We start from the raw sequence: 72089 nt of genomic DNA on the forward strand, positions 1-72089 counted from the left end.
CAAACATCCAAATCAGAGCTCACCTTTTCCCCTCTCATGTAAGCCACCAATGCATCCAAGATTAAGGCTAGTTGTTTTATAATAATACTAGAGCCCCGGTGCACAAAATTCATGCCCAGTTAGGGTCCCAAGGCCTGGCCGGTGAACAGGGCTAATCGGGGTCTTCTGGCTGCTGGCCGGGACCTCCCTTTCTCAGCTGCTGGCTGGGGCCTTCCTTTGTTTCGTGCCACCCCCTGGTGTTCAGCACTTGTCATAGCAAGCGATAGAACTCCCGGTCTCCTGGTCAAACTCCCATAAGGACACTTTGCATATTAGCCTTTTATATATATAGACGATTTGCTAAATGGTTACGATGGAAAACTTTTTTTAATATTGAGAGAAACAAATTTTTTGTTTTGTTTTTTTCTTACAGTTTTATTGAGATATAATTGACATTAACATCGTATTAGTTTGAGTACAAACTAATGAGTTGTATGTACTAGTGTATGTTGTGAATACAATGGGGAACTTTTGAAAGGAATTGAGGTTGTTTAAAGTGGAAAGAAAACTCTGAGAAGAAAAATCAATAGATATTTAATAAGGTAAAGGCAAGTTTGTGAAAATGTTGATGAGCAGTCTATTCATGGTCATTAACAATGACTCTCTTAAGTATCTACTGAAAGCAGACAGATTTAAGACAAATTAGAAAGCATTTCCTAAGTAGCAAAGTAACAACATTCTGGAATATAATGCCAAGGAAGTCAGGCAGTTTCCTTCCATAAGGTTTGTTTCCTATGAAGGACAGGGAAGATGCGGCCTCTTTCAGTCTGGGGTGATTTGGTTTGGGCTGGGGGTGAACAAATGAGTTGCCCATTGAACTATAGGTGCTCTGCCCTCCATATTATTTTTCTGACTTTTTAAAAAAACAACAAAAAACACAAAGCCAAGACACTCTTTTAAAAAATAAATTAGAAGGTTTATTTTCAGTCCTATTATCTATAATGCACTAATTTTGGATTTTAAAAAATGTATGCTACCTTCAGATTAATATTTGCGTATTTATTTTTCTTGTTTACTAAAAGAACTTATCACAGGTTCATAATATCTTCTTTAAAAGTCTTGGAAACAACTGTATTTTTTGGAATTTAGTACTTTTTTATTTTAAAAAAGATAATATGGTACAAATATGATATACTATGTAATACCCCCTGTGGAGTCAGGGCAGTATCCACAATATTCCTGCAGTGATACATACAAATATTCACACTCGGTGGGGTAAAGACTATACACAGCCTCACATCAATCTAGGTTACATTTTCCCATCAAATAAGTTACAAAAATATTTGGTTTTCAGAATGGGTTGCAAGATTCAGAATACCCAATTAAACTCAAATAAGCAACAGATAATTTTTAGTATATATCCCAAATGTTGCACGCAACACATTTACTCTAGAAAAGGTATTCAGTGTTCAAATTTAACTGAGTTTCCTGGCTTTTCACTTGCAAAATCTGGCTTCTTGGATTTCAGAATTGCAAAAAAGAAACTGGGTACATGTATCTAGAAATATCCTAATTGAAATACTATTGATAGCTACTCTTCTAGGAGTATAGTTTGGTTTGGGCCTTTTTAAAACAACAACAAAGACACCACAAAATTTTATTGAATATGCTTTGTATGAACAGTGTATAAGGCACCACAATTCAAGATATTTCAAAAGTTAGAAATAACATGGCTACTCTAAAAACAATTTTAATGTGCAGCTCCGCCCTGTTCCACCTTAAAATTCATTATCTATGAAAAAACAAAGCATTCTTTTTATGAAATTCATAAAACTCTCCTGTAACAAAGATATAGCTCCATCTAATGGAAAGAATATCCAATTGCAGTCTTTCACGAAGCTAGAAATATGTCTATGAGTGTAAAACTGTAAAGTATGGGTAGACCCACACACACACACATGCACCACACACACATATACAAGCCCACACACTCCACACACACACACACATGCACACACATGCGTGCACGTGCTGCATACTTTTTTGTGTCTTTCCTTTTCTGAAGTCAGATAGGACCCAAAGGTATGTAGCCATAGTTTTTATAAGATCTACTCTTTTCCTTAGATTTGGACTTGAAATATAAATATATATCTGTATTTCCCCAGCACACTAAGCTTTCATTCTCTCCCAACTATTACATTCCGTTTCAGACTAAATTTCCTAATCCATGGCCTTCATCATTTCATTCCCCTCTCCCAAAACACACAGCTCCATTTCTGTTTCTTCCCTATGCTCACCCAACCCTAACTATCCAGCCCCTTTCCTCACTGTTCCCATTCCCTTCTATTCTTGTTCACAGCTCCATTTCCGTCTGCTCATTCACACTCAGTGCCCTGAAGCAGTCGAACAAACGGAGGCCATGGAATCAGACTGACAGTAGTGGTAGATTCCACCCCGGCCATTTAATCACTCAGAGCCTCAATCATCTTATCTATAAGAACATAATACATACAATATCAAAAGAATGGAGCCTTGGGTTTACCTTTTTGCTTAAATTGGTTTAGTTTTGTCTTTTTGTAATTTTCAACCTTGCGAGTCTTAATTCTTGAAAAAAAAGAAAAGCAGCCAGGTGTTGGCCTGGCACTCACAGGCCGACCAAGGTATTCTGTTAAACAAACAAACAAAAAATGTTCACAAAGCACTAACATCAGTCCAAGTTACTCAGTGACCATGAGAGAGCAGGACAAAAACAAGGCAACTTAGTGATGATGTCTGAGCACAGACTAAAACAAGAACACTGTCCAAAGCACAAAAGCGATCAAATATCCCTCTTCTGGCCAATAGAAAGGACCGACCGTTGTTGCTTTATTATTACAACTTTAGCCCTAATTTATTCTTCCCACTTCCTGTGTAAGATTCATAAGGACATCCAATCACAGAATTGCTCCTATTTCCTGACAGCACCAACCCTGTGCAAATTCTTGCTGAATTAAACCCTCCCCAAATCATCAACAGAAGCTAGAAGTGTCTTTCAACACCTTTATGTAGTGAGATGTCCCCACAGTCCCTTTATGGTGTGCTACCTCTCTCATCGCCACATGCCACCAAATCCAAACTGGCTGGACGATAAATGTGTTTCTAGAGTCTTTGGACTGATGAGCATCAACATCCTATAAAGTGTTCATTGAAGTGATTATTAATTCAGGCTCCAGAGCCAAACTGCCTGATTTTGTATTTTAGCTTCTCCACTTCCTGATAAGTGACGTTAAGTCTCTCTGCCCCCATTTCTTTACTCGTTAAATGGGATAATAAAAGTATCAACTAAATAAGTTATTACAGAGAAACTAAGATGGCGGCATAGGTAAACACCGAAATTGCTGCCTCCTACAACAACTTCAAAAATACAACAAAAAGAGAAAACGGACATCATCCAGAACTACAGGAAGGCTGGCTGAGTGGAAATTCTACAACTAAAAGGAAAGAGAAAAGCACATTGAGGGTCAGGAGCTGCGGAAGTAAAGTGCAAAGGTACAGAGGCTCGAGCGCACGCGCGGAAAGGGGCTGGTACCTGAGGACGCGGCTGTCTTTTTGAATCAGGAGGGAGTCACAAGCTCCCAACTGCTCTGAACTCCGGTTCCAGGAAGTCTCTGGGGACCCAGGACTCATACGGGGAGAAACTGGGCTGTCTGGCAGCGGGCAGAACTCAGAACTTGAGGGCGGCTTTCCCTCAGAGGTGCTTGCAGCAATTACCGGGACACTGAGATGCGCGGCCCCTTAGGGCAGGGCTGAGGACCAGCCATAGCTGCTTGCTCCGCTCTTTGATTCCCTGAGACCCCGCCCCACCCAGGCTGCGGCAGAGGCTTTTGCATATGAATGCCCTGGCCCTTTGCAACCTGAAAATTACCTAACAAATTGCAGCTGGGCCAGACAGACCCAGAACTTCCAAGAGAAGGCCCAAGGCCCCACAGCAGCTTGCATTGCTTCACAGCTGGGCCTTATCAGGGCACCTCCAAACTCCAAAAAAGGAAGGGGAATCTGCAGTTCTCTTCATAGCTCCTGCTGGGTAACCTCAGGCAGAGGCTAAATTAGCACCTCCTTAGATCCAAGAGCCAGTGTACCCAGTTGTCAGAGGGGGACCATCGGATTACAACTCCTCAGATCCATAAGGGACACATTCAGGGGGCAGACTCAGTGAGCACCAAAGCCCCACTGAAGCAAGTCTTGCCCCAGAAGGGTGTCTTCAGCACAGAAGTTTTCTCACTGCAGACACAGCTGATTCTCACAGCCAATTGGCCTGGAGGTCAATTCCTCCCAGTGATCCTACAACAATCAAAGCATAACTACAACAAGACTGTGCACAAAACCCACAAGGGGGTGCACCAAGAGTGTCCACCTCAGGTAACTGGGGAGGCTGAGCCACTGGGCCCTACAGGACACCTAGCACACAAAATTACTCTACCAACACAGGGAAGCATAAAAAATGTGGAGACAAAAAAAAAAAATGTGGAGACAAAGAGACAGGTCACAAATGACAGAAATGGAGGAAAGCAAATGACTGGATATAGAGTTCAAAACCACACTTATAAGGTTTTTCAAGAATTTTCTGGAAACCGCCGATAAATTTAGTGAGACCCTGGAAGATATGAAAAAAGACCAACTAGAAATTAAGCATACACTGACTGAAATAAAGAATAATATACAGAGATCCAACAGCAGACAAGAGGATCCCAAGAATCAAGTCAAAGATTTGAAATACAAAGAAACAAAAAATACCCAACCAAAAAAGAAAAAAGATTCCAAAAGTATGAAGATAGTGTAAGGAGCCTCTGGGACAACTTCAAGTGTACCAACATCAGAATTATAGGGGTACTAGAAGAAGAGAGAGGGCAAGATATTGAAAACCTATTTGAAGAAATAATGACAGAAAACTTCCCCTACCTGGTGAAAGAAATAGACTTACAAGTCCAGGAAGCGCAGAGAACCCCAAACAAAAGGAATCCAAAGAGGACCACCCTGCACCAGGAGGGTGGGAGACATCCTCATCCCCAGAGACAGGGAAATTAGGGCAGGGAAAGCTACGTAAAATGCCAAGAGCAAAAGACAAAGAGAGAATCTTAAAAGCAGCAAGAGAAACACAGTCAGTTACCTACAAGGGAGTACCCATACGACTGTCAGCTGATTTCTCAACAGAAACCATGCAGGCCAGAAGAGAGTGGCAAGAAATATTCAAAGTGATGAATAGCAAGAACCTACAACCAAGATTACTTTATCCAGCAAAGCTATCATTCAGAATAGATGGTCAGATAAAGAGCTTCACAGATAAGAAAAAGCTAAAGGAGTTCATCACCACCAAACCAGCATTATATGAAATGCTGAAAGGTATTCTTTAAGAAGAGGAAGAAGAAAAAGGAACTCTTACCATTTGCCACATCATGGATAGAACTGGAGAGCGGATAAATAGCACATGATCTCACACATTTGTGGAATATAATGAACAACATAAACTGATGAACAAGGACTGATCCAGAGACGGAGAGGCATTGATTGGACTGTCGGGCCTTGGAGGGAAGGTAGGGGAGGGTGGGGGTAAGGGGGAAAGATCAACCAAAGGACTTATATGCAAGCATATAGGCCTAACCAATGGACACGGACAACGCGGGGGTGAGGGCATAAGCGGGGGGTGGGGGGTGTAGGGAGTAACGTGGGGATAAGGACATATATGTAATATCTTAATCAATAAAAAATATATTTAAAAAATAAGTTATTACAGATAAAGCCTCAATAAATATTAACTGTTCTTTATATAATCCTGACCAAAGACTCTTGTATATCCCGGGTCCTTTCTTGTGTTAGTCCTCCAGACCAAGGGCTTTAGGGGCTATAACGCCTTATAAATTTGAAGGGGAGCAGAATATGCCACCCCAAAACATGCCACTTTGGCATATTAATTATTTTTAATTAATGTTACTTGAGAAACATCCTGTTCAAGAAGGATACTCTGACCTCCTATGTTCCCTGAGAGTAGGAAATAATTCTCCATGTGAAGGTGCCCTCCCTGCACCAGGAGGGTAGGAGACATCCTCATCCCCAGAGACAGGGAAATTAGGGCAGGGAAAGCTACGTAAACAAATTTTGTTAAATCTTCACTAATTTACTGTCCCAAGCCCAAACCCCTTTGCCTTATCAATTCTCCACAAATTTATTGTTTCCTTTTCTAAAAAATATAAAAGCTTCCTGCCTTGGTAACTTCTTTGAGTCTATATTTTTTAAAATATATTTTTATTGATTTCAAAGAGGAAGGGAGGAGAGAGAGATAGAAACATCAATGATGAGAGATAATCATTGATCAGCTGCCTCCTGCACACCCCCACTGGGACCGAGCAGGCAACCCAGGCATGTGCCCTGACCGGGAATTGAACTGTGACCTCTTGGTTCATGGGTTATATGCTCAACCACTGAGCCATGCTAACCCCATCAGTCTCATATTTTTATGGGGCCCCCATACATACAAAATTAAGCTTGTTTTTATTCCTGTTAATCAGTCTCATGTCAATTTAATTATTAGACCAGCCAGTGAACCTATGAGAGAAGGGAAAATTTGTCCTCCCCTATAAATTGTATGCAAAATATTGCATACACTTTAGGATGTGCGCACTTTTCTGGGGAGGGATCTAGAGTCCTCATTGAAGGACTCCATGACCAACTAAAGGTTATGACGCTTTCCCTGTTCGGCCACTTACTTCCCTCACAAGGGCCAGTCACCTTTGTTCTAATGCTTTCCCTAGAATGATCCCAAACTAACCCTGTACCGGAAGTGCCCTCTCAGCTGCTGGCTCTGCTCAGCACTTAAAGACTGAGCCTGAACCACACATAGGTTTCACTGTCAACAAGAAAAAGCCCGCCCCTGTGGTTTACACGCTTTAAAAAAACAACACAAAACTAACAGCAAGATCCAACAGAGGAGAAACCAGGGACTGAAGATAGCATCACAGAGAAAAGGGCATCAAAATTAAAAATCCATTCCTTTATAATTTTGAATGTATCTCATTAGCCTTCTGGTTAAATAAGGATAATTAGAAGTTTTCTTACTGGTTTATGTTTATTTATTATACCATTTAGAAGGAAAATCCTTTCATCCTGAAGTACTTCAAGTTGACATTTCTCGGTACTAATGTTATATACAAACAAGCCACAGCTTCCTTGTTTAAGGTACTTGAGTAAAAACTTTCATAATCAAAAGACAATTTATTTTGAAAATATCTCCCTCTTGAGGGCATTACTATTTATACAACAACTAGAGGCCTGTTGCACGAAAAGATTCGTGCAATAGGCCTGGGTCCCGGGTGCCGGAAGAAAACCAGTGCCGCTCCGGCCAGAGCCGCCTTCACAGCCCTCACTGCTCTGGCCAGAGCCACCTTCAAAGGCCTTGCTGCTCTGGCCGGAGCCACCTTCGGTCTTCGCTCCACTGCTTTGGGCCTATGTATGCAAATTAACCATCATCTTTGTTGGTTATCTCGCTGATTAGCCAATAGGAGGCATAGCGAAGGTACAGTCAATTTCAATCTTTGTCTATTATTAGATAGGATGTATTGTAAACTCTGATATATACTGGTGGGTGGAAATGGAGATAAATTAGTACAAACATCTTGGAGGGCAATTTGGCAACATCTATTAACATTTCAAAACCCCTGAGTACTAAGACCTACAGGCAAAAATAGTCAAAAAAAACGGTAAGCCCCCTAAATGTCATACTTTATTGCACTGGGTGACCAGTGAAATAAAGTATGATAATGAAAACAGTTAAATAACATGTAACCATTAAAAGTTAGAAAATCTATATTTATTAACATGGAATTATCTCCAATACATGCTTGTACATACTTATTTGCACATGTATAAAAATAGCTACAGATAATTGCTGGTAATAGTTATTGCCTTTGAGAAAAAAATGGGTCAAGAGGGATCAGGGAGAGGAAGATGTACTTTTCACTGTAGAGCCTTATATATATAAAGTGACTTTTTAAAACTAACTATACATATTATCTGTAAATCAAAAATTCAATTAAATGTTTTATAAAATTCCTACAGAACTTATATTCACAAAAGTGCACAAATCATAAGTGTAAAAGACAACAAATTTTTACAAAGTTAACATACCCATGTAACAAAAACTCATATCAAGGGGAAAAGCACTACTAGTATATATGTAAAAAAAATCCCATTTTATTGTTTTACCTATAAATATAGTAGTTTACCCCCTTATCTGTGAGATATACATTCTAAGACCCCCAGCGGATGCTTGAAACCACAGACAGTACCAAACCCTATATATACTATGATTTTTAATACATACATACATACATACCTGTGATAAAGTTTAATTTATAAATTAGCAAAGTAAGAGATTAATAATAACTAATAATAAAATAGAGCAATTATACTGGAATAAAAGTTATGTGAATGTGGTCTCTCAAAATATCTTCTTGTACTCACCTTTCTTCTTCCTGTGATAATGTGAGATGATAAAATGCCTATGTGAGCCCTAGCCGGTTTGGCTCAGTGGACTCAAGGGTCGTGGGTTCGACTCCAGTCAAGGGCACATACCCAAGTTGTAGGCTCGATCCCCAGTAGGGGATGTGCAGGAGGCAGCCAATCAATGATTCTCTCTCATCATTGATGTTTCTATCTCTCTCTCCCTTTCCCTTCCTCTCTGATATCAATAAAAATGTTTTTAAAAAATGCCTATATGAGGTGAATGAGGTACTACATTTTGTGACAAAATCTTAGATTACTATTGATGTTCTGAAGATACATGACAAGCACTTTATGACTTCTCTTTGGCATACCCAAATTGCCAGCATCACTACTCCTGAGCTTTGGTGCCATTGTTAAGTAAAATAAGGGTTACTTGAGTACAAGTACTACAATACCTCCACAGGCGATCCATAACCTAGATGGCTACTACGTGACTAAGTGACTACTGGGTGGGAAACATATATGGTATGGATACAATAGAAAAAGGGATGATTCATGTCCCAGGCCTGATGGAACAGGATGGTGAGAGATTTCATCATGCTACTCAGAACAGTGTGCAATTTAAAAGTTATGAATGTTTACTTCTGGAATTTTCCACTTAATATTTTCAGATTATGGTTGACCATGGATAACTGAAACCATGGAGAATGAAACTACGGATAAACGGGGAGGGGGACTGCTGTATTTCAGTATGTATCTCTTGTGAAAGAAATTTAATATAAAATCGAACTGGCCTTGGATGGTTTGGCTCAGTGGATAGAGCGTCGGCCTGTGGACTGAAGGGTTCAATTCCAGCCAAGGGCACATGCCTGGGTTGCAGGCTCAATCCCCAGTAGGGGGCAAGCAGGAGACAGCCGATCAATGATTCTCTTTCATCATTGATGTTTCTATCTCTCTCTCCCTCTCCCATCCTCTCTGAAATCAACAAAAGAAATATATTTTTAAAATAAATAAATAAAACAAAATGGAACTGGATCATATAAAATGGAAAATCTTACACATGAACCCTCAGGAAAATGAAACTTAAGAACTGAGAGGCTGATTTCCCATAAATGCCTTATTTACAGAAGATAGAAATTTATCCCCTGACCAATGAGCATCCACCGAGAATCTCTCCCCATCCTCAAGCCAATGAACTTACTGCTTCGACTCTGCCTGGATTTCTGCCTCCCCATAAATAAAGCCAGCCCACCACAAGCCCTCAGTGGACTTGTCTGGAGCTTGCTACAGCATGGGTTTTCTATATGGCAATTCCTCTGCTATTTCTGAAATAAACCTTTTTCTCATAATTTGAGCTTACCTTCGTTTACCTCTTTATTTAGGTTGACACTCTTAACAGATAGAAACATAACCAAAATACCATTATCATACCCAATAAAATTAACAATAATTGCATTTTAAAGTATTTAATGCTGCCGAAACCGGTTTGGCTCAGTGGATAGAGCGTCGGCCTGCGGACTGAAAGGTCCCGGGTTCGATTCCGGTCAAGGGCATGTACCTGGGTTGCGTGCACATCCCCAGTGGGAGATGTGCAGGAGGCAGCTGATCGATGTTTCTCTCTCATCGATGTTTCTAACTCTCTATTTCTCTCCCTTCCTCTCTGTAAAAAATCAATAAAATATATTTAAAAAAAATAAAGTATTTAATGCTTACATTTTTAATACCTAGTTCATGTTCAATTTTCTTTATCTTAAAAGTGTCTATTTAATGAAAGGAGACTTGACATGGGCAGTGAACACACAATACAATATACAGATGACCTATTATAAAATCGTACACCTGAAACCTAAATAATTTTATTAACCAATGTCACCCCAATGAATTCAGTAAAAATGTTTATTTACATTTGACTTATTTGAATCATGACCCCAAATGGTCCATTATATTTATTTAGTTGATGTTTCTTTTAAATCTTTTGTTTAGGTTAATGCTATATATATATATATATTTTTTTTTTTTGGAGAAACTGATCATTTATCTTGTAGAATTTCTCATATTCTGAATACAGCCAATTGATTGAAGTGGCCATTTAACATATATTTTTTCTGCTGCATTTTTTGCAAGCCAGTATAGACCTAGACGCAATATGCTTTCTTGAATTGGCAAAAAGAGCTTAATGTTGCAGTATGTAGGGAAGTGCTTCATAGTTTTTGTAAACCAATGCATTGAGATTCACCAGTTTTGGGATTCTTTGGTACTGAATAATACCAATACCTTGAGGTATTATTCACAGTCTAATGAAGGAAGAAAGCAAGTGGATTGAAAATGCCTGTGGTGCAGCTTAAGCAAAAAGAAAAGGTGGTGGTATCAGCTAGAGTGCCAGGGAATTCCAAGTGTGCCGCCCCCCCCCCCCCCCCCCAATACATACACACACACATCACTAGCTGCCTTGGCTCCTCTAGGGTTGGGCTGAGAAAGGAAGGGGCAGAAAAGTTCCTTCTTAAGAGCTGCTGTCTGTCACACCTGTCAGAATGGCTCTGATAAAAAATATCAACAAAAACAAGTGTAGGAGAGGATGCAGAGAAAAAAGAACACTAGTGAATTGTTGGGATTGTAAATTGGTGCAGCTACTATGGAAAACAGTATTGAGATTCCTAAAAAAATTAAAAATATTACTACCATAGGACCCAGCAATTCCATTTCTGGGTACTTCTCCAAAGAAAACAAAAACACTGATTTGAAAAGATATAGGCACCCTTATGTTCATTGCTTTATTTACAATAGCTAGGATATGAAAGCAACCTAGGTATCCACCAATAGATAAATGAATAAAGATGTAATGTATTGCCGAAACCGGTTTGGCTCAGTGGATAGAGCGTCGGCTTGCGGACTGAAAGGTCCCAGGTTCGATTCCGGTCAAGGGCATGTACCTGGGTTGCGGACACATCCCCAGTAGGAGATGTGCAGGAGGCAGCTGATCGGTGTTTCTCTCTCATCGATGTTTCTAACTCTCTATCTCTCTCCCTTCCTCTCTGTAAAAAATCAATAAAATATATTTTAAAAAAAAGATGTAATGTATTATATATGAAATATATATGTATATATATGCATATATATACATATATATATTATGTGCATATATGTAGTATATAATGGAATATTACTCTTCCTGAAAAATGAGATCTTGCCATTTGTGACAACATGAATGGACCTAGACGGTATTGTGCTGAGTGAAGTAAGTCAGACAGACAAATACAGTATGATTTCACTTATATGTGAAATCTAAAAAACAAGCAAACAAATAAAACAGATTCATAGACATTGAGAACAAACTTGCCAGAGGCAAAGGAATGGGAGGGGCAGAAAAGGTGAAGGGGATTAAGAGGTACAAATTTGCAGTTATAAGTCATGAGGATGTAATGTACCACATGGAGAATATAGTATAGTCCAGGGGTGGGCAACCCCTGGCACACATGCCAAACATGGCACGCCAGTAACTTTTGCTGGCATGCGAAACCCTCTCATAATCTTCCATTTACAGTTTTTTTCTTAATATCGACTTCTTTATTTTTCAGATAAATTCAGTGTAGGTGCATCTTAGATAAATGATTTTTACATACAAGTTATCTCAAAGACCATAGACATGCATTGACGAAGAGAGGGGAAGAGCAATTTCTATGCCTCTGCCTTAACTCTCCCTGCCTTCCTAGATCCGACCAGTGTTTTGGTTTCAACCTCAGACGCAATGGGTTTTTTGTTGACAAGACAACCGCCTCACCTACTTATTCAAAATTTCACCCTATAAAAATGAAACCTCTCTCGCTTTGCCCACCGGTACTAATGAAAGGGGAATAAATTTCTGTTTCTCTCGGCAGCAAAAGTCCCACTGATAATATCAAACGAAGTCATAAAGTTTTCTGTCGGACTATCAGTGTACATGTATACATTAAAAATAAATGTATTTTTCATCACCATATACTATGTTTTTGTCACTTGAATGAATTTTATTATTTCTTCAAGGTTCTTCACATACATACACCTTAAGAGATAACAAGTAGGCATAACATGTTCTCAAAAAATTAGGGTTGGCATGCAGAAGAATTTTGAGTCAGAGATTTTGCTGGTTTTGGCACGCACTCACAAAAAGGTTGCCCACCCCTGGTATAATCAATACTGTTAATAATTGCACAGTGACAGATAGTTACTGAACTTATTGTGGTACTTTACAAGGTATATAAATGTTGATTCACTAAGTTGTGCACCTGAAACAATATAATATTGTATATCAACTATACTTAATATAAAAAAAGTAGTTTGGTGGCGTGGCTCTCTGGACAAGAAGAAAGTACAAGCCTTTTTCTTTCTCTCAAAGCATACATTTCTCAAAGAAATGTATCACTGAGAATCTTAGCTCTAACACTTGTGACATGGGCAATGCTATTTCTTAGACTATACTTATAGCTACAGCCCTGAGTATTTGATAGTCTATTCTTCAGTCTTTTTGTTTAGGGTCCCATTATCTCTTCCAAATAGTCCTCTTCTGTGAACACTTGACCTAGGTCTGGTCCTTTCCCATAGACCACATCTGGTCCAGAGGAGACACTGGTGCATTCCAGCATCTGTGGAAGCACCTCTCATTGTTTTGCTGAAGGTCAACTGCCCCAGCCAGTGCCTGTAGCCTTAGTTTCTCAAGGATGAGCCAAGCATGCAGGAATCTTCAACTGTCCTAGAAATAGTTAACAAAGGCTTACAAACTGGAACCTGGGCACCTCTTGTACAAGCTCTGCAGATTGTAAGCATCTCACCTTGGAAAGCGGGACTATTTGGCACCTTTAGTTTTGTTTTGGGAACCTCAGCTAAAAAGGGAGTGAAAAAGTCCTATTGTAAAAGCTTGTTTCATGCATAAAAGTATAGGAGTGATGAAACAAGGATTGCTCCATGCTGTGTCTAAAAAGCAGGGGGCCAGCTCCCATGATGGACTTAATTACAGCAAAGATGTGTGCCAGACAGCCTCTATTAAACTAGCTTGTGGGTCTCTGGCAGTGCCGGGGTCCTGCCCCAGCGGGTCCAGGGGTCCCCAAAGGTGTGGACAGAGTCGGCGAAGAAGGAATGACACGGAGACAGTGTTCAGTTGATCAGTAGCCTAGCCAGGATCTCCAGCCAGGATCTCCAGCCAAGTTCTGGTCTGGATCTCCAGAGAGGTTCTGCCTAGGATCTCCAGCCAGGTTCTGTGTCCATGTTCTCTTGCTAGGTTCTCCAGCCAGGTTCTGTAGCCATGTTCCCTCGCTAGGTTCTTCAGCCAGGTTCAGTCACCAGGTTCTAGTCAGGCTCTCTTGCCAACCTCTGCAGTCAGGTTCAGTCCAGGATCCCTTGCCATGTTCTCTCCAGCAAAGCTCCTCCATCTCCTGGTTCCGTGTAGGTTCTGTCTTCTGAGTTCTGTCTCTGAAGTTCTGTCTCTCGCTGCCTTGTTGCATCTGTATTTATACCAGTTGATTCCAATCCTATCAATCTCTATTCCAAAGGTTAGGGCGTTTCTTATCTCCATTCCAGGGAGTAAAGATTATGTAGCTTAAGCATGATTGTTTGTAGTTAAAGTGATTAATTACCCGCCTGGCACTTAGTTAAGGGGTTTTATTCCCTCCCTAACTTCAGGGGGAAATCCCTACCTGAGGATTCAACCTTTCTCGGAGAGGAGACCTTGGTTAAAACACAGCGCCAAGAAGGTGAGCAAACATATTAAGAACCGTATGCCATATATGCCAGGTCCCTGGAAACAGCAAGCATGGACCGGCTCCCGGCATGGCAGGAAAAGAGAAAGGCTTGGAGCCAATTGAATGGGCATCACTGAAAGAAAGGACTGCCTAGCAGAAATTTGCAAACATTTACACAAAGGCAATGAGCACTTAAGTCAGACCTTGGTTTAAATTCTTATTAGGAATTCATTAGCTGTGTACTCTGTTTACCACTCTAAGCCCTTGGTTTTCTGGTTTGTAAAAGGAAAATAATAGCTATCTTGAAGGATGTCTGCAAAGATTAAATGAGGTGTGTGAAGATTATAAATCAGAGGCCCTCAATGAGTTGTAACCACCATCACCATTCCTCCTCAGCCAAGTCCCTGCTTTCACCCATTAATTCCACTCTTCCATGGAGACAGCTTGTGGTCAGCCATCTCTTCCAGGCTCTCCTGGATGCTCTTTCCCTCTCCTTATGGTGGAGGTGCCTCCAAAGTATCTATCGTGGCACTAACAACACTTACCTCAAATCATCCCCGAGTTTGCCTCCCCCACTAGAACTGTGCGGTCCTTGAGTGCGGAGAGCATATCTAACTCATTCATAAGCTTTTAGGACAGGCCCAGACAGAACAGAAATCAATGATGCACATTTGTAGCATGTGGACTCTGTAATTCACACCATCTGGACTCCAGAGAGAGCAGTGGTGTTAATGGTCCCCTCCCTTGGGAAAAGTATATTCTATCAATCATAATTGAGATTCCCTGATTCCTAGCCTGGTTCTTTGAATCAGAACTTCAGAGCAGGAAATAGCTTCAGAGAATTTCTCTCATGGGGAGAGGGGAGCTTATGTCTTAAAAAACATTCAACGTTATAAATTTATATTTGGAAAATTGAATATTACTTTGTTGTTTTAGAATAGAAAGCCTGACAAAACCTTGGCTGAAAGGTGATATATAGGCATCAGCCACATCCTGGGGATGGAAATCAGAACTGGGGCAGGGAAACATGAGGTACCTGTTTATCAAAAGGAGGCGAGTTACTAAAGTTTGACAAATACTGATCTATTTCCAAACTCTTCTTTACATACAGAAGTGAGGCCAGAGGGGCGAAGAGGTGTCCAAGGTCACACAGCTATGAGGTAGCAGAGGCAGGACATGCACTCAACTATGCTCCTCCTCTGACTGCATCATGGCTTGGCCACGGCCTTGTGTGAAGTAGTGGTAGACCTAGGGTGGCGGGGCACTGGTTGAAGACATAGAGGTGATGGCATGGTGTGATCTTGGGCAAGCCAGTTTGTCTGAGACCTGGTTTCCTCATATGCAAAATGGGGAAGAAACAAGAGAGGAAAAAGTGCTTTATAAACTGCAACATATTAAAGGTGGCCCTTCTGGCTTTTAAGTCACCCAGCTTATAAAAACAGCAGCACACTAAAGCTCTTCAGCATAAACCCAAACAAGGATTTCCAAGTAAGTAGGACAATCAGTGTTAATCAAAACACTGATTACGTTAGAATCAGAGTTAATGGTATAAGTAGTATAACATGGGGAAAAGAAAGGTAAAATTAGATCTACTTCTTAAATTGCAAACCACAGTAAACTCCAAATAGAACAGAGATCTAAATCTAAAAAAGGGAAATCACACAAACACTAGAAGAAAACATGAATGAATTCAGTAACAAGAAAATGAGGAAAACTGTTCTAACAGCTCAAAATCCTTAAGTAGTAAGAGTAATAAATTTAATTGCATAAAAGAATTCTGCTATATATAGCAACAAAACCAAACCAAAATCACCATAAACTTGGGGGAAATACAAATGACTAATTGAAAGATAATCTGCAACTTAATCATAGGCGAGTGTTTAATAGCCTTAATACAGGAGCTTTAAAAAATAAAAAGAATCCCATAAAAAATATCCTATAGATACAAGCAGCCCACAAAAAAAGAAATACAGATGGCTCACCCATCTAGGTACCTGAGCTATTGACATTACCACTTTCAGGTTACACTCCCACCTCACAAGAGAAATGCAAAGACTATCCCGAAAGCCATGTCTCACCTATCAGACCAAAAAACTCAAATTAAACCAAAACTCAAACTGGACAATATAACCTGTTGGTGAGTCTGTGGGAAAGTAAAATGCTCAAGTTCCCATGAAGGGTGCCGGGAGCCGGTCCACCCTTGCTGCTTGACACAGTCGCTGCAGGGAAGAAACATCTGCACAGCTTATGTTTCAAGGGACCTGACGTGTATGACATATATTCGCTCCCCCTCTTAAGTACTATGTGTTTTAACCAGGACCACCTCCCCAAGAAAGGTTGTTTCCCCAGGTTAGGGGTTAACAGGACTAAGGAAGAGAATACATCAGTAAATCCCCCTAGTGTTACAGAAATACCATGTACTACTTATGAAGAACTTGGACTAAGAATTTTGGCAATAAATTTGGGACTTGTTGGGCCCACATCCCCAGGGGTCTGCCCACCAGGGAAAGCACCAAAGCCTATACCCCTGGAGACCCTCTGACACAGGGCAGTCCCAGGGAAGGCAAGCAGCGAGGCTGGAGGACATAACCTTTACTGGGTAGGATAATCTCCTTCAGTCACTTCCTTGTAGCCTATCAGTAGAGCAATAGAATAGTGACCTTGGAATAGCCCTTATAATGGAACAGAGATTAACCTAGACAAGATTAAAATCAACAGAACTAGATAGAGACAGGATTATGGAAATGAAACTAGGAACTGTAGGTTTCCCGAAACATACCATGATGTAATTATAGAAGCATGCTTATGGGATCAAATCGCATAAATACAGATGTAACAGGACAATAAAGAGAGAACCCAACCATGCCCATCAACTGAACGCTGCCTCTCATTCCTTCTTCACCGACTCCGTCCACACCTTTGGGAACCCCTGGACCTGCTGGAGCTGGCCCCCAACAGAAGGGAAATGGCAATATCTATTTAAATTACATTCCTTTCTTTTGATAGGAGTTTCACTTTTAGCATACCACACTCCAAAAATTTAATGGCAAATATAATTAAAGTATCTGCATGAGGCTTTTAATTAAGCACTATTTATAGGGGCAGCAATTTGGAAACTCAAATGACCATCAGTAGGGAACTGGTTGAATAAACTATGGTACGGCCACACAGGAATGAAAAAGCAACATGAAGTGGATACAGTAAGAATGGCTAATAAAAAAAAAAAGTGGATATAAATGGATTTACACCATGGCCGGTGGACATTTGTAAAATCAATTAATTTCGGAAATCCTGGGGGAAATTCCACTAGCTATAAGCTATTTAAATACTGCTTACCGACACTGTCATGTAAACAGCACATATTTAAATACAAGACAAAAACTTCACAGTGCGTTACATTTTTTATTCACCGATAAAAATACATTTCTAGATGTTTCTCTTGGTACACTTCACATGTTTTATTAATAAGCAAAGGCCTATATGAGGTGCCTTCACCTAGTCCTCAGATTCAGACCCATCTTCATCTTGACTAATCTGGAAGTAACGAAGTTCATACGTCTCCTTGTCAGAAGCAACCACACGAAGCCAATCACGAAGACTATTCTTCTTGAGGTATTTCTTGGTAAGGTATTTCAAATATCTTTAAAACAGAAACATGAATTTCATTAAGAAATACAATACCTACTATGTAAAGGCTTATTACATGAAAGACATGCACTGTTACCTTCACCTTTCAGGTTCCCAATTCCCCCCAAGATATTGTGCAAGATTGCTAAGAATTCAAATAAAGCAGTCTCTCGACCCCAATTACAATCAGTTTATACTCTACAAAATCCTTCTCCCAACTCCTTAAAATGAGTATTCTTGTTAGAAGCCAATATGCAGGAGAGCAGCTTCCTCTTTGATTTTACTGTCACAATCAGATTATTTCTAAATTTACAATTTCATTCTTCAAATGCGCCACGTACTAAAATATCAACATTCCCTTCACCACCACCATCTCTAATCTCAATCCCATGTTGCATCAACTAGAGGCAACCTGTCAACAGGTTCCACTTACAAGTGGAGATTACCCACAGCCTTGAAACTAACACCTGGCTGTTATTAAAAGCTTCCAGCCTGGTTGAATTTCATCACCAGCTTCTGCCCTTTGTTAATACTGCTCCCTTTGCCAGAAATACCAAACTCCACTGGCAACACTATGTTCTCAGGTTTTCTGCTAATTCTTGTGCCCTCCCTCTCTCTTTTAATACTGTCATTATAGGATCATATTTTATACTATTTCATCTCCAAATCCCTAGTGATTAGTTTATATACAAACTGGACCACAGGGCCTATGTTTCACTGGACAGGGGCCTGGACATAACTTCACAGTAAATTACACTTCCTGTCAACCAGCCTAAGTAACTGGCACTATCACTAAATATATATCCATTTATATAGGCCTTATTAAAGTTCAAAGCACTTTGCTACATCTCACTGGCACCAACAACATATCTATTCTTACACATGAAGAGAGCACACTGGAATTACATATTCCATAAAACATCCCACAAGTACCATAACTTCACTAAAATATTATGGAAAATAAATACTAACCTTTTAGAGAATTGTTTCTCAGAAACAACTGTGATTTTATTCTTGAAGCGTTCAATGTGAACAACATTCCCAAGATTTCCAGTTTTCCCATTGACTTTAACCTTCTCCCGTAGAAACTGTTCCTATTTTAAAATAGAAAAAATGCAAAACTAGGGAAGAAAACCCTAGATATTCACTAGGGAAGGTACCCTAGGAATAGAGCTTAGGTTAAAATCAAATATTATACACTCAGTAATTATTAAGAACTCTACATTGATAAAAAACAAACTGAGCAGAGTGATACTTACAAAATTTGCAGAATCAAAAATGCCATCTTCTACTGGGTGGGTAAGATCCAAACCAAACTTCCAGGTTGTCCTCTTAGGCTTCTTGACTTTCTGTTACAGAATGTCAGCATAATCATGACTCTGAAAACAACTTAGTCACTTTACTTACAAACTTTAAAAATCTACCAGTGCAATGATGTACACCGTGTACCACGAGATTATATTAAACTGTGTAAAATACTAAAAAAAAAACTGCCGAACACCAATATGGTTATTCCTTTGTAACCAGGCTGCCAGAAGGAGGGCACACCCCTTAATGAAAATCATACAAGTTGTCATACAAGTTGTCTCCCAAATGCAAAACTCCAAGGTGGAAAGGATATGGTGAGCTACTTACTGTTCGTTTCCTTCATTAGAAGAGTCCTAGTTTTAGGACTGGGGAAGATTACAAGGACCCACCCACTTCCTGCTACAATGGAAGGCTAGCAACACCCACCCAGGGGTCTGAACCTCTAGCCAGGCACACTGTTCGAATTATCAAGGGAAGTCTCCCAGCCTTGACCTTCCCGACCACGGGTGCCCCATTTAAATCACCAGGCGCTTTCCGAGGGCCACCCCCACTGCAGATGGGGAGTGACAGTGTACCTCCTACAACCTCTGACACGCGAACTCATTTTTTTTTGTTGATTCTTCGTTAAATGGCACTTAAATATATAAAATAAATATCAAACATATGTCTTTGTTTTACTATGGTTGCAAATATCAAAAAATTTCTGTATGTGACACGGCACCAAAGTTAGGGCTTTTCAACTCTATGCTGCTACCGGTGAGAAGCAGGAGGGGGGCCTTAGCCTGGCAAATATTGTTTAATTTTAAAAACATGTGTAACAAGTTCTGCAGACCCAACACGTTTAGACCGACGCCACGTAACAAGGTTACACCAGTGAGGTGGTGCCATTCAGACCACGTCGTGAGAAGAGAAATCAGCCTTTATCAGAGGATGACACACACTTGCACATCACACCCGCCCAAACGGATACCGAGCTGGCTTTCTTAGGCAGTCGAGGAACCTGAGCCCCCCAACCTCATTTAGTTCAGGGACGCCAACCGTTCCTGTCGGGCGGAGCAGGCCCACCAGGGGGGCCACGGCCCCGCAGGCGTCACCAGTTTGTCCACGGCCCAGCAGGGCCCCCGGGATTTGTTCAGCAGATTTGCGACACACGCCTAGCTTTCCAGGTGCTCTCTGGGCCGGCTTTCACATCTCCCCGGCTCCCTTCTTATGCGGTAAATCAAACGCCTGAAGCACGTGCCTTTCCTATTTGCCCAACAGTCGCGATCTGCGCCTTTAACGCAACTCCCGCGTGAGCACATGCTGCTTCGGCACCTCGGTTCTAACGTTCTCTTCTGGACGCGGGCGGCCTCGGGGCTCCCGCCGCGCTCCGGCCGTCAGACCTTCCCGACACCCCCCTTCCTCCGAGGCGCGGACCGACTGGGTGGCACCGGCGTTACCCAGCGCGGGGAGGAAAGAAATGGCCCACACGCGGCCTGCGCCGCCCCCTCCCCTGCGCTCGCCGGGCGCAGCTCTACTCCAGACCACGTGTCGGCCATCTCGGAAGGCCTCAGCCTTAACCTTTAGGTTGTTTTCCTGGCGCAGCCCACTCCTCCACGTCCCTTTATCCCTAAGGAGCCAACCCCAACTCTCCAGATGCCTAAGCGATCTACTTGGGGGAAGACGGCCGCAGCCAGACCGCGCTCACTCACCGGCGCCATCTTGCCGGCAGTCCGTGCGATCAGAGAGAAAGCGGGGGGCGGCGGCACGTATTTATAGCCGAACGTGCTGCGTCATGCGCCGGGACGTAACCTCTGCGCCGGCCGGAAGAGACGTTGGGGGAGAACGCGGAGGCCAGTAACCCAGGAAACCAGTAACCCAGGAAACCGAGGGCGTGTCCGGGAGCGCAGGCAGTCAGGTCTCCTGGGAGCGCCCTCCAGCGGCGGTGTTTGGAAGGACTCACGGTGTTCGGTAAGACACTGGCTCGGCACCGAGTTACACACACGCACACCCCAAGGACTCATCTTTCACTAATCGCCTGGATCTTCTTTCCATTCAGAGCAAGGCACTGTCTCACGTACCTTTGAGATCTCCTGTCTTCTGTAATTATAATCCTCCAGCAAAAAAAATTATTTCTATATCTATGTTTTATTTTCTAAATGACGGCCGAGGGAAATCAGTATTTCGGAAGACAAAATAAACTAGGTTTTCCAATAGAAAAACACACACAAAAACACCTTTAAGTGAATATCACTTGTTAGCACGTTGGGTGTGATTTATTCTACGTTATTATGGATTTTAGAATAACCCTAGTATTCCTCACTTCCATCCAAAATGCCCCCCAGTTAAAATGCAACGAATATTTTCCAAGACCTAACTACTAACATGTACAATGCACACGAGTGTAGATGGGTGGGGTGGTGACAGTGTTGATGACAAAAGGAAAAAAAATAGTTTTTGAACTTAGAAGAATTGTAAGCTGATGTCAGATTGTGAAAGTGGCATGCTTCTCAGAATTCTGTAGTATTTTTTGTGTATGTGTGGAAGTGAAACTATCATACAGGGCAGGGCAGGGCAGGGATGGGAGGTAGACCTTTGTTTTTAATTTGGAGAATGACCCTAAAAAGTGAATATCCTTTCTGGCAGCAATTAGTATAGTGGAAACTACGCTTTAATGAAGCATATGACGTGTAGTGTATAAATAGGGGTATTGAATTCTCAATAATCCATTTCAAGAAGATTTTTTGATTCTTTGCCTCAAGAACCACAATAATTTCATTTCTTTTTCAAACATTAAGGGAGGAGGGGGAAGAGTAATTAGCATTTCCTTCTCAAAGGCTGCCCAGGCTGCAGAGAGAAAATGACCCTTATATTATTGAATATTTTTTGGGGGGGAGGGGAGGATTAATTGAGGCATTTATTATTTTATTTTGCTTGTTTTTGGCAGCCTTTCATGTTCTGACAAAACACACACACACAATAAAACAAAAACAGAATAGGGAAGAACTATTCACACATTTGTACAAAAGGAATCCTCAAAACAACATTTATTTCAAAATAACTAGCAATCTGAATATAATAGAAAAAAAATTTTCTCTTAGGAAAAATACTTAAAAATATTAACCAGAAACGTGCAGATAAGATTAAATGTTGTAAATAACTCAATTCTTCCCAAACTTTACACACAGAGACAATAATAAATATTAATTCAATGCCCATCATTGCCCTACTGATATTTGACAATGGATTCTAAAACAGATGAAATACAGTGTCTGATAAAAGTCAAGACAATTTAGAATGAGAGGAAGTTGTTTTTCCAGCTATTCAAACATAAGACATTGTAATGTATGATAGGTATATTTCTATTATATTATAAACTTCAGTCATTGGATCTACATGATACTGGAGCCTAAATAAATCCATAAAATAAAATATAAAACAATATGGATTATTAAATTCACAGAGAAACCCCTCTCCCTGTGTAGCCACCTTTAAAAACTGGTTAAAATATGGTTTTAAAGATAATTGCTAATGTATGGTTAAGCTGGTAGAAAAATAAAATATTTTTTTGATGCAGAAATAATAAGCTCCCGTGCTCATAGGATTTTGGGGCTAGAATGAGCAATGCTCATATAGCATAAAAAAGCTGTAACCTAGAAATGTAGCTTAAAGTGTGCTTGGATTGGTAGTGCCAGGCAGAGGAAGCAAATGCAAATGCTCTCTGGAGAAATGAACTTTGAAGACAAGCACAAAGGATTCTCTGAGATACACTTGGAGAAATAGAGCTGACAATTTTTAAAGTCACTAAATGACACAGGGACAAAAAAAGTCATCCATGAATGAAAATAACCTAATAAAAACCCTATAAAATCAAACTCAAATAAGAGGCTATATATTGGATAGATATAAAGGGGGAAAAGCAAAATTTAGAGAAACAATGGCTGGATTCTTAGATTTAGGAAGCCAAATAAACCCCAGGCATAAAAATTTAAAAGAAAGTACACCTAAACATGTTGTAGTGAAACTCCAAAACACAAACACAGAATTATTTCAAAAGCATTCATAGAGAAGAGACAAAATATTTACTAATAGGAATTACGTTAACTGCTAACTTCACATTAGCACAGTGGAAGCCAGAAGCAAAGGGATTATCTGCAAAGTGCTGAAAGAAAATAGCTATCTACCTAGAGCTATAAAGTCTGAAACTATCTTTCAAGAGATTAGATACATTTAAGATATCTATAATAATAAAAGCATAATATGCTAATTAGACTGGACATTCTTCCGGACGTCCTTCTGGACAACCTTCCAGACAAAACCAGGGCTGTGAAGGAAGCCTGGGTCCCGGGTGCCAGAGGGAAGCCGGTGCCGGCAGCCCAGCCGGGGGAAGGAAGGTCTCCTCTTGCACAAATGTCGTGCTTCAGGCCTCTAGTTTTTAGATAACAAAACTGGAAGTTTGCTAACTGCCGGGAGCCGGTCCATCCTTGCTGTTTCAAGGGACCTGGCATATATGGCATACGGTTCTTAATATGTTTGCTCACCTTCTTGGCGCTGTGTTTTAACCAAAGTCACCTCTCCGAGAAAGGTTGAATCCCCAGGTAGGGATTTTCCCCTGAAGTTAGGGAGGGAATAAAACCCCTCAACTAAGTGCCAGGCGGGTAATTAATCCCTTTAACTACGAACAATCATGCTTAAACTACATAATCTTTTCTCCCTGGAATGGAGATAAGAAACGCCCTAACCTTTGTAATAGAGATTGATAGGATTGAATCAACTGGTATAAATACAGTTGTAACAAGACAGAAACACTCAGAACTTAGAACAGAATCAAGAAGACAGAACCTACACGGAGCCTAGAGACAGAAGAACTTCGCTGGAGAGAGCATGCCAGAGGATCCTGGAGAGGGACTGGCCTCGGAGCCTAGAGACAGAGCCTAGCGGGAGAACATGGCAAGGGATCCTGGACTGAACCTGACTACAGAGATTGGCAGGAGAACCTGACTGGAACCTGGACACTGAACCTGACTGGAGAGCCTGGACGGAACCTGGCTGGAGAACCTAGAGAGGGAACATGGCTACAGAACCTCGCTGGAGATCCGAAGCAGAACCTCTCTGGAGATCCGGGCTAGAGATCCTGGCTAGGCTGCTGATCAACTGAACGCTGTCTCCGTGTCATTCCTTCTTCGCTGACTCCGTCCACGCCCTTGGGGACCCCTGGACCCGCTGGGGCTGGACCCCGGCAGCTAACAACAGACACCCAGTAAAGGAATTCTGAAAGATGTATTTCAGGAGGAAGAAAAATGATCCTAGAAAGAAAGGTTTTATGGCAAAAGAAATAGCAAAGAAAATTGCTTTTTGTGAATAAATCTAAACAAACCACCAATTGTACAAAAAATAATAATTGTATGCCAAAATACAACTTAAATGAAATGAATTCCTAGAAAAATACAACTTAGAATTTACACAAGAAGTAGAAAATCTGAATAGTCTTATATCTTTTAAATATATTGAGTTTTAAATTAAAACCTTCCTATAAGAAAGAAGCCCAGATAGCTTCACCAGTGAATTCTACCAAACATTTGAGAAAGCAATAATGCCAATTGTAGCAAATATTTTTAATGCTCAAACTCACAATCTGTCAATTTACCTTTTAATCCAGAAGAGGGGAGCATTTGCCCACAGTTTCCTGTCCCCCATTGGTCAGCCACTCCCTTTAGTTCCAGATTGTACATGTATGTATTTGTGGAGCGCTTTCCACAAACATCCCATGCCTCGTGTCAGAGAAGCCATAGGGTAAAAGTTATACCTGCTCCAAATTGGTTGCTGTTACCTTCTTTCTCTTGAGTGGACACTTCAAAAGTACATTCTACATCACTTTATGGAAAATCCCAGCAGGATTAAGCCTCATTTGTCCCCAGAACATTCTCTTTTGCTTTTGCTCCTTCCCAGTTTCACACTTCCCAGTTCCTTACTTCTGTTACCTGGGATCATTTTCTTAAACCAAATGCATGTGGCCAATAAGAAACCAGTTTTACAACAATCCTTCAGTCATCAACTTATTTTATTAGGCCAGCAAACTTTGATACTAAAACCGGAAAAGGACATTTTGAGAAAAGAATATTATCTCTTGCAAGCTCTTTCATGAAAGAAATATACACTATATATTATATGTATAGAATACTTTATGTATATATATTCTTTATATTTATAGATATATTACTAGCAACATGCTATTGGGTGATAATGTATTATTTGTAGTTGTATATGTAATTGTATATGTATAAAATGTAAAAAAATCTACAAATAAATTATTCTAAATAATATGTGAACTTATTAAGATTACCAGATGCAAAATTCATGTAAAGAAATCAAATGCATATTTATATTAGCAATACATTAGATGATAAAATTTAAAGAAGATACAGTATCATTTTCAATAACATAATTATATCAAATGTCTAAGAAAAAAATAACAAAAGATGTACAAGACCTTTATGCAGAACTATAAAATTTAATTGAGAAAAATTAAAGAACAGATAAATGGAAAGACATTGGATTTGAAGACCCAACATAATAAAGATGCCAATTCTCTCCAAATTGGACTATAGATTCAATGTGATCATAAATTGTAGTTTAATTAATTTCCTTTTTTTTTCCTTTCTTTTCTTTTTATAAACCAATTTGAAACTTTTTATAATTAAGATACCAGAATAGCCAGAATATACTTGAGGAAAATAATAAAGTGGGAGAACTTGTTCTACTGATTAAAATTTATTTGTTTATTTTATGTACAGTTGGGGAGATTAAGATTTATTTTAATGACTAGAGGCCCAGTGCACGAGATTTGTGCACTGGGGGTGGGGGGGGGGCGGTTGTCCCTCAGCCCAGCCTGCACCCTCTCCAATCTGGGACCCCTCAGGGGATGTCTGGCTGCTGGTTTAGGCCTGATCCCTGTGCTAACGGGCCTAAACTGGCAGTCGAACATCCCTCTCACAATCTGGGACTGCTGACTCCCAACCACTTGCCTGCCTGCCAGCCATCTTGTGGTGACCATCTTGTGACCAAATGAGGGTGGCCATCTTTTGACCACATGGGAGCGGCCATCTTGTACAAGGGTGTGACAGTCAATTTGCATATTATCTCTTTATTATATAGGATGCCATAATTAAGACAGTTGGATATGTTTCCAGGTTATTCTATTGGTCTATTCTAGACCAATAGAATAGACTAGAGACAGAAACAGACACAAACAAATGGATTTTTGCCATGTAGGGCAAATTGGCTCTTCAGAACAGTCCTCATTATTTTTCTAATTAAAAATATGTAAATCAATGTACAGTTGAAAAAAACATAAATCTTGTGGTTGACATGAAACTTTAAAGTCCATCTACACTAGTATTTAGTTAGTACTGGAAAGATTATAGATTTCTCAATGGATGTTTATAATCTACTAGAGGCCCGGTGCATGAAATAGTGCACTGGTAGTGGCGGGAGGGGAGGGGTCCCTCAGCCCAGCCTGTGCCCTCTCACAGCCCAGGACCCCTTGGGGGATGTCTGCCTGTGGGAGTGGGTCTAAGCCGGCAGGTGGACATCCCTCTCTCAGTCTGGGAACCTTTGCTCCTTACCGCCCACCTGCTCACTGCTCCTTACCGCTCAGCTCGCTGCTCATTAGCGCTGCCGCAGAGGCTGGAGAGGCTCCCACCACCGCCACTGTGCTCGCCAGCCATGAGCCCTGCTTCTGGCTGAGCGGTGCACCCCTGTGGGAGCATACTGACCACCAGGGGGCAGCTCCTGCATTGAGCGTCTGCCCCCGGTGGTCTGGGAGCATCATAGCGTGCGGATGTTCTGGTTGTTCTACCATAATGGTCGCTTAGGCTTTTATTATATAGATAATAATAAAAACATAATATGCTAATTAGACCAGACAGCTGAACGACCTTCCAGATGTCATTCTGGATGTCCTTCTGGATGAAGCCATGGCAGTGGGGGCTGAGGCAGAGGCAGTTAGGGGTGATCAGGCAGGCAGGCAAGCGGTTAGGGGTGATCAGGCAGGCAGGCGAGTGGTTAGGGACTATCAGGCAGGCAGGCAGAGTGGTTAGGGGTGATCAGGCAGGCAGGCAGGCGAGTGGTTAGGAGCCAGCGATCCTGGATTGTGAGAGGGATCGGGCTTAAACGGGCAGTCGGACATCCCCCAAGGGGTCCTGGATTGCGAGAGGGTGCAGGCCGGGCTGAGGGAAACCCCCGCCCCTGTCCCGTGCACAAATTTCATGCACTGGGCCTCTAGTGTTCTAATAAACATTTTTCCATGAAAGTAGCAATATGCATTTTGAACCATGAAAAAAATGCTTTGGCATTTAGGCAAACAAGGCTGTGAACAGTGCTCTTTGTCACATTGCATTTGTATTTTCTACATCTGCTCTTCCTGCAGCTGTCTTGGATATGTGTATCACAAGGTTTCTTACAGGAACAGGATGGCATACCTTACTTATTCCAGTGTTCTCTTTTGGAAGACCTCGGCTCAGTTAACATCACAAAGGATCACACTGTAACATAGAAAGTAGATAATGTCTGCATCTCTGATATTTACTTTTTATTAAAACCCATCTTATTTACTAGTAGCTGATTTATAAAACAGGGATTTGTAAATACCCCTGTACCCAAACTTTCCATTCATCAATGTTATCACTATATAATTATCATTAAAAAAAAAGAGAGAAAGATTTCATATATGTAGTAAGAATACCATCTCACAGTATTTTTTATGGTATTTTGTCTTTGGCATGTGCTACAAAGTGGAGCATGTTAAGTGTCACAAGGCGTTGCACCACTCATCTTTTGGAAAATATACTTGAATGACGATGCAGCACAAACTATCCTGCGAAAACAAACTGCACAGTTTTGACAAAGGATGTGCTACAGCCGTCTGTGCAAAAAACATTCAGGTGCTGAGGAGAAACTTATTACTGCTGGAGAATATTGCTTTTAATTCTTCCAACCTATGAATGTTCTTTGTTACTTGTAAGTGCAAGCCAAGGGCACCAGGAGGGGAAAAATAGGACCTGAAGTCACTGCTGCTTGCCCTGTCTTTACTAATTTGCTTAGAGAGCATTAAAAACTATGATTTAAAATTTTATGTTTGCTTCATGCATCTTTTCTGTGTGTTTAGAAAAACCTGACTTATTAGATTTTTATTATTTTAAACAAATGCAGTTTCAGAAGATTTTCTTGTTATACAATGCCACAGGAATTCTGAATAATTGATCCACCTTTAAAATGTGAACAGGTATCTTTTCCATTGCTTAATTTTATTACTTGTTATTTATAGCTTAGTGGTTCACCTATTGGTTCCATTTGGATTTTTTTTTTCACTATTATGAACAACGCTTTGAGGAACTTTTAGAAAATTGTCGTCTTATGCAAAAGCAATGCTCATGAAAGGAAATGCAGAGAAGCAAGAAAGCAATTGCATCAAGATTTCTAAAATCCCACTTGCTTAGAAATTGTTATTTAACACGTTGGGGGCGTGCATGCTTGTGAATGTCTGTGTGCATATATCTCCTTTAGATTACACATTACAAATTTATTAAATTAAATGGTATTATACATATTTATTTGAATTTTTAAAAACTTTTTTATATTAGAAATTATTTCAAACACTGAAAATTATAAAAATATTTCAAAGAACAAAAACATACATATGAATATCCAAAAATCTGCATGAATATACATATTTCTACATATACCTCTGTAAATCCTCTATGCAGATTTTTTACTATTATTGTTTCCTTCCATTTATTTACATTTGTCCCCCCCCTCCCCCCAAATGTATGCACACTTTAACAGCTGATAGTTCAATTTTGAAAATGAAATATATTTTAATAAACACTGCCTTTGTAATTATTCACAGTGTGTGTATACATTTTTTGGGACAATATATATCTGGGTTTTCAATCATAGTTAAAGCTAAGTTATAGAGAAATTCACTGTTTTCTTCTAGAACTTAGTTTGCTTTTATTTGGACCTCTGTTTTATTTGGGGTTTATTCTTGTGTATGTTGTATATAATTCACCTTATTTTATTCTTCCAAATTTCTTTTTCCAATTGTCTCAGGATAATTTAACTTTTGCCCAGTGATTTGCAATACCACCTTTATCATACACTAAATTTATATATGTATCTGGGCCTATTTCTGAGGTTTGTATTCCATTCCATTGATCCTTCTATTCATTTGATGGTACCTCTTTTCATTATAGAGGCTTTGTACTATGTTTTAATTTTGAGCAGTGCTAATCCCCACTCATAGCTCTTTCTTGTCAGTGTTTTCCTAGTTATTCTTGAATGTTTATATTTCCATATACACTTTTTAGCAACTTAGTTCCATAGAAAAAGCTTACTGGTATTTTTATTGGGACTGCCTTAAATTTATAAAATAAATTAGGTAGAACTATCATCTTAATAATGTTAAGCTATCAGCCAAGAATAATGTCTTTGCACTTGTTTAAGTCAATTGTGCCCTAGCTGGTTTGGCACATCAGCCTACGAACTGAAGGGGTCCTGGGTTTGATTCTGGTCAAGGTCATGTACCTCAGTTACAGGCTCCTCCTGGGCCCTGATGGTAACCAACTGATGTGTTTCTCTCACATTGATATCTCTCTCTGTCTTTCCCTCTCTAAGAATCAATAGAAAAATATCCTTAGGTGAGGATTAAAAAAAATTAAGTCAATTGTGTGTCTTTCAGTAGTGTTTTATATTTTTTCATATAGGTTTTGGATACTTCTTTGTGTTATATATACTAGAGGCCTGGTAATGAAATTTGTGCATGGGCGGGGGGGCTCCCCTCAGCCCAGCCTGCACCCTCTACAATCCAGGACCCCTTGGGGGATGTCCGACTGCTGGTTTAGGGGCCCGATAGGGCCTAAACCAGCAGTTGGACATCCCTCTCACAATCCTGGACTATTGGCTCCTAATCACTCACCTGCCTGCCTACCTGCCTGCCTGGTCGCCCCCAACTGCCTCCTCCTCCCCTGCCAGCCTGATCACCCCTCACTGCCTCTGCGTGCTAGCCTGATTGCCCCTAACTGCCCCCCTCCCTGTCGACCTGGTCACTTCTAACTGCCCCCCCTCACCAGCCTGGTCACCCCTTACTGCCCCCCTGTAGGCCTGGTCACCCCCAACTGCCCCCCCTGCCAGCCTGGTTGCCCCTAACTGCCCCCCCCCCCGCTGGCCTGGTTGTCCCCAACTGCCCCCCCCTGCTGGCCTAGTCACCCCTCACTGCCCCCCCTGCCAGCCTAATCACCCCCAACTGTCCCCCATGCTGACCTGGTTGCCCCCAACTGTACCCTTCCACTGGCCCGGTCACCCCTAATAGCGCCCCCCCCCCCCCCCACGCCGGCCTGGTTGCCTCTGTCTGCCCTCCCCTGCCATCCTGGTCACCCTCAACTGTCCCCCTCTGCCAGCCTAGTCGCCCCCAACTGCCCCCCCTGCTGGCCTGGTCGGCCCAACTGCCCCCCCCCCCCCCCCGCCAGCCAGGTTGCCCTTCATGGCTCCCCCATCGGCCTGGTCACCCCATTCAGTCTGCTGTTCAGTCATGTGGTCATCCCTCACTAACCCCCCTGCTGGCCTGGTGGTAGGCAGCCATCTTGTGAAGGCGTGAGAGTTTATTTGCATATTACCTCTTTGTTATATAGGCCATTCATTTATTTAATCCTCACCAGAGGATATGTTTTTCTTGATTTTAGAGAGAGAGGAAGAAAGAGAAACATTGATTGGTTGCCTCCTCTACTCGTCAAACTGGGATCAAACTGAGAACCTAGGTATGTATCCTGACTGGGATCGATCCTGCAGCCTTCTGGAATATTGAACAATGCTCCAATCAACTGAGCCAGTTGGCCAGTTGGCCAATATTCTTATCTTTTTGTTGCTACTGCAAGTAAGGTTTTCCTTCCATTATATTTTCTAATGGGTAATTATTTTTGTATAAAAGCTGTTTATTTTTGCATGTTGATTTTATATCCTGCTACTTTGATGGATACTTTTGAGTTAGCTTTATCATTGACTAGAGGCCCGATGCATGAAATTCGTGCAAGGGGCTTGGCCCTTGCGCCGTGGCTGCTGCCTCAGCCCTCGCAGCCCCTGCTTCATCCAGAAGGTCATCAGGACAGTCATTCTACTGTTTGGCTGTCCAGTCTAATTAGAAAATTTGTGCACTCGGGGGTAGGGGGTCCCTCAGCCCAGCCTGTGCCCTTTCGCATTCTGGAACCCCTCAGGGGTGACCACTTGCTGGCTTAGGTCTGCTCCCCAGGCGATTGGGCCTAAGATAGCAATCAGACATCTGTCTGGCAACCCGGCAGCCCTCGGGGGATGTCCACTTGCCAGCGGGGAGCAGACCTAAGCTGCAGTCCGACGTCCTTAGTGCTGCTGAGGCAGAAGAGGCTCCCACCACCACCGCTGTACTGGCAGCCATCAGCCTGGCTTGTGGCTGAGCAGAGCTCCCCCCTGTGAGAGCGCCCTGCCACCAGAGGGCAGCTCCTGCATTGAGCGTCTGCCCCCTGGTGGTCAGTGTGTGTCATAGTGACCAGTCATTCCCAGTCTTTCCACTGTTAGGGTCAGTTTGCATATTACCCTTTTACTATATAGGATAGAGTCCTGGTGCATGGGTGGGGGCTGGCTGGTTTACCCTGAAGGGTGTCCCAGATCAGGGTGGGGGTCCTGCTTGGGTTCCTGGCCAGCCTGGGTGAGGGGCTGATGGCTGTTTGCAGCTGGTCACACCCCCTTCAGGGTGGGGGTCCCCACTGGGGTGCCTGGCCAGTCTGGGTGAGGGGCTGAGGGCTGTTTTCAGGCTGGCGGGCGACTTAAGCTCCCAGCCTCTTTTTTTCTTTTTATTCTGGGATTTATTTACCTTCTATAGCTGTCACTGGAGCTGAGAGCCGGCTCCAGCTCTGAAAGCAGGTATCTGGGGTTTGTTTAGCTTCTATAATTGCAACACTGTTGCATCTGGAGCTTAGAGCTGGGCCACGGCAGGCGGGGAACCTTGGGTTCCTCCATCACTGGAGCAAGCAAGCCTCCTGTTTGCTTCAGCTGCGTGGCTGCTGGCCGCCATCTTTGTTGGCAGTTAATTTGCATATTGCCCTGATTAGCCAATGGGAAGCATAGTGGAGGTATGGTTAATTACCATGTTTGTCTATTATTAGATAGGATATGTATTCTAAAATATCTCATTGATTCCACAGCAATTAAAATGAATTAGTGATAATTTAAGTGAAATTCACACACATAATTGTGAACAAAAAAGGGCAGACACACTATCAATGTTAGGTAGATGGACCTCCATTCTTTCAATTAGAATCTGTGTGGGGGATCTGATGGCAACTGAGGTTGTCAAGCCTTTTTGGCCCTCTAAACACTGGGACACAATCAATGTGATGCTAGGAAGTGCTCACTTGGTGGCCAAAAATTATTTGACTATATTTAGAAATAACTCTCAAATTGGACAATCTATACTAATAAAAGGGCAATATGCTAATTAGACCAGGATACCTTTTGGGAGACCATCCGGATGTCCTTCCGGGTAAAGCCATGGCGGTGGGGCTAAGGCAGAGGTAGTTAGGGGCGATCAGGCCAGGAGGGGAGGGCAGTTGGGGGCAATCAGGCAGGCAGGGGGACAGTTGGGGGTGATCAGGAAGGTGGGGGGGGCAGTTGGGGGCAAACAGGCCAGGAGGGGAGAGCAGTTGGGGTGAGCAGGCCAGCGGTGGTTAGTTGGGGGTGAGCAGGGGGCAATTAGGCAGGCAGGTAGGTGAGCAGTTAGGAGCCAGTGATCCTGGATTGTGAGAGGGATCCCAGATTGGAGAGGGTGCAGGCTGGGCTGAGGGACACCCCCCGCCCCTGTGCACGAATTTCATGCACCAGGCCCCTAGTCTATAATAAAAGCATAATATGCTAATTAGACCAGACGTCCTTCTGGACATCCTTCCTTTTGGACAAAGCTGCAGTGGGTGGGGGCCAAGGCAGACGCGGCAGACACTTCCCGGCTGCGGTGGGTGGGGGTCAGGGCCAAGGCCCTTGCATGAATTTCGTGCATCCGGCCTCTAGTGGATTGATAACAACCTTATGGGTGGATCCTTCTGAACCAATATACACCCTGTAGTTGTAAACTGCTGAATGTATTGTGGGAATAGATATTTTAAGTCAGCAGTGGAACACGTGTTAGGCAGACAGTATGGTTATACTAGTAAATGTGGCAATTCCACAGGACACCCTCTATTTGGATAGGTTGGGGCTGGGGGAGAATACTCAGATGGGCTGATATATAACACAATTAGTCCCTTTTTGCTCCTCCCATCCCCCATCCCCATCCCATGCCTACCTCTGGGAAACAGAGCTACTGGTATTTGCAAGTGGCAATACAGAGTAGGGTTGGAGGGTCGAAGACTCTGGTGCTCCTTTTTCTGCCTTATGCTTGCTGGACCTGAAGGGTTGTGATGTCAGTGATATCATGGATATAAGGTGACAATTGCCATAGTTGTCTCGGCATGGCTCACATGTCAGGGAGTGAAAGAGATGGTCTAGATTGAGAATGATACTGTGTAGAAAAGGAATAAACCGCTGAGCCATCTAGGGATGACTCTGTCTCCATGGTGTTGATTAGACATGGTGAGGATTGGAAAAACAGTGAAGGGTCTGCTTCAGGGTCTCATCACACCATTCATATTACCGTAGAAAAAGAATAGCAACCCTGGCAGGGCAGGAACAGCTCAGACCTTGGGAGGTCAGGGGTAGGGGAGGGACCATTAACCTGTCTTGCATTCATGTCTGGAAGAATGCACAGGAAGATGAAGATGATATACCTGTAGAATTTCATACCTATAGAGTTTTGAACCATGTGGCTATCTACATATTTTAAAAGCTACTAAAAATTTAAAAATAAAAACAATGTACCTAAATCTGGAACTAAAATTTAGAAATTAACATTCAGGCCATAAATCTGGACCACTCTCTAGTAAGAACCTAGAATATAAAAACACAATAAATACAAAAGTTAGACATTCTTTTAACAGTGATATACACACAATTAATTCACAATTTTCTAGTATGAAATTTCTTTTAGAAATGTATATATACAAGAATAGTGCAAGCTGTTAACTTTATTTTTATTTAATATAACCAATGAAGTTAACAAATATATTTTAATGTAACAAAGAATTATAATTGGTAAGTTTCATCTACATTTTAAAGAATTTCAACAATTATTTTAGTATAGCCAAAGACTTAACATTTAAATTTTACCCCTTTTGAAATGTAAAATGCACAATTATAATACCCATTCTACATTTCTTACAATTTTAAAGTTTTAGCTAAAACATGAGTAAAAACAAGAGTTCTCCTACTCCTAAGACAAATAAAATGTATTACTAATAAAGTGCCATTAGACAATACTATTTCAACTATCTCCTGTTTGGAGAGGACAACAGTACATAGAGTATAGAGCTAGTCATTTTCATTATATTAGTGTAGAATCAGTAATTTGCATTACACTTTGTAACAAGGATGAATGCTTATTTGTAGTAGATATTAACAATAAAGAATTCCTCTCACGAAAGATCACAACTATGACTTATGACAAGCTGTGCAGTCAGCACTGAACACAGTTTAGTATCCAGAGTTTTTTAAAAGTGCACTCTTGAACTAAAACAAACCTGTCTACCAACACTAAGAAATAGTTTTAGGGACTTCATATAAATAAAAGAACATTTCTTTCAATTGTAAATAGGTTTCAACCTGTTCTAAGGAGAGGAATAGTGGTGGATGATCAAGTTTGGCACTAAGTGTGTTTCTAGCAGGTGGAAGCCTGATATGCATTGCTATTAGATGCATCATTCACAGAAGGAAAATGTACGAATTAGATGTATACAGCACTTTTCAGGCACTTGACTTCACTTGGTGGTTAAATTGATGTTCAGATATTTATCTAATGGAAAAATATTAAATTATATAACAACTTCAAGTCATGTTCCTTCCCACAGAACATCTGTGTTCCGTAAGCTAAATCCAAATGTTCCCTGCTAAAATCAAATAATCATACCCAATTCAGAAAGAAAAAATTTAATAGATTAAAGGTAATAAATTGCATTTTCTCAATTTAAAAGTTTTCCACAATAAATTTTCTTTCAGGCTTTGTTGCCTACTACTTGTCTGAATGCTAGGAGAAAAATGTCTTGAAAACTGTGAAATATTATGCCTAAATGATAGAAAATTTTAAGCCATTGGAAGTTTAATGTACTAATTATGGAAATATACCTACAGTTTGCTCTTACACTTAAGAGCCATATTTTCTCCTAGTAAATCTGTTCCTAGTTCATATAATAGAATTCAGTATGTAAACATTTTAACGTGTACCTAAACAAGCGTTATGAATTTTGATCTGTTGTCCCTAAATATGTTTGAGAACCACTAACTACATCAATGTCTGACTGAAACTACCTTTGGGGTCCATGCTAAAGAAATGTTTTCAGATATATCATTAAGGATAGGATTCTAAGATAAGACTATCAAACTGTACTCTAAGATGAAAAAGTGTGTGTGTGTGTATATATATATATATGGCAAAATTCCAGTATAGTTGTCACTAATGTCCCCATTTTTTCTTGAATACTTTGCATGTAGTTTAAGTATGTTGATATTAAGGATTTTTTTTATTTGTATGTATTGCAATTTGGGAAAATTCTGCAATATATTTTTAGGCAGTTATCTTTAAAATAATAAAACTTGAACTCTTAGCACAAACAGCCCTGAGAACAATGCATTCAAATTACAGCTCAACTAGAAATAATCTAATTGAGAAACCTTGAAAGTACAAAAACAAATTCTGAAAAAGTCGTAAATTAAAAAAAAAAATTACCAACATTTGAGGCACTACCATACTACAGTACTTTTAAGAATTGGAAAGACTTTGTTAAAAAAACAAACATACAAAGCTGTGTGTGCACATGCACACACATTGTGCTATAATAATGAAACACTGTGTCCCTAATTTTATAGACTAAACATTTTATTGCAGCATCTATTAATGATATATCATGCTCTGGCTGCTGCAGAGTTTTGGTAACTGTTATAAAGCATTGGTAAGGAATTTTGTATCATCAGTGGAAACTGATTCAAGAGCATGGTTAGCAACAATTTCAAGTGACCGACAGCCCTTGGAAGGGAGCAGGAAAGAAACATAATTATGCTGCGAATGCTAAGTCAAAGTAGAAAAGATTTTATCTATTTCAGAGGGTATACAACTTTATAGCAAATAAGGTATAACAAAGCCTTCACAGTACAAAGAAAATGTTCTAGAAAGAAACACATATTCCACTTGTTAATATTGTATATCAGCGATCTTCAACCAGTGTGTCGCAAGAATTTTTAAAACATGCAATACTCGACTATTTGGTCAGGGGCACTGACCTCTTTTCCCTTAGATTGTCAAATGAAAAAAATGACAATAGCCAACACAACAATAGTTGTCGGTTGTGAATCAAAATTATACTTTTTTTTTTAAACCAGGTCAGCAAAAAAATGTATTTTTTGGTGTGCCGTAGAATTTTAGCAATTAGTTTATGTGTGCCATGAGATGATACAAGGTCGAAAATTGCTGTTGTGTATAAACTGGTGAAATGCCTGAAGACAAACATGGTGTATCACTGTAGAGCCTTATCAACATGACAGTCTACATTTCACACATGGTAACTTGTGATATTTACCATTTGTTGCAAAAAGTACAAATACTAGGAATCAACTTTGAATATCTCTGATGTCAAAAAAGAATGAAGTCACTTCTGTTTTATGTTAAAAAATGTTTCCTTGCTTCTTTTTAATACAATTTACAAAGCTTTACTAAATGAAATATTTTGTTCTAGAGAAACATATTGACTTATGTGAAAATAAACAGTCCCATATCTTTAAAATCTATACTTACATGTCAGAAAAGTATTTATACTTCTTTATAGTGCTTAACATGAATTATCTGTGCATAAATAGCTTTTGCCATTCAAAGTCTGAAGATAGAGATGCATTATTATAATTTACATACACTTACCTTGCAATTGAAAATATATTTATGTGAAGTTTGACAATTTAGGAAGAACAAAGGCATGCTGACCCAGAATTAATACAAACCAGAACACTAGTATGGTTAACTGGGGTCATATGCATGACCAGCAAGCAGCACAGCTGGATAACTTTCTAGAATTCCTGTGGGTAATAATGTCATCCAATAGCAAATAAGATACACATTATAAAATACTAAAAAACAAGAATAGTATGTAGTAGATACTGAAATGGAATATTGGAAAGAATTTAGTCTAATTCCTAATTGTGCTTTAGATGGGCAAAAGCTAAAATGCTGCACTAAAAATGATTAATTGCAACCTCAATATTTCTTGTGCTTTAGAATTCTCTTTGCATTTCTTTAAAGTATCTTGCTTCTTCTCCAAATCAGTTTGCTGAGGCTAAGAAGATTTAAAAGTATGAGCAAATTAAGCAATAAAACTTTGGGATCTTCTGTTTTTAATGCTATTTCCAGCCACTGGTTAGATTAGTTGCAGTATCACATATTTTCTTCTAGATGATAGGGATAGGAATAAAGGCCTTGTGTAAGTCGAGGCATGATGGGAGAGGTCTCATAATCAGTCATAGAGAATGGAGGTATTCTGAAATAGTAATTTTGTTCTGAGTTTCAATATAATTGTTGTTACTGAGTCAAAGGTCCTCACAAACCCTATGACAACATTTAGAATTCTGGAAATAAGGTGTGTGTGTACAGAAATGTAGCAGTCACCTAAAACACTTTTTTAAAATAATTCAGTTTTACAGAATTTCTTCCTAATTACATGAGTAACTGAATTAAGTCATGTGACAATCAGAAAAACTATATATAAGTACTTTTTAGTTGATGATTATCACATAAAGTAACTTTTCTTCCATAATTCATTTCATTCTAGAAAAAAATGTACATACATTTAACAACTGTTTCAATTTGAAGTTAGAATTTCCAGTCTTTGTCTGACATATATTTATTTTAGATGACATAAATATTTTGATGTTAAAAAAGTCTACTTACACCTAACTGGTTTGGCTCAGCGGATAGAGCATCAGCCTGCGGACTCAAGGTTCCCGGGTTTGATTCTGGTCAAGGGCATGTATCTTGGTTGCGGGCATATGCCCAGTAGGGAGTGTGCAGGAGGCAGCTGATCGATGTTTCTCTCTCATCAATGTTTCTAACTCTCTATCCCTCTCCCTTCCTCTCTGTAAAAAGCCAATAAAATATATTTAAAAAAAAAAGTCTACTTACAAATGCTTGGAAAGGAATGACTACTATAAATAATATTTATCAACATAATTAAAAACACTGCATAGTACCTTGCAAAGCAAGTCACTGCTTTAAATACAGAGAGGGAGAAAGAGAAAAAGAGAGAGAGAGAAAGAGAGAGAGAGAGAGAGAGAGAGAGAGAGAGACCAAAAGCTGAAAGCAAAAGTACAACTAGAAGCTTTCTGATTACAAAGGCCTCAAATAAAAAACTATAGCTTTAACGAACTCATTTTGCCACTGTCCCTGTGTCTTCTTTACAATATGATTTTTTAATAGTTACCCAACAGTTTACTGCCTCTCTGTCAACCACAGCAGGTATAAAAATCACCATATATAAGGTTACATTAAGTCGGCCAACAATTTGGCAAAGAACAGTAAGACCAAGGTAATACAGGGTATTGCACTGACACTTTTTGATAACAGGATTTTTGTTTAAGAATTTGTGCTTGCCATACATCGGCTGAAACTGTGACAATTCCAATCCATTATCTACTTACTCTATATGTTAGGTCTGAAATTAATACAGAACAATTCAACTTAAATGTGGTACTTCGATAGCACTGGATGCTACATTGTTTGATTTAAAACCCTGGTTTATTTATCACTTAACTAAAATTCACGAATGATATACTCAAATCACATCTGTAGAAGCTAACTTGTCTGTTTCTTGGACTCACATACTGACAACCACAGGAATGTTATAAAAAAAAAAACACCTACAAAAAAAAAAGAATTATACATCGTGATTATTTTTTTAAATTACTAATTGCATGCAAAACTAACTCAGCACAATTTCAAGACAATTAAAAGATAAATGAGGTTGCTTCTGAAGGCCATAGCTTTGGTGACAACTTAGAACCAAACTTGAGATCTGTAGCTGATCCAGACCTAAACAGTTTGTCATGCCTGATGCTCCCATTTATTTGCAGGGCTTTATGGCTACAGCATATTCTTCACTCATTGCACACATGACAGACACCTAGGAGGAAAAATATAAGCAAAAGTTCTTCAGAAGGCAAGACATATATAAGATATAGTTCATTCATTATATACTGTATATTTGTGGATATTTTATACATATTAACTTTGGAAAGAGGTATCCCAAGATCAAATAATCTCCTTTCTTTAGAGTTCCCAAAGAGAAATTTTTCAAATTGTGGTTTTTAGACAACTTCCAGGGAACAGGGAGAATAAGAGCTATAAATGTTTCAATACTTACTAGATGTTACGTATTTCCATAACATTCTTTCTCATACTAAAAAAACCCACCTCAGATATTGATCTTCAACACAAATTTGAGGGGGATAATGTCTATGTAGCAAAAAATTTAACTCTGATACTTTCTTTGGTAATGGGTCTTTAAGGATATTATAGGAAAACTGCTTTATAGACATCATTTTCAACATTTTGGCAGTATTTAAAAACTACCTTCATGTAAGTATTTTATGCAAACTAGATGAAGCCAAATTCTTATAAAATAGTTATAAAAAATAATCCTCCCATAGGTCTTTACCTGTACATCTTCACCTGCATTGTATTTTCCTTCTATTTCTTTGCCTAGTTCACCTTCTGGCAGCTTTAGATCCTCACGAACTTCACCAGTTTCTGTCAGCAAGGAAAGGTAACCATCCTGAATGCATATCAGCTATTGAAAGGAATTGTATTTGCACCAATTAGATTATATCCACTCCTTTGTAATATTTACATAGTTAAGTTGCAATCCACATCAATTAGTATAAGTACACAGTAATACATTAATATTTTCTTCATGCTTAAAAAATGTTAGACACATAAAACTATAAAATATGTATAGACTAAAAGTGTAAATTCACTTCTCCCTGCACTTCCCCTGCGCCCAAGTCTCTGCATTATTAAATAGTTTAGGCTTCTTTATAATGTATCCTGAAGCATTTACATTTATGTACACACTATATATAATTATTTAAAGAAATATAAATAGTACAAGTATTTTTCAGCAAGTTATTTTCACTTAACATGTCTTAGAATTCTTTCCAAATTGGAAAATATGGACCTACCTTAGTCCCTTTAACTTTACAACTGCATAGATACACTGTAACTGATTTAATCATTTTCCCATTGATGGGCATGAAGGTTAGTTTTTCACATTTAGTTTGATTATGAACAAAGTGGAGAAATTTTAGTCTCCAACTCACTGCTTACCACCACCAGATTTTTTTAAAAAAAAAGACAAACACTGGCTGTTGATGACAAAATGAAACAAACTCAGGTATCAACCTAATTTGCAAGAAGCCACAGTTTTGATATAATTAAATTTCTTTTATTAAAGGCATGAGGAAACAGCCAGGCTGTATTCATTATTCTAAAAGCATGTATACCATCAGTGTGCCTAGACCAGGGGTGGGCAAACTTTTTGACTCGACGGCCACAATGGGTTCTTAAACTGGACTGGAGGGCCGGAACAAAAGCATGGATGGAGTGTTTGTGTGAACTAATATAAATTCAAAGTAAACATCATTACATAAAAGGGTACGGTCTTTTTTTTTTTTTTAGTTTTATTCATTTCAAACGGCCTGGATCCGGCCCGCGGGCCGTAGTTTGCCCACGGCTGGCCTAGACTCTAACAGGAATTCTAGAAGACAAACACCCTGAATACAGATGTTGACATTAACATACACAGAAGGAGTTAAAGACATGGTCATGGACCCCTTTCACTACTATGATATAACACATCACACTGTAGGGGTAGAGTTTCAAACCGCTCCTCTATGGCACTAGCAAAGCTGGCTATGACTTTCTACAGTAACTCCAAAGACCACAGGAGTTTTACACATGTCTAAAATCTCAAAAACAAAAAAATAAATATCTTCCAAAGCAACCACAAACACTTTTAATTAATCTTTATGTCCCTCAAACATTTGTGAGGTGGTTGACAGAGGAGCAGGCAATAAGGAGGTTGAGGTAGAAGTATAATTTTTAAACAATTAATTACAGGCTTACAAGGCAGATCTTTTTTATTTTCGTTCTTTTAGCAATTCCCTGAAGTAGAACCTATCGATTTCAAGATTTAAAGATTCCCACTGCCATTAGTGACTGAAATACAGAAGCCTAATAATAATACTGGTATTTTGATATTTATTTATATAATGGTTGTACTTTATTTTTTGCCAAGAATTCATAAAATACTAGGATGAAAAATAAAGCATTTCAAATATAAAAATGTATAAACACAAAACAAAATGTAAAAATGTATTTATATATTAAATATCTTATTAAAACAAATTGCTTTATGAAATATAATTAAAACTTTAAGAAAACAGCTATAGAAAAAATAAAATTAAATAATGAAAATGAATTATTTTATCTTTCTTATATAAATTATTTAATTTTTTAAAAATATATTTTTATTGATTTTAGAAAGGAAAGAAGAGGGAGAGATAGAAACATCAATGAGAGAGAATCATTGATCAGGTGCCTCCTGCACGCCCCCCACTGGGGATCGAGCCCACAATCTGGGTGTGCCCTAACCAGGAATCAAGCCATCATAGGTTCATAGGTCAATGCTCAACCACTGAGCCACACCAGCTGGACTAAAATTCTTTAGATATACAGAATAGAAAATTGCATTATCTTTTACCTAGGTTCATCCATTGTTAACATTTAACCATGCATTCATTTTTCTCTGTGTATATGTGCATGTGAATATATATAATATATATATATAAAATAAATAGCATACGTTCCTATTCTTTTCTTACTTGTACTGAACCATTTGAAAATATGTTTCACACAGGACTCTTTAGGAATAAATACTTCACTGTATTTCTCCTAAGAACAAGGACATACTCTTTCTGACATTGATGTTTTTGGAGAGCACAGATTCACTGTATTATAGAATGTTCCTCATTTTGGGTTTGTTTCCTCATGATTCAGGTAATGCATTTTTGGAAGGAATAAATACTACATGAGTGATGTGTCCTCAGAAGATCACATCAGAAGGCAGATGATTTCAATTTGTGCTATTACTTGTGAGATTAACTTTGATCACTTGGCTAAAGGAGTAGTCGCCAGATTTTTCCACTCTAAAGATAGAATTTTTCCTTTAAAAAAAAAATGCAGTAACACCAACAAAAAGATAAGGGTGTCATGTTGAGTTTTAAGCATATTTTTGTGCAATTTTTCCCCATCTTCTCTCAAAGTCCTCTCTGATACTATAGAGTTAGAAGGAAGGATATTGAGGAGGCAGTTAAAACTCAATTCTAAATATTTCCTTCTGATCTTTCGTCTTTAAACAAATCTACTCAGTGATAAATATAAAATATTTTGAACAATTTTTTGGAGGGGGGTAGAACGAGTATATACTTATTTGTTATTAGCAAGCAGGCAGATGGGAGAGAACAGGGTTAGAAAACTTGACCACTAGGCCCATATTAAAGGGACTCTCTCTAAAGCTTACATGAATAAGATCCCCCTGGCCAAAGATAGGATAGTCTGAGAACTGATAAGGATAATAACTACAATTAATTGAAATACAAATATGTTTAAAGCTCATATGAAAAACACATTTGATTGAGCATATTCAGTGAATACTAGGGAACCAACTCATTTTGAAAACCAGTAATTAAAGGAAAAGAGCCAAGCATTTATACTGCCTTTCCTATTATATACTGTACCATAGGGTAAACAAACAACAAAAATTGATGAAGGGAAGTTTCTCTTTATAGAGTGCTATGGCTAAAAAAAAAGAAATGACAGAAAATTCAGGAAACAATTCTTCTTTCATTCTAAACTTATTTTAAAATATATAAAGTTAAAATTGTAAATATTCATACATTTCTTTTCCTAAACAAAGGTTTACTTTTTAATTATTATAATGAATATATATATACACACACACACACATATATTTCATTTTAGCTGACTGCCAAATTCCACTTGAAATGCCAAATAAAGCAAATATAAAGGACTACATGTAGCCAAATAATAAAAGTAGACATTTAATCAAGGCACTTGGATAGTACAAAAACTGTAACTGGAAAGGCTTACAGAGCTAATTTTTTTAAAATGAAAAGCAATATTCTACAGTGACTTGATAAAGGTGTGATCACTGAGTACGTATTCTGCAAGGCACTATTCTAAGTATTGACTAATTAAACTTCACAGCAATCCCACGAGGAGTTCATTATTCTTAGCCCATGTCACACAGGAAGTGCCAAAGCAAAGATTTGTCTGGCTTGAGTCATTCTCTCATCCAAGCTACATACCAAAGGCCAGGACTAGAGTGAGGCAAGTGAGGTACTTGTCTTGGGTGCAAAATTTAAGGTGGGGCCAAAAAGAAACATCAGTGATCAGATAAGTATTTTAATGTGGTGGCTTTTTTGTTTGTTTTTTAAATATATTTTTACTGATTTCAGAGAGGAAGGAAGAGATAGAGATAGAAATATCAATGAGGAAAGAGAAACATGATTGGCTGCCTCCTGCACGACCTCCAGTGGGGTCAAGCCCACAACCAGGGCACGTGCCTTGACTGGGAATGCAACCGTAACCTCCTGGTTCATAGATTGATGCTCAACCACTGAACTACGCTGGCTGGGCTAATGTGGTGTTTTTTAAAATATATTTTTATTGATTTCAGAGAGGAAGGGAGAGGAAGAGAGATAAATACACCAATGATGAGAGTATCATTGATTGACTGCCTCCTGCATGCCCCACAATCGGCATCCACCCTGCAACCTGGGCATGTGCCCTGACCAGGAATCGAACCGTGATCGATGCTCAACCACTGAGCCGTGCTGGTTGGGCAATGCAGTGTTTTTACAAATTAGAATTAATGCAAAAATTCCATGATGAACTATCAAAATTAAAAAAAAAAATCAGAATTAGTGATTTTACTTTTTGCCTTAGGCTCCAGTGTGGTTTGACATTGTTGCTTGTCCTATCTTTATTTAAATTTTGTGCTCTAGGGAAGTGACTCACTCACCTCATTCCCCTCATCCTAGTATGGGTCCTGCTATAGCCCAATATAAGACCCACACCAAATTTTTCCTTGATGTTAAATCTTGAGTTCCAATCAATGACTGGCTCTTTTCATCACAGTAGCAATTATCTGAACTACTGATGCCATCTTTCTGAACTACTCAAGGCAAAAGCCTTCTATGTTGAATGCATAGTAATGAATATAATGAATATCAAATAACTTAAGCACTCACATGTTAAAGATACAAACTGAAATCCACTGTTGGCAAAATTCTGAGCTTAGCCTTAGTTGGCACTATCCCCATCTCAATGAATAATTAGATATGCGTTTAACAAATGTTTATTGAGCACCTATTATATAATGTCTAAATTAGGTGCTTTAAGAATAATGCAATGGTTACATGAAATTTTTATACAAGTAAAGGGAGAGCAGAAAATAACTACTTTTGGGTGTATATCTCTTGGGAGGTAATCATGGAATACAATTTCTAATTTAACCTTCACATTATCCCTCTCTTATAGATGGGAAGACTAAGGCTCAGAGAGGTTTCATAATTTATCCAAGGTCATCCAGTTAGAAAGCAGTACTGGCTCCAAATTTTTTTGGTCACCTACCTGACTAAAAAAATAAAGAAACAACATCAAAAAACATTTACTATTATTATACTAAGACAATTCAAAATTCTCCAAATATCTGAAGCTACCTATAGAACACTTACGATAAATGGGGAAATGTAAATATAAAACTGCTTACTAGATTCAAACCATATAAAAATATGTTGACATGTGGACAAAGAGTAAAAGGAAATCACTGGGTAATTGCAGTTGATGATAACATTCTTTAAAAATTATATAATACAATGCCCTAGCCAGTTTGGGTCAGTGGATAGAGCTTCAGCTCGAGGACTAACGGGTCTTGGGTTCAATTTTAGTCAAGGGCACATATCTCGGTTGCAGGCTCAATCCCAGGCCCAGTTGGTGGGAGACAACCAATCGATGTCTCTCTCTCACATGGATGTTTCTCTGTGTCTCTCCTCCTCCCTTCCACTCTCTTTAAATTCAATGGAAAAATATCCTCGGGTGAGGATTAACAACAACAAAAATTATACAATACAATAAAAGGTATAGAAAGAAAGCAATTTAAACTGGATAAAACAAATCTGTGTCACAGTGTGAACTTTTATTTCTCACTATGTAAAATGAACAGAAAAGAGTTCTATATATGGTATACTTGGTAACAGAAATTGAAGACTTCCAAGATAGACGTTAGTTATGATTAATCTGAGCTTCCACATCCTATGAAGTCAGTGGTTTGGTTACTAGCAATACTCCAAACAACAAACGCTATCATTAAACTTGACCTATCCAAATGTATAATTGGAAATAAAACTTGAAGTTTATACCTGTAATTTAACAAAAGGTCACAGCATGGTCACTGAATATAAATAAAACAGCTATATATTTTTGTATTTTCTTCACCATATTCAGTGATTATGTATTTTACCCTTTATATTTAAGAATGTCAACTTATTTCCCTATTTAAGAATACCAAATTCTGACTCACATTTCATTAATACACAAAGTTGGTTGGTGAAATATGAATTCCAATAATTTCTTGAAAAATCTTACGTCTGATAAGTGAAAAGAAATAAGGCATCTGGGAGGGAGTTACATAAATTTGAAATATTTTACAAACAGAACAGTAATTTTACTAAAAATTAAACCTATTCAGTCACAATATACAATCACCTAGTCTGAGAAATAAGAAGTTTTCAACTTTTTAAAAATCCAAGAATGTTAAAATAGCAAACTAGCAATAATTCTAGATAAGGTATAACTGTTAAATGGCACGATCTCTCCAATTTCTAATATAAATGGTGCCTAATAATTCGTTAGAAAAACCTCCAAAACTATTCCTGGTTTTAGATAAATTACAATTGGTATTTACACCCATAAGAAACAGGCAGCATTCTAAAGGAAATTAGGACTTACTTGATAGTCATTTCTCTTAATATTTGGAACATCCATATTGTGAGTAGAAGGGCAAATATCTTCATATTTTTTGCCCGTGAAAATATCAATTCCAACAAGGTGAACCTGACAGAAGGGAGAACAGAAAACCTGTTTAAACTTTGCCAAGTACATCACTCATTACATACACAAGAGCACAGTATCAACGCTGATTATGACAGATTCTTTCTCCTTCCAAGGTCATCTAATTTCACTGTCTTTAAAAAAAGATAGTAGACATAAAATTGAGAAGCAGTGAGCAACTAAACAGTATCATGGTCTATCAAGACCCAAATCATGTGCAGTCCCGTCATTAAACTAATAGAGGGCATATGAAGTCACGTCTTAGAATTAGGTTGGAACAGGTTTTCTCATTTGTCAACAGAACAGGTTTTCTAAGATTTAAAATATCTAGCCCTGACCGGTTTGGCTCGGTGGATAGAGCGACAGCCTGCGGACTGAAGAGTCCCGGGTTCGATTCCGGTCAAGGGCATGTACCTGGGTTGCGGGCACATCCCCACTGGGGGATGTGCAGGAGGCAGCTGATCGATGTTTCTCTCTTATTGATGTTTCTAGCTCTCTATCCACCTCCCTTCCTCTCTGTAAAAAATCAAAAGAAGTGTCCCAAACGTCTTAGACACTCCCAGACCTTAAAAAAAAAAAAAAAAAAGATCTAAGTCGCTAGGAAAGTTTCAATTCCCAATTAATGAAACGTTATAAGGGCCCAAGAAGGAAATGCTACTTTTCAGTATTCAAAGTAATAGCAGATCTCCCAGTAATTGTGGGAAGGAAAAAAAAGTGCTTATTACAAAGTTGTAAGTATAGAAGCCTCGTGTGCTGTAATGTCATCGATGATTAAAAAAAATCTCAACGCAAAAACAGACCTGGAAGGGCACCCACCTTGGCATGGCCGTGCTTCCCAGTTTTGGAAGTCGACATCTCGACTATTTTGCATGGTCGTCCCTTGAGCACCACGAAGCCGTTCTTGCGCAGGGCCGAGCACTGCATAGGGTACGTGCTGGAAGCCCCGGCATCGCCAGTAGTGAAATCAATCTCATCCGCCATGGGTGGGCTGGGGAGGCGGCAGCTTCTCCAAGGAGCTGCGCAAAAAGTTTGTGTTTGCTTTTCAAACAGCGGGCACACAGGGAAGGAAACAGCTCAGGTCGGACCGGTTCCGCGCCAAGCCTCGCAGATGCATCATTGTCTGCATGAGCAGAATGCCCACCCGAGAACCGTGGACACTCTAACTCCGGCCTCTACAAACTTTTCCATCATCAGTCGGGAGGTGGGTGGCAAGTCGCAGAGGAGCTCGCCCGGGTGGGTAATGGCCCCCGGGCGCTCACCCGCGCGGGGCGCAGCCCAGCCCAGCCCGGCCGTCCCACCGCGGGAGAACCCGGCGACCTTCCCGCACCGCGCGGCGCCGCACCACCCGGCCCTCCTCCTCCTCCTCCTCCTCCTCCTCCGCCGCCGCCCCGATCTCCGCTGCGGGGACCCAGCCCAGGCCGCACGCCCCCGCCAAGAATGGGGACAAGCAGCGTCCAACCCTGGAGCCTCGGGCGTGCACTCCGCCCCCGGGCCCCGGCGCGGTAGCCCCCGCCTCCCAGGCGCCCCCTGGTCGGGGGGCATCCCCAGTCCGGCCCGGCCGCACACGGGCCTTCGCTCAGGCGGGTCCCGCGCTCGCCTCGGTTCCCCCATCTATCCTTCCTCTTCGCTCGTGAGGACTCGGCTCCGGCCGCCTCCCCCTGACCTGCCTTGCTCCGGGCCCAGCCCTCCCAGTTTTCCCCTCTGTTTTCACCTTTCAGCGAAGAAAGAGCGCCTTTCCTCTCTGCGCACCGGCGCGGGTCCCCTCCGGCTGCAGCGGAGGCAGCGGTAGCGGCCGCGGCAATTCCAAGACACGGGGCGGGGCCGCCACACTTTCCACACCCCGGCCTCCCGCCCTCTCCCGCCCCCACCTCAGCCCCACTTCCGGGATAGGTCCGGCGCGTCACAGGCACGGCCCCCTCGGGCTGCCATTGGCTACCAGGTTCCCGAGGCCCCGCCCAGTCACGTGAAGAGCGCCCTGGCAACCCCACGTGCTGCGGCTTAGTGCACTTCCGGCGTGAGGAGCGCTTTCTGGAGGCTGGTTGCTGAGAGGCAACTCGGCAAGGAAACGCGCTCCCGCAAACTTTTAGGTTCGTTGTGTTGGGGTTTCAGTCGAAGTTAACGGGAACCAAACCACGTGCCGGGGGGACCCAGCCCCCCGGGGCGTGTCTGCTGTCACGTGACGGCTGTCCGCCCTCTAGAGGCGAGCAAATTCAGCGGGGGTCCCGCGGGGTTGTGGGTTCAAACTTTGGCCCTCCTTGGAGGTCAAGCCCAGGCTGTTCCTTGAAGAAAAGCCGAAACGCCGTATTTTATTACCCGGCTCAGCCCTGTGGGCTCCTCCTGGGACCCCAGCCTCCCCGATGAGTTTGTGGCAGCGACTGCCTCTGGGTGCCCCGCTGGAGTCAGCGCACTCAGGGGTGGGAACCCGTAAGACGGCCTTGTAGTGAAAGGCGGCGGTGCAATGACCTCCCTCCTCCCTCCAGAGGCTGCTGGGAAGTTGTAGAAACGAATGCTGCCTGACTCCTACCACGTTGTCCAGGCCAGAAAGGGGTTGTGCCAAACGCCTCTCTTCTTTCTTCCTGGGTCGGCACTCCATCGAGCGGCGTGTCCACACCTCTTGAGGGCGGTTGGGTTGTCTTCAGCATCGACCTGGAGCCAACGGAGACACATACAGGCGTAAGGACCAACGCTGTTGAGAGAGATGTGCTCCCCTTTTCACAACGCACCACGTGCTCTTACCTTGGAAAGTGACCTCCGCACCCTGGGTTATGGAGCCCTCTGATAGACTGCATTGCTCTCATGAACTGTCCCATTTCTCACATTCCTGTGTGGCTCTACAGTTTTCACAGATATTTCACACATACTATCTAACTTCACCTTTACAGTAAGCAAGTGAACTCCCCTACACAGCTCAGCCTCTAGCTCACATAGAAAGAGCCAGATTAGAACCCTAGTTCCTGCGCCTATTCTGCTTTTTCTGACACCACCTAACCTCTTCGTGTCTATCGTTACTAGAGCGATTGCTAATGTTTAAAGAGTATGTAAGCCGGGGAGACATTACATGTTTTATGTGTAGTATTCCTTTAATCTTGACCTTGATTGTTACTGTTTTAAGCCTCAGATTTATTAGGTTATAATTTATAGAAAGTAAAATGTACCTTTTTTTAGTTATGAGTGTTGAAGAACATAGGCGTTCTTCAAAGAACATAGGTGTTATTGCCGCTATAATAAAGATACAGAATATTTGCCTCATTCTGAAATTTTCCTCCTGCCTTTTTTGGTCAGTCCCCTCCCCCAAACCCAGCCCCTGGTAATCATTCACAACTATTCTTTGATCTACATTTTTAGTTGTGGAAAATAGTAGAGTAAAGCTAATTTCCCCAAATCACACAGCTAGCAAGTCAGAAGGCCAAGATTGGCACTTTGGCTCTGCACTCACTGCTTTAACTACCATCATATACTACATTCACGTAAGATTTGGATATGGAATCAAATGATCCGGCAATATAGTCAATTTTACTGAAGTCACTGGAACACTAAATCAATAAATACTGAATCAGTGCTCCTCGGGGAAATATAGATTTAGGTTCTGTGAGCCTCTGGTAACATTTTCATGAACTGACCAATATATAATCTTGTTTTATGTGTGTTTCTGTCTCAAAACTTTACTTAATACTAGATTGCCAAGGAAGTCATTTTGACTGTTTTTTAATTTCAATTAGAAAAACAATTATGTATATAAGGACACAATGTCTTAGAATTTTGTGACTTTTTTTTACAACATATGAATGCGTTTATTAATAATTGTAGTTACCTCCCCCTCCTTCATTTCCGGTATATATATATGTGTTATACCTATATTGCCCAAAAGCAGTCATTTTGACTGCTTGGGGAAATTATGACTCTTATTATTGAATTGAGTAAATTTCTTATATGACCAGGTCGGCTCTGTATTGAAATAACAGTTTTCATTTTTTTTTTTTCGATTACTGTCACATGATAACATACAAGTACATGATAAATTGTCGATACTTGATAAGTTGCAGTTGCTCAATAAGCTAAACTAGTACTTGTTATTCGAATCTTTATGCAGTGATACTTGTTCTAATAAGTTGTTTATTGTATTTCTTTTGCGCCCTAAATTCATGAAAGAAATGTCGAATAGAAGTGAGTTATTGGAAAAGCTAAGGAACATAAGTGAAGAGTGCTCCGATATTATTCTTTCACAATGCAGTCATTTTGACTGCTTTTGGGCAATATAGGTATATACTAAATTTCAGTCTTTCTAGTGTTAATATATATTAATACATTAACATTTAACTCATAGCCAACAGCACTGTAATTCCTGCCCAAAGGAGGCTTATCTAATACAGTACAGGCATTTTCTCTGTAAGGCACATCACAGCCTTCTTGTGCTTATAAATACTGGGCAACACTACAGCACTATGGGGGCCATTTTATTTGTTTATATTTTTTAAAAAATATTTTTATTGATTTCAGAGAGGAGTGAAAGATAGAAACATCAATGACGGGGAGAATCATTAATCGGCTGCCTCCTGCACCCCCAACACTGGGGATCAAGCCCGCAACCCGGGCATGTGCCTTGACCCGGAATCAAACGGTGACCTCCTGGTTCATGGGGTGATGCTCAACCACTGAGCCATGACAGCCAGGCCATGGGAGCCATTTTAAACAGCCACGTCACCAACAAAAGTAAGAGAAAATATGAAAAAGTGGCACTGAAAGACTGAAAAATACTTTACTGTTTGACAACTGAAACAGGAAAGCAGAGCATCGCCTTGTTTGACCTCAGCCAGGAAAACGTGTGTTGTATGATACTAACCCTTCACTGCTCTGTGCATGACCATGAATGACGGCCAGAGCAGCTAGGGTATTGATTTTGAGGTTGCAAATAAATTTAGCAAGTAGGGAAATTCACAAATACGGAATCAATGAATAAATAATGAGGATTAACCTTTTTTTTAAAAAAAATCCTCACTGAGGACATGTTTATTGATTTTAGAGAGAGAGGAAGGGAGAGAAAGAGAGACAAACATTGATCGATTGCCTGCTGTATGTGCTTCCCAACAGGGGATCGAAGTAACCCAGGCCTGTGCTGTGACCAGGAGTCAAACCTGCAATCCTTTTTGGTGTACTGTACGATGCTCTCCAGTGGTCGGCAAACTCATTAGTCAACAGAGCCAAATATCAACAGTACAACGATTGAAATTCCTTTTGAGAGCCAAATTTTTTAAACTTAAACTATATAGGCAGGTACATTGTTATTAATTAGGGTACTCCTGAGGCTTAGGAAGAGCCACACTCAAGGGGCCAGAGAGCCGCACGTGGCTCGCGAGCCGCAGTTTGCTGACCACGGCTCTATCCAACTGAGCCAGGATGAGGATTGACTGTATTTTAACACCCTTAGTATTGAAATGGCCATATTTACTAAGGTAGCCTCTTGTTTATTAGTATAAGACAGCCTCTTGTTTATTAGATCCCTGCAGTCTAGTGCAGAACACAATCTAGAATTTTTACCTGATAAAATAAATGCTACTAATGAAATAACTATAGGATCCTGGAAAAAGGGGGCTCCTTCTCATCTAATCTAGGTGTTGTCCAACTGAAATATAATTCAAGCCACGTGTAATTTTGAGATTTATTGTAACCACATTAAAAACCACCATAAAATTAATTTTAATAATATATTTTCTTTAATCCAGTACATCCAAAATAGTATTTCACATGTAACCAGTACATAAGATAATTTTACATTTTAAAATACTAAGTTTTAAAGTGTGGTGTAGAGTACATCTCAATTCAGATTAGCCACATTTTAAGTGCTCAATAGCTGTGTCTTAGTGGTGGCTATCATATTGAATATTACAGGTCTAAAAGATTTTAAGACTTCTCTGGCAGTGATATCTTAACTTGACATCTAAAAAAACGAATAGAAGTTAGCAATAAAGATGGGTTTGGAAAGGGCATTTTTTGGCAAAAGGACTGGGGGTACAAAGACCTATAGGTGACGGAAATATGGCATCATCCTAGATCACAAAATGTTTAATGTGACTGGTACATATCGCAAAAACAGATGGGTGAATTTGGATTTTTTCCCAAGGGCAATACTCACTGAAACAGTACATAGAAGAAAATGACAATGACATCTTTTAAATTTAGAAAGCCCATTCCAGTTATGATACAGATAATTTTTTTTAGGAAGGAAAAATATTGGAAATGGGAGACCAATTAGGAAGAAATAGTTAATGTTGGTGAACAAAGGTGGCAATTATGAGAACACAGAAAAGACATATTCAAGAGAATTAAAAGGAAAGATAGAATGTCATAATTTAATAATGGGGGTCAAATGGGATGGGAGACACTGGGTATGAAGAAGAGGAAAGCATCAAATTAAAAACTGGGAGGATGTTGGTACATTGATTGAAATAGGAAATATAAGAGAAAAGGCAAGTTTCCAGGGCAAATTGAGTTCATTTTTGAGTTTAAGCTTTCTGTGGGAAAGAGGCATATCTTAAATAGATATTTGTGAATCATCATCAAATAGATGATTGTTAAAGCTAAAGCAAGAGACTCTCTTCAGCTTTATAAAAGGATGCACAGAGACGGACAGTAACAGGATGGAAAAAGATAATACATGCAAATGGAAACCAAAAGAAAGCTAAGGTAGTTAGTTATACTTATATCAGCCAAAATAGACTTCAAGACAGAATGTAATAAGAAACAAAGAAGGTCATATAATGATATAGGGGTCAATACAATAAGAGAATATAACATTTGTAAATGTTTATGCACCCAACATAGAAGCACCTAAATATATAAAGCAGATCTCAATTGATACCACAGAACTACAAAGAATCAGAAGGTAATCTATGAACAATTATATACCAAACAATTGGACAACCTAGAAGAAGTGGATATATTTGTAGAAACATTTAATATACCAAGACTGAATCATAAAGAATAGGAAATCTGAGCAGACCAATTACTACTAAGGAGACTAAATTAGTAATCAAAACATCCCCCTACTCCACTCCCCCCCCCCCCAAAAAAAAGTCCAGGACCAGATGACTTCACTGGTGAATTCTACCAAACATTTAAAGACGAATTAATTGCAATTCTCAATTTTTTTCCAAAAAATTGAAGAGGATGAATCACTTATAAACTCATTTTACAAAGCTGGCATTACCCTGATACCAAATATCAGACAATGACACTATGAGAAAAAAAAATTACAGGTTAATAACCCTGGTTAACCTAGATGTAAAAGTTTTCAAGAAAATATTAGCAAACCAAATTCAATAGTACATGAAAAGGATCATACACCATGATGGAATGGAATTTATTCCAGGAATGCAAGGATGGTTCAACATCTGCAAATCAATCAATGTGATACATCACATCAACAATATAAAGTATAAAAACTGTGTGATTACCTCAACAGAGGCAGACAAAGCATTTGAAAAAATTCAATATCCATCCATGATAAAAAAAAAAAAAACAACTCACAACTCTCAACAAATTGTGTATAGAGCGACTGTAGCTCAATATAATAAAGGTCATATATGACATGCCCACAATTAACATCATATTCAATGGTGAAAAGCTCTTTTTCCTCTAAATCAGGAATAAGATAAGGATGCCCATTCTCACCACTTTTATTCAACATAATCCTAGAAGTCCTAACCAGAGAAATTAGGCAGGAAAAACAAATAAAAGACATCCAAATTGGAAAGAAAGGAGTAAAACTGTCTATTCACAGATGACATTTCTACATTACATATAGAAAACCATAGAGACTCCACGGAAAAGCTGTTAGAACCAATAAATGAATTTAATAAAGTTTCAGGGTAAAAGAAGTCAATATACAAAAAGCAGTTGTGTACACTAACATTGATCTATCAGAAAGAGAAATTTTTAAAAACTTTCACTTAAAATTTGCATCAAACAGAATAAAATACTTAGGAATAAATTTAACCAGGGTGGTGAAAGATCTATACACTGAAAATTATATGACATTAATGAAAGAAATTGCAGAAGACACAAGTAAATGGAAAAATATTTTATACTAATGGTTTGGAAGAAGTAATATCATACTACCCAAAGCAATCTACAAATTCATTGTAATCCCTATTAAAGTTCTAATGGTATTTTTCACATAAATAGAAAAACCTAAAATTCATATGGAACTACAAAAGACTGAATAACCAAGTAATCTCCAGAAAGAAGAACAAAACTGGAGGCATCACATGTCCTGATTTCAGACTATATTAAAAAACTATAGTAATCATAGCAGTGTGGTACTGACATAAAAAGAGACACATAGATCAATGGACTAGAAAAGAAACTCAGAAATAAACCCATACCTATATTGCCAATTAATTTATAAAAAAGGAGTCAGGAATATACTATGGGGAAAAAAATGAATGATGTTGGAAACACTAGATAGCCACATGTAAAATAATGAAACTTATACCATACACAAAATGGTTGAGAGTCAACCTATGTACCAGGAGGTCACGGTTTGATTCCTGGTCAGGGCACATGCCTGGGTTGGGGACTCAATCTATAGTAGGGGGCAGGCAGGAGGCAGCCAATCAATGATTCTTTCTCACCATTGATGTTTCTGTCTCTCCCTCTCCCTTCCTCTCTGAAATCAATAAAAATATATTTTAAAAAATTACAGTGCGATATCACATCACACCTGTTAGAATGGTTGTCATCCAAAAGATGAGAGATAACAAGTATTGGCAAGAATGTGGAGAAAAGGGGATCCGTGGTGCTTTTTTTTTTTTTTTTTTTTTTTTTAGGATTATAAAATAGTACATATAGCTGCTGTAGAAACAGCATGGAGGTTCCTCAAAAAATTAAAAATAGAACTACCAGCCCTGGCTGGTTTGGCCCAGTGGATAGAGTGTTGGCTTGCAGACTGAAGAGTCCCGGGTTCGATTCTGGTTAAGGGCACATATCTTGGTTGCAGGCTAGATTCCTGGCCATGGTTGGGGCATGTGTGGGAGGCAACCAATTGATGTGTCACTCTCATCAGTTGTTTCTCACTGTTTCTCCCCCTCCTTTCCACTCTCTCTAAGAACCAATGGAAAAAAAATTCTTGGGTGAGGATTAACAAACAAACAAACAAAAAACAACAAACAAAAAAACTATCATATGACCCAGCAATACTACTGTTGGGAATATATCCAAAGGAAATGAAAGCAGGTAATCAAAGAGATATCTGTACCTCCATGTTCATTGCAGTATTATTCACATAGTCAAGATATGGAAATAACCTAAGTTTTCATCAGTGAGTAAATGGATAAAAGAAAGTGTGGAATATACGTACAATGGAACATTATTCAGCCACAGGAAAGAAGGAAATCCTGCCATTTGTGACACATAGATGGACCTTGAGGGCATCATGCCAAGTGAAACAATCCAGACAGAGAAAGACAAATGCTGCATTTAGGTCGCATTATATGTGAAATTTAAAATAGAGGTCAAACTTATAGAAATAGAGAATAGAAAATTGTTGCCAGGGCCTGGTGGGTGGGGAAAATAGAAAGAGGTTCATAAAAGCATACAAGCTCTCAGCTATGAGATGAATAAGGTCTAAGAATCTAATGTATAACATGGTGACTATAATTGATAACTGTACTGTATAACAGAGTGTAACTTTTCACCAAAAAAGATAAATATGCAATATAATGAATGTGTTAATTAACTCATGGTAGAAATTATTTTTTTTTTTTAGAAATTCTTTTGATAATGTATACATATATCAAATTGTCATACTGTACACTTTAATTTTCTTACAATTTTACTTATCAATTATACCTCAATAAAGTTGAATGAATGTAAAGTATCTCATTAATATTTTTAAATATTGATTACATGTAGAAATGGTATTTTGGATATGTTAGATTAAAAATGTATTATCAATTTCAAAAGAATCAGAAGAGGCAAATAGAAAACAAATAGCAAAATGATAGATGTAAGTTTAACCAAACCAATAATACATCAAATATAAATGGATTAAACATTTCAATCAAAAGGCAGAGATTGTTGGACTGGAGAATCTCACAATGCCCAACTACATGCCATCTACAAGGAGCACTTTAAAAATAAAGACACATATAGATTGAAATTAGCAGAATAAAAAATGGATGCCATTCATTTTGTAAGCATTAAGATGTAGGAGTGGCTATAGTGATATTAGATAAAGTAGACAATAAGACAGAGTATCACCAAAAGAAACATTTCATAATGAAAAAAAGGATTGAATTATTAGGAAAATCTAATTTGTGTGTGTATATGCCAAAAATTAGAGCTTAAAAATACATGAAGCAAAAACTGACAGAACTAAACGGAGATATAGACAAGTCCACAATCATAGCTGAGTATTTTAAAATACCTCTGTTAGTGATTTATAAAAAAATAGACACAATGTCAATAATGTGGTATATCTTAATAGGATCATAAACCACCTTGATTCAATGGATATTTTCAGAGTGCACTGAATCCAAAAACTGCAGAATACACATTGATTTCAAATTGATTACACATTGATGATCATCCAAAATATGCTAGGTCAATTTTCAGAAAGATTTATAATTAACATTTGCAATCAATGTAAGTAAATTGAAGATAAATAATTTTTGTTTAAAAACTGAAAATATTTAAAAATTAAGACACATTTGTAAATAATCTGTAAGTCAAAAGAGAAAAAAATGAGAAAATATATTAAACTGAATAACAAAAATACAATATATCAAAATTGGTGGACTATAGCTAAAATAGCTTTATTTATTTATTTTTCCTTTTTTTATTGTCTAAAATTTTACATATGTCTCCTTTTTCCCTGCTTAAACCCCCCTCCCCCAGCCATTCCCACCCCAGGCAAGCCCCCACCGCCCCAGTGTCTGTGTCCATTAGTTATGCTAATATGCATGCTTACAAGTCCTTTGGTTGCTCTCTAACCCCCTCTTCCCTGCCATTTGTCTCTGGATCTATTCTTGATCATCAAATTATGTTGATCATTATATCCCACATATGAATGAGACCATGTGATATTTATCTTTCTCCAACTGGCTTGTTTCGCTTAGTATAATGCTCTCCAGTTCCACCCATGCTGTTGCAAATGGTAAAAACTCTTCTTTTTTATAGCGGCGTAATATTCCATTGTGTAGATGTACCAGTTTTTTAATCCACTCATCTGCTGATGGGCACTTAGGTTGTTTCCAAATCTTAGCTTTTGTAAATTGTGCTGCTATGAACATAGGGGTGCATATATCCTTTCTGATTGGTGTTTCTTGTTTCTTGGGATATAGTCCTAGTAAAATAGCTTTAAATGTTAATTTCAGAAAAGGAGAAAAATTTGTGGACTACAGCCATGCTCATATATTTACACTTGACGCCTGGTGCACGGATTCATGCACATTGAAAGGAAATTAATTAGAAGAAATATTTTAACATTGCTATTCACCCTTTCTCTATAATAGAAGTGTCAATCAAATTCATGATTGACAATGACAGATGGAAACACGCGTGAGATTGGCACTAGTGAGAGCTTTATATAAATAGATAAATTTGCTTAATTAAACCTGCTTTCTGATTTAGCTAAACTTTTTCCAGCCCAGTGAAGCACCCCAACTTCTCTTTTAGGTAATTGTTAGCAACACAGGAGTAAATATGAACACGAAGCAGATTATTATTGTAGATCAGGCAGAGAGAACAAAGGACAAAATATTTAACTGTAGCAGTGTTTGACTATATTCTCTGTAGTGAGAAAACCTGAAGTCATTTTCAAGGTCCACCATTTCTTACTTCTATTCAGTCGGGTCAAGTTTCTAAACTTTCTAAATCTCTGTTTTCTGGCTAATGAAAAGAAAATAGGATTCTACTGAGTCTCCTATTTACCTACTCCAGGACTTCTGTGAGGATCAAATGAGATGAGGCACGGGAAAATGCTTCACAGACATTTGGTTAAAGTGTAAAATGTTTGCCCCTGGCTATAAAGCAAGTCATGTTCCTTGGCTGAAGAAACTACAAGGAGGCTAGTTGCTAGGGAGAGGAAGCTGGGAGTTGCTACGTGATGTCATTACCCAGAGCCCACAGTGACTGATTCTGGGAGGGGCTGGGCTATGGGCCACATTTTGTGCCATGGGGTCTTGACAGCATTGGCTGTGATTTGGTAGAGTGTCACTCATGGTGGTAGTGGGGCCTGTGTCCCACTTGGGGGAAGCCGAGTGTTGGTTTGTTGACACCAGGTTCATAGTGCTATTTATTTTTAAACTAGAGGCCCAGTGCATGAAATTCGTGCATGTGCAGGGTCCCTAGGCCTGGCCAGCAATCAGGGCCGATCAGGGCCTTCCTTCCCCTAGCTCAGGGGTGGGCAAACTTTTTGACTCGAGGGCCACCATGGGTTCTTAAACTGGACCGTAGGGCCGGAACAAAAGCATGGATGGAGTGTTTGTGTGAACTAATATAAATTCAAAGTAAACATCATTATATAAAAGGGTACGGTCTTTTTTTTCAATAGTTTTATTCATTTCAAACGGGCCGGATCTGGCCCGCGGACCGTAGTTTGTCCACGGCTGCCCTAGCTGCTGGCTGGAGCCTTCCTTCATTCTGCACCACCCTCTGGTGGTCAGTGTGCATCATAGCTACCGGTCAGACAGTTGGATGAACACTTAGGCTTTTATATATATAGATAGTGTCTATGTCTGCTTTCAGGCTATAGTAATAGAATTGAATAGTTGCAACAGAGAGTGTATGGCCCACAAAGCCTAAAATATTTATTATCTGGCCCTTTACAGGAAGAGTTTGCAGATCTCAGATATAGGTTTACTTTGCCCTTCTCTCACTAACTTCTTTCTTTAAAAAATATATTTTTATTGACTTCAGAGAGGAAGGGAGAGGGAGAGAGAGATAGAAACACCAATGATGAGAATCATTGATTGGCTGCCTCCTGTATGCCCCCTACTGGGAATTGAGCCAGCAATCTAGGCAGGTACCCTGACTGGGAATCGAACTGTGATCTCCTAGTTCTTAGGTTGACATTCAACCACTGAGCCATGCAGGCCTGGCTCATTAGCTTCTTATGGTGAAAACCTATGCCATTGATTTAAAACTCAAGTGAATTCACTGGTGAATTCCACAAAATATTTAAGAAATAATACAAACTTTTCCAAAAAATGGATAAATTGGACTTCATCATAATTAAAAACTGTTCATCAAAAGACACAATTAAGCTCAGCCGGCAAAGACTTCACAAAGAGGTATACAAATGGCTAGTAAACATGAGAAACCAAGACCTGAGAACTAAGTATACTGTTACTACTGGATTATCTTTGTTTAAATGATTAGTAGACAGAACTAAGAAGTAATTTTCCTTAAATAATAAGGAAAATAATAAGTATTAATATTGATACTTCTAATTCAAATTAAACAATATAGCATTTTTTATACCTGATTTTATTTTATATGCATATCTCTTTTATGGTGAAATCTTGGTTCCTAATTTCATTAATATATTTGCTTATTTGATTTATTCTACAACCAGATGCCCAGTGCACAGATTAGCGTGCGGGGATCAGGCTGAAACTGGCAGTCCGACATCCCCCAAGGGGTCCTGGATTGCGAGAGGGTGCAGGCCAGGCCGAGGGTCTCCACCGGTGCAAGAATCCATGCACTTGGCCTCTAGTATGCATATAAGATCTTTGGTTAATCTCTTCCCACCCTCCCCCCTACCCCCTTCCCTCTGAAATTCATCAGTCTGTTCCAGGTTTCTATGCCTGTGTGTTGAGTGTCTGCCCCCTGGTGGTCAGTGCGTGTTATAACTACCAGTTGAATGATCAAATGGTCACTTAGGCATATATCCTATCTAATAAAAGACAAATAGGATAATTAACCGTACCTCCGATACACTTCCCATTGGCTAATCAGGACGATATGCAAATTAACTGCCAACCAAGATGGCGGCCGACAGCCACACAGCTGAAGTGAACAGGAGGCTTGCTTGCTCCAGTGATGGAGGAAGCCAAGGTTCCCCGCCTGCCGCGGCCTGGCTCTGAGCCTGAAAGCAACAGCTCCGAAAGCAACTATGTTTCAATTATAGAAGCTAAACAAACCCCAGATACCTGCTTTCAGCCAGCTGAGGTCTCAGAGCTGGAGCCGGGCCTCAGAGCTGGAGCCGGCTCTCAGCTCCAGTGACAGCTATAGAAGGTAAATAAAGCCCAGAAAAAAGAAAAAAAGGAGAGGTTGGGAGCTTCAGTCGCCCACCAGCCTGAAAACAGCCCTCAGCCCCTCACCCAGACTGGCCAGGCACCCCAGTGGGGACCCCCACCCTGAAAGGGGTGCGACCAGATGTAAACAACCATCATCCCCTCACCCAGACTGGCCAGGCACCCCAGTGGGGACCCCCACCCTGAAGGGGGTGCGACCAGATGTAAACAACCATCATCCCTTCATCCAGGCTGGCCAGGCACCCAAGCGGGACCCTCACCCTGATCCAGGACACCCTTCAGGGCAAACCAGCCAGCCCCCACCCGTGCACCAGGACTCTATCCTATATAGTAAAAGGGTAATATGCAAACTGGCCCTAACAGCAGAAAGATTGGGAATGACTGGTCACTATGACACACACTGACCACCAGGGGGCAGATGGTCAATGCAGGAGCTGCCCTCTGGTGGTCAGTGCATTCCCACATGGGGGAGCTCTGCTCAGCCAGAAGCCAGGCTGATGGCTGCCAGTGCAGAGGTGCTGGTAGGAGCCTCTCCTGCCTCCTCAGCAGCACTAAGGATGTCCGACTACAGTTTAGGTCTGCTCCCCGCTGGCTAGTGGACATCCCCTGAGGGCTGCCGGACTGCCAGAGGGATGTCTGATTGCCATCTTAGGCCCAATCCCCTGGGGAGCAGGCCTAAGCCAGCACATGGTCATCCCCCGAGGGGTCCCAGACTGCGAGAGGGCACAAGCCGGGCTGAGGGACCCCCCCCCATGACAAATTTTTGTGCACCGGGCCTCTAGTGTATATATATATATTACAAAATAAGTTTTTAAAAATATATTTTTATTGATTTCAGAGAGGAAGGAAGAGGGAAAGAGAGACAGAAACATCAATGATGAGAGAGAATCATTGATCAGCTGCCTCCTGCAAGCCCCCCACTGGGGATCGAGTCCACAACCTGGGCATGTGCCCTTGACCGGAATTGAACCTGGGACCTTTCAGTTTGCAGTCTGACACTCTATCCACTGAGCCAAATTGGCTAGGGCTACATAATAAATTTTTGAATTATAATCTCTATATGGTATTAATAATATATCTATTAAGTAAAGTTTCAGATTCCTTTTTCAGTTCTTTCTGTCTTTAACGTATATGTTATTAAGCCTAAGGATATATAGCGTACTTGGTCAAAATCTATTTGAATTGCAATTGTTTTCTCTTTCATTATTTTATCAGTTTGATGTATAGTTAGGTAAATTTTTTTTTATTTCTGTTTAATAATAAATATCAAAAGAATGACAGATAGAAAATCATCAGTTTGTAATTCTCAGTGCAATAACTGATTCAAATAAGGATTATCAATGCATGTTAAAACCTTTGGGTAAAAATTCGTTGGTGTCAAGATATTCATATAGCCTCAAAGTTGCATCCCACTCATGACATTAATTACATAGGATAAATTTTGTGGTCACGACCTTACCTATATGATCAAACTTAGTAACACCAGTACTAGGACAGCCTGACATTGAGTAACCTGAAATGATGTAATAAAGAATACACAAAATCACCTATGAAGTATTCTTGCCCAAATGTTTACTATGAATTCACTTATGGGGGTAATAGCCATACAAATACAGAATTTGAGACATTCAATAAGTTAACTGGGCTGGTTGCTTAAATAATGGCAATGTTACAGGAAGTAAAAACCAAAACCAAAACAAAAAAAGGTAGTGAAAATTGTTCTAGATTAGAAGAGACCTTAGACACATAATTACCAAGTGCAAAACATAAGTATTGGATCTTGGATTAAAAACTATAAACATAAAAACATTTTTTGTGACAATCTAGGAAATTTGAATATATAAAGAACATTATCTGATGATGTAAAATCATGGTTAATTTTTCAGCTATGGCGATGGTATTGTGTTTATGTAAACTAAAGAATATCTTTTCTTAGGAAATGCAGGCAGAAGATTTTGGAGTGTCCTGGTGTCTTCAATTCACTTTCGAAGAGTGCAACATATAGACACATATAGAAAGAGCCAAAGCCATTGTAGCAAAACAGTAACAATTGGGAAATAACAATTGGGAAAAATGATGGCATAGGGGTATTTATTTTAGTATTCTTTCAACTTTTGTATGCATGAATTTTTTTTTCAAAAAAATATTTGAAAAGAAAAAAAGATGGAATTCAGAAGCCCTGGAGGAGCACTCTGAGTTACTGTCACCAGGTGGCACTGGTGCTTTTCAAACAAAGCGAACTAATCAGGCGCAGTGTATGGTGACAGTTTAATACTTATTTAGGAAATAATTCGATGTCTGGGGAGGGAAACACAGAGGATACATCCAGCTCTTAAATTTTGCCCATGTTTACTTGCTTGCATTATGATGTTCTACGTAACTTGAAGAGTGTCAGCTACACATTTTCTTTGTCTCCCAGCCAGCCTCTGCTCCTGCCCCTTCCCCCTTTCCAGGCCTATTTTCTTCTCACAGGGCTACTGCTGGCACAGTAACCTTCCTGCAGCATTTCCTTCCCCTTCACCAGCTATCCATCCCCCCCCCCAAATATAGGGTGTTCCTCCCAAAATGTATACACACACTTTGAATAATTATAAAGGCAGTGTTTATTCAAGTGCATTTCATTTTCAGCACTGAGCTATCACCTGTTAAAGTGTGTATACATTTTTGGGGACACCCTGTAGTTTCTACTCCTCAGCAAAGTGTTAAAAGGTTTAATATATGTTTGCTTCCCCAGTGTATCTCCCATTGTTACCTTGCATTAATCCTACCTATGAGACACTTCTTTTTAAAATGAATGTCATACACTTTCTTGATCTTGAATATTTCACTTCCTATGTCTCCACACCCTTCTGCCCACTGCCAAAATCTTATCCTCATCAAAGCCTAGTTTGAATATAATTTTCTTCCCAAACACCCGATTCAGAAATATTCCTCTTACCACACAGCACTGTGTAATTTTCTTATGAATGTATCACATTTTGTATTCTGTAATAATTATGTGCAAACACTAAATTATAAACACTTTCAAGGTGAGAGTTTATCTTTATAGTCCCACATTATGTTTAGTACAATGTGGCATTCATTAAAGTTCAGTGGAATTGAATTTCAGGATCATTCAAAACTAGTTTACAGTAGTGGTGAAAGTGCTGACCAATCGCCACCCGTTTCCAGCCTTATTCTGGCTTTTCGTTTCACAGATATGCAATGATGGGCCACTATCTTGAGAAACAAACATGGATAAAGAATGTCCATGGCTTATCAACACCCACTAACTAAAAAATTAATCAATTTGAAGTCAAATTATTATACAATTAGGAATTATATGTCAAAACTCTTAAGCTTTTACACGTCATTTGACTCATATATTCTACTTCTAGGTAAAAATGGGATAAGAATGCTCAAAGATTTGCTTTAAGAATATTTGGAAGGATATGTTTACAAATAAAAGTTGGAAGCAGCCTAATTACCCAACAATACAGGGTTGGTTAAACAAATTTTAATACATCCATACAGTGGATTACAATGGAGCCATTAAAGATAGAAAAGAGGCCCTCAATGTATTAAATACAAAAAAGTTTACAGAATAGTGTTGACATTATAATGCCTTTTAATGAAAGAAAAAATATATGCATAGAAAAAAAACAAAGTAATAGCAGAGATATTCCTAGGTTTGGAGATTGATTGCTTTTGATTTTCTCTGATGCTATCTTTTTTAAAACTTTAACAATGAGCAGCTATATTAAGAAAACAATAAGAAAAATTATTTTTAAGAAAAAAATTATATCCCCAGAATTATTCTATCCTATCTAATAAAAGAGAAAAATGGTAATTGGCGTACGACGATACCCTTTTCATTGGCTAATCAGGGCTATATGCAAATTAACTGCCAACTAAGATTGGCAGTTAACTGCCAACAAGATGGAGGTTAATTTGCATATGTAGGAACAATGCAGGGAGGCGAAAGGGAAAGCAGGAAGAAGCCCCCTGCCACTGACAGTGATTGGAAACCCAGGGGGGAGCTAAGAGCTGGGGGGCAGGGCAAAGGCGGCCCTGGGGCCACCTTTGCCCTGCCCCCCAGCCATGATCGGAGAATCAGGTGTCTTTGCCGCCCTGGCCAGTGATAGCAGGAAGTAGGGGTGGAGCCAGCGATGGGAGCTGGGCACGGTCGAAGCTGGCAGTCCCAGGAGCCAGGTGTCCCTTGCCTGGGCCTAAAGCGGAGCCCACGATCCTGGGGCTGCTGCAGCTGTGGGTCCCCGCTGCCCGGGCCGGACGCCTAGGCCAGAGGTGTTAGGCCTGAGCAGGGGCGGAGCCTGCAACCACGGGGAGCTGGGGGTCCCCTGCCCAGGCCTGACACCTCTGCCAGAGGCCTCAGGCCTGGTCAAGGGGCCGATCCGGTGATTGGTGATCGGAGGGTGATGAGGGTCAACTCCTCTGGCTGAGGCATCAGGCCTGGGCGGGGGGCGGAGCCGGGGATTGGGGGGAGATGGGGGTCCCCTTGCCCAGGCCTGAAGCCTGGGTCAGAGGCGTCAGGATTGGGTGGGGGGTGGAGCAAGCGATCAGAGGGAGATGGGGGTCCCCTGCCCAGGCATGATTCCTGGGCCAGAGGCCTCAGGCCTGGGCGGGGGCCAGAGCCAATGATCGGGGGGAAATGGGGGTCCCCTGTCCAAGTCTGACACCTCTGGCGGAGGCATCAGGCCTGGGCAAGGGGCCAATCCTGCGATTGGAGGGTGATGGGGGTCAACGCCTGAGGGCTCCCAGTATGTGAGAGGGGGCAGGCTGGGCTGAGGGACACTCCCTCCCCTACACACACCCAGTGCACGAATTTTGTGCACCGGGCCCCTAGTTGTATACATAAGATTCATTAATGCAGAAAGGAATGTCAGTCTCTGACACTGGTCCTTGGGCCTCATGTAGAAGCAGGAGACAGAAGACAGTGTTAGAGGTCAGAAAAGGAGAGGAACCCAAGCAGAAAAAAAATGAGGGTTAAAGAGTACAGCTACCATTCTCAGAAACAGAGTACAATTAGGAGAAGCGTAGGGTGAAGCAGGTGCCACAATTGTAATGTAGTAGGAGGATAACTGCACTTAGAAACCTAGGTCCTATGTTTAGTGTTATTGTTTACTAGGCAGGGGATGGTCTTGAGTAAATCATTTCTATTTTCGAGGGTCCCAAAACACTTTGAAGGTATTTTTATTCCCATTTTACAAATGAGTACAGTAGTGCTCAGAAAAGATAAGTGAAGTTCTACACATATTATTAGCACTCCTGGCACTTTGGACTAGATACATCTTTGTTGTGGAGTGATGATGTCGATTTTAATAAAGAGACAGAGAGTTGCCCAGTAAAAAGGAAAGCATGTGAGAGGCATTTGTAGTTAATTGAGAAACTAGGAATGATGTGTAATTTTACATAAAATGTCCCTAAATATATCTCACCAAGGAGTACCCCCCCCTGCCCTCAGGAAGTCTGGAGAACTTCAGTGTCTGTAGTTGGTGGGCATATGCCCCAAAGTTCTGCAAGTCAAATCAAGCCACCAGCATATAGAGTACCTCCTGGGAGTGATTTTAAGCCAAGTCTTTGTCTGAAAGGGGTCTCATATCCTTCCTGTCTATGCAAAGATGGGGCCTTAGGATGGTGGGCTGGAGGGGGTCCAGACTTGGAGAAGGAACAAAAAAAAGAGAAAAGGATATGTAAAAGGGTTCTGGGCAGGGAGAACTCCAAAATAACTCTTCAAATCATGATTTCATGTTAAATTCCTCCAAATTCAGAATGGGTATTGTTTATTTTAATCCCATTTGTTTTTTAAGAGAACAGTCATTGATTGTTACTTCCACAATTCACCTCAAATGCATTCCGAACTAGGGATTTGAATTTAATAAAAATGAGAACAAAAATTTAACTTTATGTTTGACTTAACTCAGGGATTTCATTTTTGAAAAAAATTTTAACATGTAATTTAAACATTTTTATATTTTATGTATTTTTTCCATTTATAATTTTAATTAATGGCCCTCTGAGCTTGACCATTGAGAAGCAGGACCGTCACCTTCCCCCTTCCAAATCCCATGCTCTGATTAATGCAGCCAGAGAATTATTTGGAATGGCTGTGCTGAACCCTAGTTATAAAAAGTGCTCTCACTGAACCCTACACCAAACATTTTCATATTTTCAAGGTTAGAAAACAGCAAACAAAAACAACAATAAAGAGAACAGAGTTTATACTTAACTTCACCACCCAGATAGACCCAGTATTCATATTTTGATGTATATTTTTCAGGCTTCTTCAATCAGTAGCTCTGACCCCAGCCTACACATTAGATTTACCTGAATAACTTTTAAAATGTAACCATGACCAGTCTCACCCAAGAACAACTAAAGCAGAAGCCTGGGGGTGAAGGGCACAGAGCCAGGCATAGGTCATTTTTTTTAAAGCTTCATAAGTGATTTTCATGTACAGGCTGGGTTGAGAACCACTGTCCTAAATGAATGACACATTGATGCTATAATTTCCAGCTGAAGCATCTAGGACACACCAGGCCAAAATAAAATATGCTGCCGCCTAGAGCTAAGCAGCTCTCTGGCTGCAGTTGACATTGTAGACAACCAGGAAATGAGAGTGGTCAAGAGGCCACCTGGTATGCTGCAATCCTCAGTGGCCTGACACCGTCCAAGCCACACCACCACTGTCTGTGGTAAGCAGTAATCAGTAATCTGGGCAGAAGTAGCTGGAGGTATCTTGCAAACAGCAGGCTCTCAACCACATACGTGGTTACTGCCAGTTACTCTATTCTTATTTCATATAACAAAAAAAAGTCAGAATTTACCACCAGAATGCCATCTTTGAATACACAGATTCAAATGGCCCGATGAGCTAAGTGGAGAGACTGTGTGGAGGGTGCAAACTGCTTTGCTCTGGCCCAGTGTGGCAGGCTCCTGTGGGCTCTGGGGAACTATTTGTATGAAGGGCCTGGGAGGTGGCATGGGAGAAACACACTATAAGGTGAGATTGAAAGAAGACTCAGTCATACAAGTGCTTGTCCATCAGCTGTCACCCGTGGAAAGAGGAGTCGATGGAAGGGAGGCAGGCAGGTGGCTCTGCTGGGGCTGCACAAGCTGCCTTTTCCACGGTGGGGTCTGGCATCAACATTGTGCAGCTCAGAGAGGGGGTCCCCCCAGCTTTTCAAGTAGGGGGACAGTCTGAGGACAGCTGAATGTGCCCAAGTTCCAAAGCTGGTCAGTGTGATGAGGGCAAGGTTTAAACCAGGTCTCGCTGGCTCCAGAGTTTCACTACCCTTCCCAGGAGACTGAGAGAAGGGAAAGGAGTGATCCTGACACAAACGCCATGAAATGCCTCCTAACGGGGTGGCCTTCTCATGACTAGAATGATTTCGGTTGCCAAAGGCAGTGCATCTCTTTTGGGAAGTGCTGTATAATACTTACATCTTTCTCTCTTCCCTTAACTTCCTATTCCCACATACAGAAAAGTGAACACATTTTAAGTGCATACATAAGGCTCAATGAACTTTTACAAGCGTATATACTTTATGTTGCTATAACCCAGATTAAGATAGAACATTATTAGCAATGCAGTAGCTTTTCTCTTGTCCGCCTAGTCAAAACCTCACCCATCCTCTTGTCCCAACTCACACAAAGCCCACTACTCTGAAATGTGGCACATAAGTTTGTTTTACATATTTTAGAGTGTCATACACTATGAATTTTTTTTTTTTTACCTTACACTAGCCTGTGGGATTCATCTATGTTGCTGTATATAGTTCTTAATATATTTTTTTCACATGCTCTGAGGAAATCACTCCTAGCCACATCCCAGCCTTAAGATGTCAGAGTGCATATATTTGATTGAATTACTTTTATCTGTACTTAAAGTGCAGTTCCCCCAAACAGTCCCTGTTCGCCCAGATGGCACTCAAAGTACTAGCATATCTCATAGCCACCTAAGCTAGATATCTCGCACCATTTCTTAGGGTGGACCATATCTTCAGATGTTTAACTCACCCATAAGATGCTCATTTTTAATGATATCACTCTCCATAGTGAATTTTATTTTCTCCAAGTTATTCTCTTTTACCTACAGTAGCTTTCTCTTAAAAAAAAAAAAAGGCTTGTTTTTTTTGTTTTGTTTGTTTCTTGTGAATGCATGGCCATCTCTCAATAGAAAGAATTTCATTGAGAGTGAGATTTTACTAAATATTGTGTTTTTCTCATGCAAAGAGTTGCTGTGGCATGTAGGGAGGTCTTATAATATGGTAAGTGGTTCCAAAGGTAATTGTTTAGATGACCCCAAGGTGTAGAGAGATGGAACTGTTTACCCTCTGATAACCCTGTGCTCTCACCTGATATGTCACTCCCCTGACTGTTCCTTCTCCCAATCTTGGGCATCAAACTTGAATTCTTCCCACAAATAAATGGAAGGAGGGCCAATTTTTAGTGACTCACAGGCACATCCCCTCCCCTACTCATTTTCATCTCTATCTCTATCTCTATCTCTATCTCTATCTCTATCTCTATCTCTATCTCTATCTATCTATATCTATATCTATCTATACTAGAGGCCTGGTGCAAAAATTCATGCATGGAGGGGGGGTTTCCCCTCAGCCCAGACTGCACCCTCTCACAATCCGGGACTGCTGGCTCCTAACTGCTCACCTGTCTGCCTGCCTGATTGCCCCTAAATGTTCCCTCTGCCAGCTTGATCACCCCTAAACTCCTTTGCCTGACAGCCTGGCCACCCCCAACTGCCCCGCCCCCTGCCGACTTGGTTGCCCCTAACTCCCCCCCCCCCCCGGACTGCCTGGTTGCCCCCAACTGCCACCCTGCTGGCCTGGTCACCCCCAACTAACCACCCCCCCAGCCCGGTCACCAGTCACTGCCCCCCCTGCCAGTCTGGTCGCCCCCAACTGCCACCCTGCTGGCCTGGTCACCCCCAACTGCCACCCTGCTGGCCTTGTCGCCCCCAACTGCCCCCCTCACCCCCCGCCAGCCTGGTCGCCCCCAACTGGCCACCTGCTGGCCTGATTGCCCCATGCAGCCTGATGTTCAGTCATTTGGTCATCCCTCACTAACCCCCCTGCTGGCCTTGTCGCTCCACGCAGCCTGCTGTTCAGTCATTACTGTGATGGCGTCCTGGACAATTTGCATATTCCTCTATTATTAGTATAGATATTAACCATTACCTGTATCAGTTGACAAATTATTTATTTTACAAGCTCCAGCACCAGTATTGCTCACCACCTTTTCCCTGGTCTTTTATTCTACCTGCCCCCATCCCTTCTTTTTTGCTGTTATAGCATGGGGGGAAATTAAGAAGTTGAAATCATGGCATAACATTTTTCCAAATCTGGTGATATTGGAGGAAAAAAATAGTAGGACCTCAAGAAAACATTTTGAAAAACTTATTTTGCCTGGAATTTTTATCTATATTTTTTCCCATAACTTATACAGTTCTAGGTCACTGTTTTTCACCTGTTTATTTATTTTTTCATTTGTCTAGTCAGCACTTGCTATTATGAAGGATTTATTATTGCTTGCTTGTCTGGTTGGTTGGTTTTCATCACTTCATGAGCGTTAGTGCATTTGTTACAACCAGTGGAGAAAGACAAAACTATGAAGAGATTCGTGCTAGCACAGTGGCTTCTTAATACTTTAGTCCAGTTTGGGTGATGATGCTCTATTATGTTTTTGTACCTCTCCAATACAATATTTCCCAAGAGCCATTATACATTTCCTTTATACATTCTTGTATACAGTATTTCAACTAAAGAATTGGGAAAAGAGATAATTGAGTGCATAGGTAGAAGGTGTACCCATTCCTTTCTAATAATTTTATACATATAATTAATTTCTATTCAGCAAAAAAAACCCCAACCCTTTCTTTTTCCTTTTTTTAAAATGTGTAATACATGTTCACTTGTAGAAATTTAGAAAATAGAGATTGATGATATAGAAAGAAAACTGTCCTGTAAAAAATAAAAATTCATCTCTGATTCTATAGCAGAGAAAAACAATATTGTTATTTAGGGTTATAACATATCTTTTCAGTAATGTTTATGTGTATATACTACTTTATTTGTTTCTCTTTTTTGTTCTCACATACACAAAAAATGGGCTTATTGGTTAATTTTTTTCATCTATGTATTGAGAATGTGTTTTCATGTCATTAATTATTATGTTTCAATATCATTTTTAATATTCCACTGAGTGAACAAATCAATTTATTTAACAAATCTATTGTTGAATATTTATATTCTTTTATTAGTAAGTAACATACAATTTGCATAAAAGGTTACATGTTTGAAAGACCCTTGACTTTAGTGTGTGTGCATAACTGCTTCCTTCTAGGCCAGTGATGGCGAACCTATGACACGCGTGTCAGAGGTGACATGCGAACTCATTTTTTTGGTTGATTTTTCTTTGTTAAATGGCATTTAAATATATAAAATAAATATCAAAAATATAAGTCTTTGTTTTACTATGGTTGCAAATATCAAAAAATTTCTCTATGTGACACAGCACCAGAGTTAAGTTAGGGTTTTTCAAAATGCTGACACGCTGAGCTCAAAAGGTTCGCCATCACTGTTCTAGGCTTTACTCTAGAATCTAGTGCTGCAGTAAGACTTGCGGAAATTTCATTTGTAGAACAAAGGGATGTTACCATTGGTTCATTCTTTCATTCCTTTATCTAACAAATTCTTTTAAAAAAATATATTTTATTGATTTTTTACAGAGAGGAAGGGAGAGGGATAGAGAGTTAGAAACATCGATGAGAGAGAAACATCGATCAGCTGCCCTCTGCACACCCCCCACTGGGGATGTGCCCGCAACCAAGGCACATGCCCTTGACCAGAATCGAACCTGGGGCCCTTCAGTCTGCAGGCCAACGCTCTATCCACTGAGCAAAACCGGTTAGGGCAATCTAACAAATTCTTATTGACTGCTTACTTTTTGCCAGAAACTGTGTTTAGTACTCAGGATACAAGTATGAAGAAAGTAGAAGTGGTCCTCTTTTGGAGGCCATAGAGTTTTATGTGGGAGAAACACAATAAGTAATTATAAAATAGCTGCCATTATGGAGGAAGTACAAGTATCTAAGGGAGCACAGAAGAGGGGCTTCTAGTCTAGACTCTGGGGGAGGGGTGGTTAGGGGAAATATCCACATTGTATGAAAATTCCGTGCACCATATATCTTCATGGTGGAAAAAGATTTCAGATGTTATTTAGTTCAAACCTTTTTTGCTGCTGGAATTTTCTGTGCCAAGTGGTGATGCAATCAATACAAAAGGCTTTGCCGTATGGTCAGTGGATTTAGACTATCTGATTTGAGTCCTGGCTCTCCTCATT

General features: G+C 40.1%; 2 protein-coding genes across 3 annotated transcripts; both read right to left on the reverse strand.

The window, feature by feature from the left end:
* Positions 1 to 17547: 17547 nt before the first annotated feature.
* On the reverse strand, positions 17548 to 20930 carry RPL22L1 (ribosomal protein L22 like 1). 2 transcript variants are annotated; one of them, XM_059687019.1, is made up of 4 exons: positions 20792 to 20930; positions 19052 to 19141; positions 18765 to 18886; positions 17548 to 17805 (listed from the first exon to the last, which is right to left on the reverse strand). In XM_059687019.1, the coding sequence occupies exons 1-4, from the start codon at positions 20798 to 20800 to the stop codon at positions 17661 to 17663; spliced, it is 366 nt and encodes a 121-aa protein (XP_059543002.1). In that variant the 5' UTR covers positions 20801 to 20930; the 3' UTR covers positions 17548 to 17660. The 2 variants fall into 2 exon arrangements, with proteins under 2 accessions (XP_059543002.1, XP_059543001.1); XM_059687018.1 differs by having other exon boundaries at positions 20753 to 20815.
* A 13274-nt stretch (positions 20931 to 34204) lies between these two features.
* EIF5A2 (eukaryotic translation initiation factor 5A2) lies at positions 34205 to 48335 on the reverse strand. The gene is made up of 5 exons (XM_059687020.1): positions 48188 to 48335; positions 47293 to 47492; positions 46375 to 46479; positions 39941 to 40072; positions 34205 to 39406 (listed from the first exon to the last, which is right to left on the reverse strand). Exons 2-5 carry the CDS (start codon positions 47455 to 47457, stop codon positions 39347 to 39349), a joined length of 462 nt encoding a protein of 153 aa, XP_059543003.1. The 5' UTR covers positions 47458 to 47492; positions 48188 to 48335; the 3' UTR covers positions 34205 to 39346.
* Between the last annotated feature and the right edge of the window lie 23754 nt (positions 48336 to 72089).

This window comes from Myotis daubentonii, chromosome 3 (genome assembly GCF_963259705.1).
Source record: "Myotis daubentonii chromosome 3, mMyoDau2.1, whole genome shotgun sequence".
In the NCBI taxonomy this organism is placed as follows: domain Eukaryota; kingdom Metazoa; phylum Chordata; class Mammalia; order Chiroptera; family Vespertilionidae; genus Myotis; species Myotis daubentonii.

Coding starts and splice junctions, on each gene's coding strand:
- RPL22L1 (XM_059687018.1), bottom strand. CDS start 20,800: ATGGCGCCGGTGAGTGAGCGCGGTCTGGCTGCGGCCGTCTTCCCCCAA. Junction 19,142..20,752: donor CTGCGGCCGTCTTCCCCCAA/GTAGATCGCTTA, acceptor ATTCTGTAACAG/AAAGTCAAGAAGCCTAAGAG. Junction 18,887..19,051: donor TTTTTGATTCTGCAAATTTT/GTAAGTATCACT, acceptor ATTTTAAAATAG/GAACAGTTTCTACGGGAGAA.
- EIF5A2 (XM_059687020.1), bottom strand. CDS start 47,457: ATGGCGGATGAGATTGATTTCACTACTGGCGATGCCGGGGCTTCCAGC. Junction 46,480..47,292: donor GGAAGCACGGCCATGCCAAG/GTGGGTGCCCTT, acceptor CCCTTCTGTCAG/GTTCACCTTGTTGGAATTGA. Junction 40,073..46,374: donor TTAAGAGAAATGACTATCAA/GTAAGTCCTAAT, acceptor TCCTTTCAATAG/CTGATATGCATTCAGGATGG.